This window comes from Orcinus orca, chromosome 18, assembly GCF_937001465.1.
Source record: "Orcinus orca chromosome 18, mOrcOrc1.1, whole genome shotgun sequence".
Lineage (NCBI taxonomy): Eukaryota > Metazoa > Chordata > Mammalia > Artiodactyla > Delphinidae > Orcinus > Orcinus orca.
In genome coordinates this window covers 26,925,513-26,997,601 of record NC_064576.1, presented here as the reverse complement: position 1 = coordinate 26,997,601, position 72,089 = coordinate 26,925,513, and the positions used below count along the sequence as shown (strand labels likewise).

At 41.6% G+C, this 72,089-nt stretch overlaps 2 protein-coding genes across 4 annotated transcripts; both read right to left on the bottom strand.

The window, feature by feature from the left end:
* Positions 1-6,695: 6,695 nt before the first annotated feature.
* Positions 6,696-11,434, bottom strand: POU4F1 (POU class 4 homeobox 1). 3 transcript variants are annotated; one of them, XR_007472997.1, is made up of 2 exons: positions 11,051-11,152; positions 6,696-7,965 (listed from the first exon to the last, which is right to left on the bottom strand). XR_007472997.1 is itself a non-coding variant. In XM_049700996.1 (2 exons), the coding sequence occupies exons 1-2, from the start codon at positions 11,171-11,173 to the stop codon at positions 9,235-9,237; spliced, it is 1,275 nt and encodes a 424-aa protein (XP_049556953.1). In that variant the 5' UTR covers positions 11,174-11,434; the 3' UTR covers positions 8,923-9,234. The 3 variants fall into 3 exon arrangements, 1 of the variants encoding a protein (XP_049556953.1); XR_007472996.1 differs by lacking the exon at positions 11,051-11,152 and adding an exon at positions 8,430-8,927; XM_049700996.1 differs by lacking the exon at positions 6,696-7,965 and adding an exon at positions 8,923-10,386 and having other exon boundaries at positions 11,051-11,434.
* Positions 11,435-20,679: 9,245 nt separating this feature from the next.
* Positions 20,680-66,808, bottom strand: OBI1 (ORC ubiquitin ligase 1). The gene is made up of 6 exons (XM_004276839.3): positions 66,658-66,808; positions 57,136-57,271; positions 54,648-54,739; positions 51,976-52,224; positions 42,503-42,591; positions 20,680-23,413 (listed from the first exon to the last, which is right to left on the bottom strand). The coding sequence occupies exons 1-6, from the start codon at positions 66,727-66,729 to the stop codon at positions 21,898-21,900; spliced, it is 2,154 nt and encodes a 717-aa protein (XP_004276887.1). The 5' UTR covers positions 66,730-66,808; the 3' UTR covers positions 20,680-21,897.
* Positions 66,809-72,089: the final 5,281 nt, after the last annotated feature.

Sequence of the window (72,089 nt, the reverse complement as noted above, 5' to 3'; positions counted from 1 at the left end):
ATAAAAGTTTTGCAATAAAGGAACCCTAAACAGGACCCTCCAGGTAAAATTGCCTTCTATTTTAAAAGAATCAGATGCTATTCGAGTTCTTTTGGTAGGGATTTATAAACCATCTTTAACTTGACAGAAAGGAAATCTTCACTGATTGAGCCTTCTTTAGTTATTTTTGTTCATTTTTTAATAAAAGAAACAAAAATGATGGGGGTTTTAAATGCTTTCTCTTTCCCTCTCCCCCCTCCCCCATTGCTCTCGCACCCTTTCAAAGACCCTCTTCTCCCTCTCCAGCTCTTTTTGATTAATAGATCCATGTGGCTAACGGCCTGACATATGGTGTGCGAAGCAGCTTGAGATAGTACCTTAGGCATCCCCTACGGCCATTAACATATTAGGGGCTTATGTGCAGTCAGACAGTCAGACCTCATCTAGAGCCAGCGTGTTCAGAAAGGCTGCACCCCAGAGCTGTTTGATAGAGAGTTTCAATAATGCACCAGACTTCAATTTTAAGGGAGTTGCTTCTGGCCCTGAAACACTGGGACAGAACCAGAATAAAGTTTAGAAATAAGACTCCACTACACTCAACAACAACAACAGTAAAAACTGTACTTAGTACAACACAGTAAAAATCTGTTTGTATGTGGATATGCACATGGAGGCGCAGCTTCAAGCTCGCAAACACACACAAGCTCCTGAGCATTACCAGTAAACAGGCAACGTTAGCTGCCTGGATTTATTTTGTTTAAATATTTATTTTGTTTAAAGTCCTCTTTATACCAGGAATATTAACAGTACAATAACAGTACACTTACTGATAGAGATGATTCAAAAGTGAAAACAATATACAGCATAATATTTAGGAAAGAAACAGCTCTTAATCATGTAGCTTGATGTTTTTCCCTAGTAGAAGAAATTAAGTGCATTTTTACATCTGTAGCCTTAAAATAAGAAGGGAAAAAATTATGAAACTTTGTATTTTAAAAGATTATATTTTAAATACATTTGCGATCAAATCCCTAGAAAGATAACTATTATTGCTCTACAAAACCTAAAAGTTACAAAGTCTTGGCAAACTCTGAAAGGGGGAGTAAGCCTCTGGGATGTACATATATGCAGAAATATATATACACATGTACATATGTATAAATTTTTGGCGAGGGAGATGATACTCAAAATCAAAGGAGACATCCCACTTGAAGCTTATTTAATTCACTTTAACGTCGTAACTGAAGCTTGAAATTCCCTTTACCCAACGTTCTTCTCCTTCCAGCCTCCTGCTGATAAACCACTGTACCCCTTTTGAACTGTACTCTGACTGTTTGCTTGGCAAATAAATGCTGTTCCGCCCTATTAAACCTTTTAGGTAGTTTCATCTTCGGATTTCTCAAATACAGAGCTAATAAGGAGCTGCTTTGATGCTGTCTTACTTTCAAACTATAGCCTTGAGGCGTTGAAACGCGCAAAAGGTAACCGAAAAAGTAAATTGCCACGAGCAAGGCGCACCCTCCCTTTCAAAATCGCTCCGACCCTCTGCAATGCACGGCATTGCAGCCGAAAATCGCCGGTTCCCGTGCAGAACTGCGTCCTGTTGGCAGCCCCTGGGGTTCTGAACCCGTACCACTTAACCAGGAGGATGGGGAGAGGGGAAGCACTTTTAAGTTTAAAAGTCCTGGGATCCCTTGAGGGAGGGGAAAGACGGGAGGCAGAGAAGGCAAAGCTTCCCAAAAGTTGATTCTAGACAAACAAATATCAGATGGGAAGCGAGAAAGCCAACTTGCTTAAGCACGCAGTAATAAAACTTTTGCATAAGGCGTGGCGACAGTGCGCGAGAGCCTGCTCATAGGCGCTAAGGCTGATTTCAAACCTCGGGCTCAGATTACACTTTGGAAGGAAGACCCCGGCGCGCACTAACGCCTCTCACACACTTGATTCCCCTACACACACACACACACACACACACACACACACACACACACACACACACACACGCACATACATACACACACAGGACCTCTTAGTTGAATATAAGCAAATGAAACAATTGAAACCATATCTTTTTCTTTAAAACTGCGATAAAAGAGACTCCCGCTCAAAGGCGTCACGGTTCCTCTCATTTAGGTTTCTTTTCAGAAGAAATGAAAGCCCCCGGGAGATACCTCTGCCCAGAGTCAAATGGATCCTACCTGCTTTTTTAAATGCCTGTTTTTCCATTGCTAACTCATAAAACACATTTTAAGCAGGATAGCTGAGCTCCAATCTCAGTCTCACAGCTCCTTGTCACGTTCTGGTTCTCTTGCTTTCCCTTTCTTTCATCACAACGCTTTGGTAAAGTCGCATAAGTGATCAAAATTAACATAAATCATTATTAGTTATTAGGATTCGCTCTAAATTACACTGTGACTATCGCACCAGCCCCATCTGCCGCCCCTGCTCTAGCAGCAATAGATTGCAGATAAAATAAATGTCCTTACCCCATTAGAAGGTTCCTGTCTCTGTAGCCAAAAGCCAAACAAAAGCAATAAATACCGGGCTTTCTCTCTCCACTATTCAGCTGTGACTCTTTTCATCAGCTCTTCTTCTAGAAAAGCTCGATAGCTGCCTGAAAATATTGCATTTTATATCACCAAAGGGCGATTAATATTGCATTAACTGTATTTAACAGTTTTTTAAGCGCGAGTATTCTACAATGCGTTGGTTTCTGTTAATATGTACAGGGGGTATCAGAACTACTGCACACCACTTAAGATATTCGTATAAACATACTATTTGTCTCACACTTTGTATATATATATATGTGTATATATATATATAATGTTAGAGTGTAGCGCGCGATGTTTGAAGTGGAAGAAGCCGTGCTAATGGTCTGCTTAAAGTATTCAGACCCTGGCTGGAGACAGCCGGGTCCCAGCCTTCATTAAATGTTTATTGTCAACACTTGGCGGGGGAGGGGCGAGGGGAGGGAAAGACTGGTGTAAGAGAATTTTCGCGGCTGGAAATTGTCAACACTTTGTTTTATTCTGATCCATGCCTACAAAAGTTTGTGTGCATTATGCTTCACTGAAGCCAGGCGTCAAGAGTTACCAAACTTTGGTTTGTAATTCGCTTTACCTAATCAATGCAAGGAGTCTGCCTCTCTTCCTTCTCCATCCCTCCTTTTGCCACTTCTCTCCACGCTTCTTTAGTTTTTCTTCTTTTTTCCCATTCTCTTCGCTTTCTAAATTGGAAAGAAGAGACCTCCGGGGCCCTCGGGCTTGGGGCAACAGATGGGAGACAGGCGCTCCTAGCCCCTCCCCTGGGGCTGCAGGAGCAGGAAACTGGTCCCCTAGCTTGAGCTTTGCCAACTTCTCTCGAAACCGAGATTTTCATCCTCCGTTTTGCGATCCAGGACTCTACGGAATTCCCCGGGACTAACGCCCAGCGGCCAGCCTTCCTCCCGCGCCAGGTATAAGGTCCAATTCGTAGCAGGGCTTTGCTGGTGTGCACCCTAACAACAAAACAAAAGCCGAGACCTTATTGCTCCCAGTTCTTGCCAAAAAATGTCAACCGGTTTTATAAGTTTTGTGGTGTTTAGGACGTCTGTTGACGTAGGCAAACTGTGGGGAGGGGAGTATTTTTAACCTCTACGACATACTGGTCCATTCCCTTTTCTCGCAGGACGCCCTCAGAAGCCCTTACAGGGTGGGAAAGAACATTCGGGAGCGCTTAATTACCAGCTGCGGGGCTCCAGCTCAATTCTCTGAGGTGACGCCGCACACAAAACGCGCTTGCGCGAGCTCGGCGCGCACCGTGCGCACTCGGAGCGCGCCCTGTCCGCGCGGCGCTCCCAGCGGTCCGTACCCCGCCGGTCACGCCTGCGCACGCGCGCCGGACGCTGGGCACTCGAGCGTTTGACCGCTCCGGTTATACACGGCCTGGCTAAGCCCCGGCCAGGGCCGGTAGGCGGTAGCTGTCCCACCGTTCGAGAGGAGCTGAGGCCCCCGGCAGCTGGAAGCTTCCGGGCCGCGAGTCGCGGCAGGCGGCGGAGGGGCACAGACCCAGCGTACCTGGTCGCTGGGCCGCGGCTCGCACGCCTAGGGCGCTGGGATTTCCCCGCGCGGGCGGCCAGGGTTGGGTGGGTGTTTCCAGGGGGTCAGGAACCTTGCCTGGGTCGGGGGAGAGCGGTTCCCCTCCTGGCTGCAGATTCAGACCTAGTCAGCTCTGCCTGTGGTTTGAAACGGCACCCGCTCCTAAGTCCGAAGTCTAGCCTGAGAGACTGGAGGGGGAGGGAGCAGCACCACGAGGCCGCCTCCGAAATCACTCCGGGAGCCGCAGGAGCGTTCTGCCGCTCCAGTTTCAAGGCCCTTCCGGGCCCGCGCCCCGCCCTACGGAGCCACCGGATTTCGGGGAGGGGGAGAGGGAGGGCTGCCCAATCTCTTCACCAGGCTGACTTGACAACAATTACGAAAGTTTTTAATTAGCTTCTTGTTATCCTTCATTTTATTAATTTCTAGAATCCTCAGGCCATGAATTATTCAAAGGGCAAGCCAACCCGAGCGGGGCGGCCGCGCGCCCCCGCCGCACGTGCCCGGTCCGGCTCGGGCAGAGCCGCTTGCCCGCTGCCCCCGGAGGGCGTGAGGCGGCCCGGCCCCTCCCGCCGCGGTGGCGCAAAGGTTTGATCAAATATTAAATAATGTAATTATTGCGACAAGGCTTATCTCGCAGGTGGGAAAGAGGCCCCCCGTGAGATTTAGAATTAGGCTGCTATTTTTTAAAAATCAATTAAGCTTGCGTTCTCCTCTGGAACCGCTCGCGAGGACTGGGGCTAAGACTGCAGCGGCAGTAACACCCATCAGCAAAACCACACCAGAGAATAACTGTGGTCGTCACCTTTATCACCTCGCCGGCCACCAAGGCCATTCGAATGGGGTGGGGAACGCTTTTAGCCAGGTCAGAAGTCACAATTCCTACCTCACGGATTCGACTATGAAAGCCCATCCAAGTGAAAGATGGGGTAGGGATTCTTCAGGCTAGATTGGCGGAAAGACCGGGGAGATGGGGCAAGGGGCTGAGGGCGGGAGCTGGCCAGGTGAGTCCTCGGCCCAAGGCGCCCTGTCCTCTCTTGGCGCGGCCAAGTGTAGGAACCGGACCGAAGTCATCTTAATACCACAAGAAATTAAAACTCGATACAATCACGGCAGTGTGTGCCTACGGTTTATTTATGAGGGTGTAATCGAAGTTGAGAGCAATTTCAGAACACGCATTAAACAAAAATCTATTAAGAAGTTAGTTGAAGCGTCTTGAGGACATCATTTCCTAGACCTACAGAAGTAGCGGGACCCGGAGCTAGGACTGGGGAAAAGAGAAAATTTAAAACGAATGGGTGGCTTAAACGTGGTAGATGCATTTTATGCTTACTTTTCTTTTGCCTTTCCTACTCCACCACCGCCTGCATTTCCTGAGAAGCTGAAATGCAAACAGAGCACAATTTTCCCACTCCAACTTATTTTTAGATTATTTAAAAGAACCGGAGCCACGCTATTTCCACACACTGACTAGTGCCAGAATTCACTTGAAGTTCCGTTCTTCAGAACCAGAAAACTTTGAAAGGTTAACTACCACTGAGTAGCAAGCCTTAGCACTCTCTCCAGGAGGATGTTTGTTAACTTGTTTATTTGTTTGTTTGTTCGTGAATTGACAAAGGTATCTTAGAATAGTCTTAATATTCCTTCAGGCAGTACACAGATTCAGTCACCAGATAGCAAGGCATTTCCTGTTTTGTTTTGCACAGCTTCCTACTACGTAAAATAGGAAACTCTGCAAAGCATGTATTTTCATAATATGTTTTATTAACATAATATTGTCTTCTCTTTATTTGGTAAGGATTTTACTTAATACAAAACAAATGCTTAGGTTCTTATTACATACATTAGTCATCATTATATAATACAAATATATTTGCCTGCAACATTTCCGTTCGGGGCAGATTTTTTTTAAAAAACAGCCTTTGTAAATCTGTTTATTTGTTCATTCCTGGTTCTCCAACAATGAAATCCGGTCATACTTTTCTATAAAATAACGTGGGTATTTTTTTAAACAAATGTATTTTATTTAAAACTTTGATGACATTTCAAGTTAATAACAACAGAAACAAATCAATTTTGATGGAAGAGATCTATTTTAAAAATACCTCTAGTGATTTTTTTAAAACATTAACAATTGTTTAAAATCACAGCTTTTTAAATGTACTCTTCTTTTTTGAACATCAAGCATTTTGTTTCACAGATTTGCCGGTGAAATTAAAAAGATTTGGCTAAAGTAGGATGACTTCAGAAGATATAATCCCAGCTATTAAGAAACTTTTTACATTTGGCATCTGATCTAGTCCCGGGTCACCAACAGAGAATCTCTGGTCCCTCTGGAGCAGTAGGTGGCACACTAAAGTTCCAAATGAACAGAGGCATTTGACACCATGGCTGGACAGATCAGTGGATGGTTTTTGTTAAACTCCAAATAAAAGTCATTTAGTTACAACATTTTCTTAGAAACGTTTTTAGGCTAGAACAACACATACAAACCTCCAAATGCCTCTGCACCGAACCTTGATTTAAATATTTTGAGAGTGCGTGGTTATTTATTACCTTCCACCACTCTGAAGCGAGGGCTGTGCTTGAAGGATTTCTGCAGTTAAAAAAAAAAAGAAAACTTTGATAAACACAGGCAACTAATAGAGAATTCATTTTATTCAGAGCACCGCTTTCACATGAGTTATCTGAAAGTGAATTCTGATTCAGCAGAAAAATACATCATTCTCATCCTTTCCCCTCTTTTCACCTCCCTTTCAACGTCCTCCCCTTCCCTGTATTTTTGGTTGAATTGAGTCTCATTTGTTGACCGGCTCTCCCAGGACTTTGGCCCAGTATAAACACAAAAATGCACCCAAATCATAAAACTGCTCTTCTTTCAGTTATATTTTATTTGTAAGTGTACTGGGACATATCCCCCTGTTGTATTTTGGCGCACAGAAGTGGTTCTGATAGAAGTGGGGAGGAGGGGAAGATAATAGAGCAAAGAACATAACCAAGGAAAAAGCTCAGCAGACATACATGGACAGGTAGATCAATCCGTGAGGCATTTCAGGATTAACACTGGCAGTTCGTAACCACTGTGTGAGTGTGTGCATTAAAGAAAATATTTACAGTAATCTTCCTTTTTTCCTTTTCCTCTAAATACAAGAATATGACAAGAATGTTGTGTTTTCGGTGAAAACAGGCAGTAGACTGTGAAATCACACTATCCACAAAACGGTCTATCAGAAAGCTAGCCCAGTTTAGTGCTCAGTTTCAAATGCATAGAATGTTTGCGCTGCAAACAATGATATACAATGTAATTAAATAAATAATGCCTAACCAGAGTGAGACCTAGTTGTGTTTCTTTCTGCACCTTTCAGATCATGCATGATTTCAGTCTTGTTAAATGGCAGGTTTTTTCTTTTCTCATCTATTCTGTTTTCAATTTTTTAGTTCTTATTAAAGGACGGTAATAAACCATCTCCACCCGAGATCAAAAGAGTGTCTTGTGCACCAAGCAGGCATTTTACCTAACCACCTTCAATTTTTTTTCTTTTTTTAATCCATCAGTAGTTTCATAAAGTACCTTGATTATTACTATGAAATACTATACATGATTTTCTATTTGGGAGACTGATAGTGCAAATTAAAGTTTTTGCTACCCAACATTTATCCCCAGCAATAAATTACTTTTGGATAATAATAATTTAATAATAATAATAATGAAACAGTTGTTCTGCTTCCCCCCCCCACCCCCCGCTCCCAACATGCAGACCTTTTTGAAATAAATGGAGGGCTTTAAACCCGTCTTCCTCTCATCTGGGATTTAGTTGATTTTCTCACAGCCAAGTCCTGCTCCAAGTGAAAGCAGAAACTTCTCAATATTTCAATGATTTCATGTTCTCCAAGAGAGAAGAAAGGGGACCTAGAAGAGCAAGATGGGTCCTGTTCTGTGGAGAAAATGGGACAGCGTATCTCTCCTACTGTCTGCCACCCCATCAATCTATTTGAATCAACAGGGGGAAAAAAAGTAGATAGTTTAAAATAAGCCACTGAGAAAAATAAATGAAAGGGCAAGCAAGTTCTATGAGTGGGAAGGGGGGGGAAAGCTTAGTTTGAAATGGTCTGTTTTCTAGATCTTAGATATGAGAGCAAAAATGGAAAGAGTAAAAACCTGGTTAAAATTGTTCTATTTTCCTAGAATAAAATATTTATTTCGGAGCCTCTAAATTCTGCTTTTTAGTCAGCCCAAAGACTATGCCTCTCTCTCCCTAAAGACCCCCATCTGACCTATCAGGCCACAGGAGTATAGGCTGGGTCACTGGAAAACTTGGACTTCACCTAAACAAGTAGCCACCCGCCGCCCCTTTCAGCTGTGCCCCTACTCACTTTCTGGAAATGGAGAGCAGCCGTCGGGAGTCTCATTGGAAAAGAGAAAATAAATCAAAGAGGACTTGGATGGGGTGTAGGTAAGACTTAGAGGAAAGATTAAATTAAACACACAAACAGAACAACTAGCTTTGCTACCCAGAATTTCACCTTCCGGTTCGTCTGGTGTTCGGTCTTTGACTCAGTTCCTGTGTGTAGGGCTGGGCGATAGTAATAACGTGGTGCTCTTTTTTCTCTTCCTTGCGGGGGCAGGGGAGGAGGGGGGAATGAAGCTGTAGAACACGACTCTCCGGAGTTAAATTTCTAAAGCATTTTTTTCTTTGCTTTTGTTCTGTTTTGTTTTCTTTTGTCTTTATTTGTCTAGTTTTTGGTGGTTGGTAGGTTTTTTTGTACATAGCTCCTTGGTCCCCAGGAGATTTTGATAAGTGTCTCTGGTCAAAATCAGTCAATTTCCCTACCCTTCCCGAGTCTCCCCCCACCCTCACCCCCAGAGCCATCCTGCCCCTCACAACCCCTCCTCCACTCTCCGCTTTCCTTCCCCCGACTCCCCCACTCTCACAAATGCTCCCTCTTCTCCCCCCGCCCTTCTCTCTGGTGTCCACACCCTGCACCCCAGTCCTCTAGGCTGGGGAGGGTAAGGGCAGGGAGAGCAGAGAGGAGGTGGAGGCGAACGCTCGAGGAGGGGCTCCCCAAATGCAAGCAGGACAACGGACACTCTAAATCCGGGGGGAAACAGGCCCGGGGAAAGCCCCTCGAAATGCCCTTCGGCTCCCCGATCTGCCCCGCCCGGTACCTCCCATCCCCCTCAGTAAGTGGCGGAGAATTTCATCCGCTTCTGCTTCTGTCTCTGGTTGCAAAACCACACCCGCACCACGTTCTTTTTGAGGTCCAGTTTCTCGGCGATGGCGGCGATCTTCTCGGACGAGGGCCGGGGCTGTACGGCGAAGTAGGCCTCGAGCGAGCGCTTCTCGGGCGCGGCGATGGAAGTCCGCTTGCGCTTCTTCTCGCCACCGTTGAAGAGCTCGGGCTTGTTCATTTTCTCGCGCTGCGCGCCCTCGGCTTCCTCCAGCCACGCCTGCAGGATGGGCTTGAGCGCAATCATGTTGTTGTGCGAGAGCGTGAGCGACTCGAACCTGCAGATGGTGCTCTGGCTGAGCGAGCCCACGCCCGGGATCTTGAGGTTGGCCAGCGCCGAGCCCACGTCGGCCTGCGTCACACCCAGCTTGATGCGCCGCTGCTTGAAGCGCTCGGCGAACGCCTCGAGCTCGCGCGGGTCCGTGTCCGAGTCGCAGATGGACGCCAGGCCCGCCGCGCCCACCACGGCCGCCGCCGCCGACGCCGCCGCCACCTGCCCGGCCGCCGCCGCCGCCGCCGCCGCCGCTGCCGCGCCGTGGTGCGCCGCCGCCGCCACCAGCCCGGGGTGCGGCAGCCCCGACGGCATGTTCATGGCGGCCGCCGCCGCCGGGTGCGACAGGTGGCCCAGGCCGTGCATGTGCGGGTGCGGATGCGCCGAGCCGCCCAGCAGCCCGCCGCCCGGGCCCCCGCCGCCGCCGCCCGGGCCGCCGCCGCCCGGGCCGCCGCCGCCCCCGGGGCCGCCACCGCCTGGGCCGCCGCCGCCCCCCGGGCCGCCTCCGCCCCCCGGGCCGTCGTGGGCGCCGCCGCCGCCGCCCGCCGCGCCCGCGCCGCCCGCGCCGGCCATGAGCGCGAGCGACGGCGACGAGATGTGGTCCAGCAGGTCACCGGGCTCGAGCGCCTGGTGGTGATGGTGGTGGTGGTGGTGGTGCGCCAGCGGCACGGTGGACGTGGACGTGCATGGCACGCTGTTCATCGTGTGGTACGTGGCGTCCGGCTTGAACGGGTGGCTCTTGCCCTGGGACACGGCGATGTCCACCGCCGCCAGCGCCTCGGCCCGCGCCAGCAGCGTTTCGTCTAGGCTGGCGAAGAGGTTGCTCTGTAGCTGCAGGCGACACAAACCAAACCAAAAAAAAAAAAAAAACAACCACAAAACCAAAAAAAGCAAAAACACAGAACAACCACACACAAGCCGGAAAGTACAAGCAAAAGGCCAACACAAAGCAAGCAAAATAATAACGACGAGGGTGGGGATAGTGGAGACCGGGAAAGACAGAATAGGGACACATTGGGGACGAGACAGGGGGTCAGATGAAAAGGGACGGGAGTGTGAGGAGAGGGGCAGATGCGGAGGAGAGGGGGACACAGGAACACATTCCGGGGACGGGCGTGGGAGACGGAAAAGGAGGGGGAAAGAAGAAGTGCAGATGTAACTCGCAGCTGGGGACCCGTGTCACGCACCCGAACACGCACAGAAAACGCCTTTCCAAGGCATGAAATTAACAGGAAAGAGTGGAGGGAAGTCGAGACTCATGGCCCCAGTGCTCCCCACTCCGATCGCCGGCGCCCGACACGGAGGCAGAGGCGACGGGAACACGACACTAAGCTCCACTGTACGAAGCCTGCCTCTCAGCGGGACTCTTCTAAAACTCCCTGCCCGCAAATCCCCGCACCGGGACCTGTACATACATCAGCACCCAACATGCAGCGTCTCGGAGACGGGGAGGGGGCGGGCCCGCGGGCCGGGTCCGCGTGCATGGGGCGCTTACCGGCGGCGTGGGCAGGCAGGCCCGCCGGATGGCCTCGGAGCTGGAGTGCAGTGACGGGTACTTGTGCTCAGGGAGGGTGGGATGCATGGCAAAGTGAGGCTGCTTGCTGTTCATGGACATCATCTTGATGGCTTGGCAAGTAAATCCACAAACACTCCGAAAGTCCGCGGGAAAGTGCGCACGCCGGCTCCCCCGGCCTCCCTTCGGAGGCTGCAGCCGCGGCGGCTGTCGGCGCGGAGGCGGCGGACGTGCCGAGGGCCGCTGCTGCTTCTGCTGCCGCCGCTGCCTCCCGGCGCTGCTTTGACCGCGCAGACCGCCGCGCACCGGCCTCGCGATCCCACTTCTCCGAGAGCTCTAGCCCCGTGCGCCGACGGGATGCACTCCTCTTACACCTGAGCCCCAATTCTCGCGGCCGGTCCGGGGAGCTCTCGCGAGAGCTCGCGGGCCCGCCGCGCTGACAGGCATCAGCTGTCTCCGTCTATCTGACGCGCGCTCTCCCTCTCGGCGGCGCCGTGCGTCTGCGCGCGCGCGCGCTCTCTCCCGGCCGCGACCCGCGCGTGGGAGCCGCTCTTATAGTGACCACCAGCAAGGACAGCGCAGGTGATGCACCTGTAGCTACCCGGACATGCGCACTGCACTTCTCACCTTTCCCATCGCGGGTCTGGAAAGATCAAAAGGGCCAGCTATTGTTTGAGGGTAGGCATCTTTTAGGGGGAGAAAGACGATGCTCACCAGCCCCTGGGTGGTTTCCCTCCCTCCTCCACACCCTCACCCCGATCGCAAGCCCTGAATATATGCGCATTACTTAGGCACACCTCCTCTCCGGGACGTCTAACAAGCTGTTATATAATGTATACAGCTGGGCATTTGTATGTTAAATTATGCCCGCGCATTCTTCTGTATGCAGTATAAATAACACAGAAATGCAGAAGGTGCTGTCTTTTGCGGCAAGAACCTGTTTCTTTCATGGTTTATAAATAGGTTCCTGGAGAATGAATAATCGCGGTGACAGACATTTGTTTGAAGCAGTCAGATGCTATTGATTTCCATATGATTTAATTTCCTCCGCATACTTTGTTGTTGTTGTTGTTGTGACTATAAGTGTGTCAGGCACCGACAGTGACAGCCACTTAGGAGCCACAAGGAGCGTGTGCTTTCTACTAGGGAACGGCTGGTTGTTGAAATGAAGTTGTGCATTTCTCTTATTGTTTGTCTCCTTTAACCGTGTACAAACCCACATTTCAAACGAGCTCCGGATGATCTGAGGCTTCTTGTAATCAAAAGGAAAAATAGTTAACAGGGTGTAGCTGGGATCCTTACCTCTCTTCAGCATACACACACACACACACACACACACACACACACACTTTATGTTGGAAACTCCAGGAAAAGGAAATAGCTTCAGAGAAAAGGGAATAAGATGTTGAAGAGAACTTTATTTTCCCTTCCATCGTTTTGGCTTGTTTGCCCGCCACCCGCCCGCCCCCGCCCCCCAGATACAGATATACATACAGATGTATAGATGTGTATATATATACACACACATTTTTTTTTCTTCAGTAGGGAACAGAATCAAGCCAATTTATAGGAAAGCGTGATTAAAATATTAATTCAAACCAACTTAAAAGAACGGGGCCCAAGCTCTGGTCCAGGCTTTATTTATTTTTTATTATTGTGAAATCAAAACGTAAGAAGAATAAATCAATTAGCCAACCTGCTATGTGGCCCTTATGTGGCAGGCAGATCAAGGGCCTCCCGGGGAACCATAGTTCAGGTGCCCGAGTCCCCAGGGACTCAGCCCTTGCCCGGGGTGATAACAGCCCAGATGTTATCACATCTGCAGCGAGAGAGCTGGAGAACTGCAAGGGGCTGCGTAGGGGAGGCAGAGATCAGATAAATAATCTTTCTGGTCTCTCCCACAGCAAGGAGGTCTGTATTTCCGCTAAAGATTAGATCTCATTTCTATAAACCTAAATTTACGTTCGCCTTGGATCTTTTCTTTGGATAAACGCGTGCGTATTTAGCGGACACGCTCCCTACTCAAATTCCAAGAAGAGCCCAGAGGCGTCACCACGGCTTTTTTTTTTCTTTCTTTTTTCTTTCTGTCTTTTCTTTTCTCTCTACCTTTCCCCCTCCCCCCACCCCCTCGCAGCCCGAGAGGGGAGTTAAGAAGGATGTTCACTTGCTAGTGTGAGAAGGAGCCTCGTTTCCATCCATTACGCGGTCCCTTGGGAGTGCTAAGTGCAACTTTAATTCTGCGGGGAATGGACCACGAGCAGGACATCGCTGGAGGGAGCGAATGAGTCCTACGGTAGTCGTCGCACCGGGTGTTCAGGCTTAACTTAATCCTTCCTGACACCCACCGCGGCGGTTCCCTGAGCTCGCCTGCGTTAGGGGGTCGGGGGGTCGGGGTCGGGGGAAGGAAGGGCGCCGCAGAGGATGAGCGCCTAGATCCTGTCTCCCCCTCCCCCCAGGGAAACGCTGGCTTTTAGGGACCCCAAAGAGTGCAGGGGAAACAAACGCAAATAGCACAGTTTGGGGGCCACATGGACTCAGAGACAGAGAGAGAGGTGAGCCCCTGAGTACCAGAAGCCCATCTCGGTTTACCCTCCAACACTGAGAGAGCGCCAATTAACCCAGCGGGGAGGTCCCTGGCCTGAGGTCAAGACTTCATCACCTTGTCCAGACTCCTCTCCTAGTTTACTTCTTTTAGGACAACCAGAGTCCCTGCCCAGCTTAGGGTGGGCTCAGACCTCTGCTCAGAATGTCTCACTTTCCCCCAGGGCTAGAAATAGGGCCCTGGGTACAGTTCCCATCTCATTACCCACCCCCCTCACCCCACTAATGGATTGGAAGCCCATTTAGGGCACATCTGTGTCCACCCTGGCACTTAGGAAGGGTGCTTGTCACAGAGTGAAAATACCCCATAGAACAATACACGTGTGTAGGAAGGAAGAGAAGGCAGACGGCGAGGGCCGGGAGAAAAACAAAGAGAGTTCAGCAAGCCAGGACCAATGGGGAGTGGGGGGCAAGCAGGAAGATCGCCGAAGGGGTCTCCTCTCTCCCTGAAAAGAAGATGCAGATTGGAACAGAGGGCGTGCTGTCCCCATGCAGAGCTGTCTATCTTGATTCCAGCCAGCAATTTTTCCAAAGTCATTTATTTCATCCTTCCCTCATTTACTTTCTACCCTACCTTGAGCACCAGTCTGGGCCAGGGCAAGACACTGGAGATAAAATGAGGTATAAAATACAGGCATCTGCCTTGGGGCGGTGGCAGTCTATGAGAGTGGGGTAGCTACAGGTGAAGGGGGTGTTTTTGTGGTACAGGTGTGACAGGTGCGATGAGAGGGAATTGTATAGAAATACCGGGTGGGGTAGGGGATGATGCTTGGAGAATTATCCTGTCACATCCCTGCTGGGCCTCAGCCCCAGGCTAGAGAGTGAGACACGGTGGTAGATCTGCCGGTACTTCCTTGGACCTTATCAAGCCTTTCCCTACTCTCCCCAGGGCAGTGAAAGGGAAGGGTGGTGGACTGGGGCTCAGTCCATCAATGTCACTGCTTTGTGTTCCGGGTTTGGCAAGTGCAGTAACTAGATGGCCCCTGCCAGAGCTAGTGATGCGCACGTGGGGTCTGAGCCTTGGCATAGAATCCTGGGCAGGTTGGGGTTTGTTTTTTTCTTTTTTTTTTCTTTTTCCTTCCTGTTTAATGACCAACACAGATTCCCTCCTCACCCGATCTCATAGCTTTGCATTTTATCAAGAGGGAGATAATGAATGCACAGCTATTGATTTCCAAGGAATTTCCGCCCCCAGGGATAGGGAGTCTATCATCTGGATCAGAAACACATTTCTTTCCCTCATTAATTAATTTTCTCCTCCTTCGTTGGCAGGCCCCACTTCACATTTCCTTTCGCAGCGCCTCTTTCCCGGGCTTTGCGGGCAGACGTTGGTAGGCTGGAGTGAAGACCCGCGGGAGAGGCGCAGCGCAAGGGCGGGACCGGCTGGGGGTGACTGCTGCTCGCCTTTAAGCACCCCGCCCCCTCCACAGCTGCCACTGGCTGGGCAGCCTTTCTTCTTCCGAAGCGGCGCGGGGAAAGTTAGCTTTGGACTCAGCAGCCCCTACCTGCACGCCTCCCTCTCCCCAGCCCCACCTCTGGGCTTGAACCCGATTTATTTATCCGCATTCGGGGACGCCGGGGGGCGGAGGATGGGGGGAGCGGTGGTCCTGAGGAATGTGCACTGAAGTGAGTGGAGATTGTGCGCGTACAAGAGAAGGGGATCGGGCCTCACGTTCTTGCCCAAACGCGAGGATCTGGAACAACATGCCAACCCAGGCGGCCCAAGACGGAGCTCTGCTCCTCGCAGATGCGGGCCGCCACGTTTCCTCCCGGCTGCCGCCCAGAAACTCGGCCCGTTCACCGCGCAGCCAGCGCCCTGCGCGGGGGAAGTCGCCAGAGCCTCTAGTCGGCCGGCTTCCGAGGCCGCTTGGGTTGTTTTAAGCGGTGGGAATGAACTGGCCAGCAGAGGACTAGGAGGCCTAGAATTGGGAGGGGGGCGGGGGGGAGTGTCGGTATTCGGAAGAGGGGCGGCACTTGGGAGGTCCGGCTCCCTTCCGCTCAGACACCCTCTGTCCGAAGGGTGGGACAGAGGGGGGACTAGTGCCGTGCTTTCGCTTCCCCTCCTGGCGGCCTTGCCAGCGTCAAACCTGGGCAGCTTTGCTCCCGGGTCTCTCTAAGCGCTGACCCTTGCGCATTCCGTTCCCGTCCCTCCCGCGGTGTGGGCACTGGGCTCCTCGCCCGCCCAGCCCGCAAGGCAGTCCTGGGAGGTCGCCCTGCCCTGTGCCACCGCTCAGCCCGAGGCGCGAGTTCACAGCCACGCTCTCGTTGGCGAGAGCTGGGAGATTTCCCACAGGCTACTGTCCTTCCTTTCTACCCCGCTCTGCCCGCACCGCGGCCGCTTGTCTCCCTCGGTCCCAAAGGCCGGGGTGGGTGAGTTATTGAGGCCAGGGGTGATCAGCTCCTGTGAGGCTTCCAGCTGGGACCTGCGGAGGAGGTTCTCGAGTAAGCCGCTGAAAACCCAGTGTTTTCGTTCTTCTAGCCGTTTAATTCAAATGCCACTTACGTTGGGAACATTTTCCTGGATGTCGAGCACCCCACTCCGAGATGTCCCTGATACACACACTTGGGATCCGAATGATGCGGCAGTAAAGTTCACTGCCGGTCATTATCTCTCTTGGCGTTACATCTGTAGAGATCTAGGTGTATATATATATATATATATATATATATATATATATATATATAATCTCCACCCTAACCCCTCGGTGGACTTAAACCCACCTACCTTGTGAAAGCCCTAGGGATGATGTAGGACTACGTCTCCGTCCTAACAGGGGCACGGCCTCCCTCGCCCGCTAGTTGCCAGAACAAGTTTCACTGTCCAAGTGACAATGCTGGACCGCTACGCTTGGCCACGGGCCCCTGTGGTTTAGGTCCCAAGGGAAGCAGAGCTGCTCCCGCCCCGCACAGGCCCCTTCCAGAAAGGGAGAACGCGCTGGTCAGAGAAGGGGCTTCGAGGTCTCCTGGTTACGAACAACAACGAACAAACCAACTCTACAACAGACACGCCCGCCCCTGACCCCACGCGACGAGATGGAAGTTGTGTCGCCTTCCTCTCCCCGGAGAGCCGCGGGCCCGCCGCTCCCACCCGGCCACACGCGCGCGTTGGTGGGAGGCAGCTCCGCTGGCGCACAAGGACCGCAGAGGATCCCCAGGCCCCCGCGACCGCAGTTCTGGGAACCGAGAGGCGAGCGCCCGTGGCCCTCCGCAGACTCGTCTCGGCCTGTAGGAGCGGGATCCCCAGGAGGGTCCAGACGCCCCGAGGAAAGCGCGAAGCCTCGAGTCCACACGCCGAAGTGCGGAGCTGGGTCCTGTCGCCCGGCTCCGAAGCTCGCAGGCGCCGCCGCCAGCCGCCCCTCCTCCCCGCCGCCTGCACAAATCAAAGCCCCTTGCGAGGCACTGGGAAATAGTTGCCTTGTCATGTAACACATTGCCCTGATTTATTATAAAATTTTAACGAAATCATGCATATTTTAACAGCCTTTAATCACTGCATGAAAATTTAATTCATGGACTGTAGCGCGTTTAAATAAATGAAGTGTTAATTCATTAGGATTAATTAATTTGTTAAAGGATTGTGTGCAAGGTTAAGGTGGAAAGAAAACTCTTTGTTGGTTTCGCGTCTTAATCGCCAGGTTTCGCAAGTAGTAATAAAACGAAAGGAAACCGCAGAGCTGGCCCTTTCTTTGGGCGGGGCCCTGCAGAGAGCAGCTGAGAGCGCCCTCAAGAGCCCGGGAAACTCCGACCAGAGGGGCACCGGCAGATCCGTCCTCCCGGGAGAAGGGGGAGCGGCACTGGCTTCGAGAATCCGGGAAGGAGGGGTTCGCCGGAATCAGAGGAAGGAATGCGGGATCGTAGCCGAGGCAGGCGGGCCAGACCTCACCTCCCCACCCCCAGCACAAAGACGACCCAGTGAGGGAAGCGAGGTCGCGCCTTCCGGTCCTCGGAGCGCCAAGCCTCGGCTTAATGGACAGATGATGGGCCAGCCCTGCCACCTCCTGAGCCTTCTAGCCTTCTGGGAATCACAGTCTCGCCAGCAGGCCGCCGGTCCTGGCGGCGAGGCTGAGCCTAGAGTCTCAGGGGATGCTCAAGAGAGAGGAGGCGGACCAAAGCCAAACTTGCCAGCTCAGGCTGGGGCAATCGGGAAACCTTTTCCATCAGGAGCCCTGATGTTAGTGAATGGTTCCTTCAGCACCTCTTCTGAGACATCTGATGAATAGGCAACCCCTTGCAGGAGAGCGGACACAGGCGCAGAAGAGATGTCCTCTTCCGCATCAAACTCTTATCCATCCCTAAAGACCCAATACAAATAGCACTTCCGTGAAGCAGCCTGGTTTACTTTCTGCTCCATGCTATCCCCAATACAGACACTTTTCTACTCACCAGTGTTATAAGAATTAAAATGGTCCAGAACTAGGTCCTCCTTCCTCACAGAAAGTCTCAGTAAATGCCTAAGTCAAATCTTTGCCCTAGGGTACTGGATGTTCACAGCCCCAAATTATATGTCACACTAGGCGCACACTTCTACACATTTGGTTAATGCAACTAACATTTATTAGAGGGGGTCTGCTCCCTGTTAAGACACAGCAGACCTAGAAATCTACCTTGATTCAAGAAATGGAGCTTCAATCGAACTTATTCTAGGCTGCCTCTGTCATGTCAAACTTAAGATCATCCAAGCCTAAGCTTCAGATGGGTTCTTAAAAGAAAGCTGCAGCTTCCTCCCTCAGAGTGGGGTTCCGAGAATTAAGCAATAAATGTTCGCTATGCACTCTGAGATCACTGCTTAAAAGGTTTTCTCTCTGCCAAGTATTATTAAAAGGATCGGGTTACATCATGATAGGCAAAGACTGTTGTAGGACTCCCACGAATAGGAATGAAAGACCTTCTTATGAGGCCTTGGGAAACCCTTCTAAATAGGCCACACTCCATGAAACTAAACTGTTCTCTACAAATATCATTCACAGGTACAAAAGTGAGGGGGGAAAAAGTCTAGTGCATGTATTACACTTTGAATTGAAAACCATTCAAGTATATAGAAACAGGTTCCTGCAACATCCTAAGAATCAAGACCGAAGCTCTTCCCTTGTTCAGTGGTACCTTCAGAGGTTTCAAACCAGAGTAAATACAAACGAACTTATAAGAAAACAGAGCAGATTTGAAATTAAGGGACTATATATCTTCAAGTCTGACATTTTCAGTTTAAGTCTCAGTTGATCCATCAGAACAGGAAAAAGACTTGTCATTTTGGATGCGATGAAGATTTTAAAAATTAAAAGATAAACACTAAAGGTCATGTCAAAATAATATCTAACATCATGTCACATTCTCTTAGCCATAGCATTTTAAAAAGATGAGCAGTCAAAAGATACTGTTTTTATAAAGACATGAACTGATGTGTCTTTTCCCTTCATCACTAGCGCATCTTTTTCTAACATAGCCTTAGTGCTATTTTGAAATTCATCTAAATGTCAGAGTTAATGTGAATCTTTATAAACTTAAAAGTGGCACACACACGACTCCCATCACTGAGCTTCCACTTAGTAGTAGACTTAGATTGAGGACACAGTCAGGAATTAAATGCTACTTGAAAAGAAACATGCTAATACTTCCAAAATACTACTTTAAAAAGAATCCTTGGAAACTTCAAACCCATTCATCCTTTGGCCTATAAATGTGAACTCCCATGCATCCCATGCATGAGGGAGGAAGAGTACAAGGTCTGGAGTCAGAGGCCCAGCTCCGAGACAGGGTTCTAATCCCATTCTAGCTGTGTGACAACTAATTCTCAACTCGCTTATTTGTAAACTGGGGAAAATTAATTCTTGGCTCACAGAGTTTGAAAAGAAGATTACATGAGATACAGGTTAGCAAAGTACTTGGTTTCAAAAAAAAGTATTTGTCTTGCTTTAGGGTGTGTATATATAATAGATATATTTTAAAATGAGACCACCATATTTGTCATGACATTTCAGATTATGGTAAAGAGATCAGGAGTACAAATGAGAATGTGTCATTAAAATCAGATCCTGAACAGATTATTTCCTTCAACTGAGGAATGTCAGTTTTTTTTAATTTAATATATGAAATATTGTTTTGGAGAGAATGGAGCAGTGTTTCTGAAGCAGCTAGGAAATACTCTAGCCCAATAGAGACACCCTCACCCGGTTAGGCACTAGTAAATCAGGTTACACACTCTGCATTTCCATGGCACAGTGTCAGTTTGTATTAAAACCTAACACACTCATGGTTAAAAAAAAAGAGTTACAGACAGAATTAGAGTGAGGTTTACCCCCAAATTTACTCTATTCAGAAATATGTTAGATTTCTACATTTAATAGAATTTCAAATGCATATCCACATTGTCAAAGATATTTAAACTGCAATATCTCTGAGAGTATCCATTAACTTAAACATTATCAGAAAGACAAAGTAATACATAAATACTTATTGGAAAAAATATGATAGAACAAAAATTATGCTTTATATTAAGCCATTTTGGGGGGAGGAGGCTCTTATTACTTCTAAAAGTAGAGGTCATGATCCTCCAAATCATAAAAGTGACTTTTTATACTTTTATGGTTTTGTTGAATCCTGAGTCTCTTATAACAGAGGTCAGCAAATTTTTCTGTAAAAGGCCAAACAGTAAATATTTCAGGCTTTGTGGGCCATATGGTCTCTGTTAAGACTATTCAACTCTGCTGTTACAGTGCAAAAGCAGTCCTAGATAAAATGTAAACAAGTAAGTGCAGCCGTGTTCTAATAAGACTTTATTTAAAAGCACTGAAATTTGAATTTCATATCATTTTCCTGTGTTGTGAAATATTCTTTGGATTTTTAAAAGCCATTAGAAATCTATAAACCATTTTTGGTTTACAGGCCTTTCACAAAAACAGGTACAGGCCAGAATTTGGACCACAGGCCATAGTCCACCAACCCCTATATTAAAAGATCAATAAAAAATGGTAAGTTTTACTGGTCTTTATAGGCTAATTCAACATGAGCCAACATCAAGGATTACAGTGCTTCTGACATCCTTTATTCAATTCACATAGAAAAGCATGCAGTATTACTGTAAAACAGTACAGTATTAATGTAAAATGTTCAGTGCACATTAGATAAACAAGTCATTAACATACAAACCATTTTTAAAGGCCTATAGGGGCATACCAAACATGTTTAGAATAATATACCTTTTCAGAATCTAAATTAAAAATTGTGCTTAGCTCACCTATTCTCACCCCCTTTACACTCTTCATGAAAAAGTTTTTTGGGGCCTACATAACAGATAATCTTTTAGCCAACTGAAACTTCTTTTTCTTAAGTAAGGAAAACAGTGCAAGCAAGAATGCTACCATGCATACAGTTTCCATGAAGAACAGTAACATGCAAACAAGAACTTTACCACTCCAAAGAAAGTTCCCCTGGGACATAAGTGGATCAAGAACTTGGCAATGAGTGCTCCTGCACCTGTATATATGAAACGATGAAGCTACCATGTTTAGGCTCCTCCAAACACAACTGTTCCATGACTTCTTGCTAAAGTAGGCTCAATTTCTGATTTTCAACACACACAAAAAGATGAGTGAATGAAAGCTACCTGACATAAAACAAGTATTTTCATATAGAAAATGTATTCTTTCATACTAGCAACACATTTTCACAAAAACTGGACAGAACCCAATGTTAAAAATGCAAACATATACATAAAACTTAAAAAAAAAAGTAGACGAGTATTGGACTAAGGTTCGAGTGCTATTTCTCCATCATGGCCTTGAATAAAAGTTAGGCTATCACTAAACATAAATAAAAAGGGGCAGGCAAAATAATTTCCACCCTAGGAAAAGCTTTAAAGAAACTCAAGTGTCTTATGAGCAGTATGTGGACAACACCGAAAGTCTTATTTAAAAAATCCAAGTTCTAAAGATAACTGAGGCTTCAAGAAAACAAAATATACCCAAACCAGATACGTATAATATTCATTAAAAAGAAACTCTCACCCTACCTTTTCTGGTCAAAAAGATCCCCAAATGAAAATGAAAAAGACTAAAACTCTTCAAAGTGAACAAAAGTATCCTGGGTACAGGCTAATCCACCATTCTGACTTGACACCTGACGAAAAGATTATCAGTTCAAAATGGTATAGAGCTTTTATGAGCGGAAAAAACTAACTTTGAAATCTTATATTCCTCTCAGGACAAAAACATAAATGACACCTTTCTAATGAGTCAACTTTTAGTTGCTTTTGATGGGCTGGCATTGGAAAGGCTGCTCTGGATTTTTCTTTTTGTTGATTGATTCACATTTTTATTCCTCTTTTCGGGCACAAAGGAAGCAGACCAAGGAGACTGAAGGTGGTTATGAAGACCATGCATCTCTGAGGACATCTTAAACAAAGATGACCCAAACCTTTGATCTTCAAATAGCCTGTGTGAACTGCTTAACAAAACACCCTGGGAAAACTCAGTCTGAAACAAACAGCTTGGGGGTTTGATTTCATTGGTTCCTGGGTTAGAACTGGGATGGAGTGAAAAATCTTCATTCATTTCCTGGTCAGATGGAGCGAGGAGAAAAAAAGAATTGGGTTTCCATTCATTTCCATTTTCTAACTGATCAGTAGTTAGAGAACCTTTAGAAAGGTTTGGTTTAGTTCTTTCTTCCAGCTTATCTGGTTCCTCAAGGAATTCACTGCCTTGAGATGACTTTGCTAAGCCATCCAAATCCAATGACTTAAAACCGTTATTACAAGGGCTCTTGCTGTTGTCTGACTCTGACATCATTGAATCCAACTCCGAGATTTTGTCAAGGTAAGCCGCATCCATTGATGCTTCGCTGGATGTTCTTGTCCGATTCATTTCAAAGGAGCGGAGAGAATTCAATCTCTTGGATAAACATGAGCCTGATTTCTCACTCAATTTTGAAGAAATTTCTCCAACACAATTTGCTATCGTGTTCTCTTCTGAGCTTTCAAAATCCAAGCTGGGGTCATAGCTCGTGGAACAACAATCCCAAAACCCTGTCTTTGGGGAAGTAAAACATTCTGATTTCTTCTCACTTTCACTTCTATCATCTTCTGAAGAATCTTTATTACAAACATTCGGAGAATCACAAAAATCATCAAACACCAGTTTTCTGAGATGGTTTGAGTGCTTTCTGGAACCTCCCGCTTTGACCACAGAGCTCTCTCTATTTTCTGGCGTATTGAGCTGAAGGCAACTAAGGGACAAAGGAGTACAGGGAGCTGGAAGATCATAGAGTTCTTCATCTTTGTAGGATACACAATCACTTGGCTTATTACCCCATTCTCTTTCCAAATAAGTATCCATACTTGTATCTGTCACATCTAACATTATTTCCACCCGTTTGTGATATAAGTCTTTGTTCTTAGAACAATTTGGTTCTGTTTTGCTGGTGCTTTCCTGTCTGACAGAACTGCTAGAAGGTTTTGCCAGGTGTGAATTCAAGGTTGATGAGCCAAGCTGCTTTCTGGCACCATCACCTTGATTCTTGGACGCCATATCCTCCTCGGTGCCTTTGCTCCCCTTGCCATCTGTAGAAAGTGCTCTCTGGCAAATGGAATTCATAGCTTCCTTCTCATCACTTGAATTTTTTAGCTGTGTAATTTGAGATTCTAGTTCCTCTATATATTTATCACTTCGTTCCAGGGCTTTCTTGAGGCGATTGGTTTCACGTTCATACTGTTCTACTTTGGACTGAAGAGCAGCTACTGTAAACCTTCCAAACCTACAAAGAATGGAAGGATCGTTAACCTTATAGTTCAAGATTTTTTCTTTCCTTTTCGAAGTTTAAGAGTGCAAATTGTCTCCACCCATTCTAATTTCACATAACAGTGACACTTCAGACCACTCAATGAACAGGATAAGAGCAATGACAGATGTAGTACCTTCAAAAGAGGGTTTCCCCATTTATGTACTAATAAGCATATGATAATAATGGCAAAGGCCTAATAGGATACTTCTGTGGTCAAATCATACTAGTAGTAGCAGCGAGGCAGAAACTCACTGATAATTTCCCTCCTAAGAGCTGGCACTATCAATTCAGCTCATATATGCATGAAGAGTTATATCCTAAAACAATGGCAAAGATTTATGATAACATTTGAACAGTGGTCCACATCTTGAAATATTTACATTCAATCATTTTCCTATCGTACAGCACTGTTTTACAATACATTCCTTATACAGTGTCACCTTGTCAAACATAAAATGCCAATTTGAAATTCAGAAATCTTAGCAGTTCCAGCAGGAGTGGGTTTAAATACTTATTTGGATCCTTTCAATTATAGCTACCCTTGATCTGAGGTTTTTACTTGGCCTTTCTGAATACTGGGCTTTAATTCATTTCAGCTCTACTTATTTTTGGCATTTCACAACTGTGTGGGACATCAATTTCATTTCTTCCAACTTTGAGCTACGAAGTCAATGCTTGTGCTTCCAATGTATTACACATAAAAACATTTTCACATTTTCTGAAAAGGAACATTTTGAAGAATAAATGAAAAAGAACACAACAAAAAATCACTCCTCTCACTTGGGATTACCTTGTTTCCACTATTCCCTTAAGAATGGGTACTGGGGTTCAGCTAAGAAAACAAGTTTTGAGCACCTAGTATGGCTCATGGTATATTTGGAGCTGACGATAAAAGGATCAATAAGACTGTCCCAGCTCCAAGGGACATAAAGTATCTATCTTAAATTCTATCTGATCTCACTACCAAAGGAAATTTCATCTTTCAGGAAACTGCTTCTTATGAGTCAGTAAACATAAGTCTTACATTCTAACCCCATGAAAAATAACTTCTCTCCACCAAAGTTCTTTTAAAAAGCTTTTTCTTAATCATCTTTTTGATGACGTAAATATAGGCCCATCTTGAAGAATTCAGGGATTGTCTGTTTTGAGCAAGGTACTTGAGAAGGTGACTTCTACAAATTGTTTTAATCTATGGGTTTATCTTTCTCTTTCTTTTTTCCCTAATTACAAAAGAATAATTACAATTAAGAAAATGTACTAAGTATTAAAAAATTAAAACGGAGAAGAAGCCAACAGTAACTGTACCTCTTTGCATCAACAACTATATGTTGTATGACTCTCACTCAACACCCATCAGCTCCTCCTAAACTGTAGCCCAGTTCACTCTCCAGCTCCTCCCCTACATGATCCCTGCTCTTGTCACTAAGGGAAAAAAGCAGGGACAAAGGTAAATATAGATTCATAAAATCTGAGGGTTAGAAAGGACCTTAAAAGACATGTTGCCAAATACTGACCTACTCACTGCAATTAACTGATCTCCCAGAAAGAGCACACTCCCATCAACCTCTAAAAATCAAAGCAAACACCAGAGGTATAACAAAAACAAAAGCAACTTCAGTAACAAGCCTCCTTGGTTTTTTTTTTTGTTTTTTTTTTGCGGTACACGGGCCTCTCACTGTTGTGGCCTCTCCCGCTGCAGAGCACAGGCGCTGGAAGCGCAGGCTCAGCGGCCATGGCTCACGGGCCCAGCCGCTCCGCGGCATGTGGGATCTTCCTGGACCGGGGCGCGAACCAGTGTCCCCTGCGTCGGCAGGCGGACTCTCAACCACTGTGCCACCAGGGAAGCCCACAAGCCTCCTTGTTTTAAAGACAAAGTTTACTACTATGAGTATTTGGTTAAATGAATGATGGGAGTTTTTCCTTTTTCACCAAAGAAAAATGTTTTGTTTTGTAAATGTAGTATTTGACAGAGTGGTAGTTTCTGCAAGAGAATTTTAAAAGGTGGACAAAGATCTTTAAGTTCATTCAGCAAAAATATCTGTGAGTTCTTGGGACTTCCCTGGCTGTCCAGTGGTTAAGACTCCCCACTTCCAATGCAGGGGGTTCGGGTTCAGTCCCTGGTCAGGGAACTAAGACCCCACATACTGTGCAGTGTGGTCAAAAAGTAAAAAAAAAGTAAAAAATAAATATTTGTGGGTTCTTGACTGTAACTACTCTGGCAAAATCAAACAACCCACATATTTTTAAATGGAAAAACTATGTAGCATGTTTATTTAATGCAAACAGCAAAAGTGATAGCCTTAAATTTGCTTGCCAAGACAAAATTTGCTTTTTCTTAAGTGCAATTTTTATAATAAAACTATCCTCAGATGAAAAATAAAATCAAATGGTTTAAAAGCAAATAATGTTACTAGATAGTAAGTCAGCTGTTACCAAAGGATGTCCTTGGGAACTCAAAGGCCTACATAAGAAGTAGTGACAAATAAGGAATGTTTCCCCAAATATTAGCAGCTTCTTATTCTAGATTTTAGTCTGGAATTTCAGACATAATGTCATTTTATGATGCTATATTTGCCCCTAATATTTTATTATTATGTTTTTAAAAGAAGTTAGTTAACAAATGTTCTGAGCTGAAGTCAAAATGATAGCCTAAGTATGTTTTTTGTATTACTTCAGAGAGAAAGCTGAAGTGCCATGAAAACTAACAACAGAGGCCAGCAACTAAGCACATATGAGAGGGACAAGCAAGGAGTCACTGATGGAGCCGGCTGTTTTCTAAAAGGTCAATGCCCTCAATTCCCCTAAGTTCTATTTCAATACTCTGCAAGTCTATAACACTTCAAATATTCAGACCTTTTTACCATTCTAATAAGGGAACTGTGCTGGTGGGCAAACTAAAAGAAATATATAGTGAAACCCAATGAACTGATCAATTAATTTATCAGTCCATGTAGCTTATCTGTTTTCTGTCTCTCTCTTCACCATTAGAGTATAAGCTCCAGGAAAGCAGGAATTATGGCTAGCTCCCTAGAACAATTCACAGTACACAGTAGTTTCTCATCAAATATGTTTTGAATAGATGTTATTTTCTTACTTTAAGATACATCAATGCCTTACATCAAGACAAAGCCAACACCACAGGATAATCCAAAGGTCCTTGGGTCTCTTTCACACATAAGCATTATGAGTCACTATATTACTAAACTAAATGTTTCATACTTTTGACTGCTTATTTTCTTTTTTTCACTGACACCACAGAAAGCAACAGAGAATGACATACATACACAGCATAGTTCTTTTTATTGTACAGGCTTGCTGTTCTACACTCTACTCCATCCAAAAAAACTTTCCACTTTCACCTTAGCAAGAGAATGCAAACAGATGAGACTTCTGACATATTTTTAGCTTACCCTAGATACCAATATTAAATTTGGCAAGAGACAATTTACTTGATCATATAGAAATAACAATTAGAGATGCATACCTGATGCTATACTTCCATGGATGAAAACAATGAGGATAAGAGCTTATTTAACTTTGGGTATTAATACTCTCTTATTCACACTAATTCCAGATATTTCCAGACTACATAACATTAAGAAGGCAAGCCAGAGGGATTTCTAATATCATTTACCATACTTCCTTTTCCTGCGCAAATTTCAAAATGGAGTATTTTTATAAACATTCCATTAGAGACCAGAAGGCTTTGATTTTCAAAGCAGCAGTGATGGCCAAGGGCTTCATTATGTCAGAGAAAACATAAAGCAGTTTGGGGGCTGCATCTGATATCAGAAGTGTGTTTTGCTAAAATCTAAGGAGAAGCTTAAAGGATTCTTCATCTTGCAACGTTAACTGATGGACACATTCTGGCTGAGAGCTCCTCTGTTCAAAAAACTACATAAGTACAAGATTGGTCCTGTCCCTACTAGAAGTAAGAGAAATGAAAAGTCCTATTGGTTTGACCTCTGAGGTATTATAACTAAAGGGCATCTCTAATAATGAAAAGTTCCCAAGACCACATTTTCTCACAGCTCATCACACAGGAGGAACAGGACGTGTTTGAAGGGTGTCAGAAGAAAGCAAATGTGATAAAAGAATAAATGCCAGAACCAAGTGTCAAAAGAATTAACCTCTAGTGCTATGCAGCCATTAACTAGCTGTGAAACTTGAGTAATTTACTTTGCCCCTCTAGTTCTCAATGGCAGCCCCAATAAAAGGGATTAATGCAGCAAAGCCCAGTGGGTTGCTGAGACCACCAAACTTCAGAAACATCTTCTTGAGGAACAAGAGGGGTTCTGGGGAAGTGAGCCCCTCTGCCTTCCATGTACCTTTGATTTTATATGTTTTCCTTACTTACTACCTGAGGTAAGAGTGAAACAAAGTGAAAGCAATCTTTGGATATGGACCAGCTTTTGTGATCCAGCCTGATAGGTCTTCAATATCGAGGTCCTTGATGGTTTCGATATGCACAAATTTCAGTTACCACAGTTTAGTTAAATACCACCAGTCACTGAACAACATGGTTAAAATTTACCACATTATATTAACTGTGAGTAGCTGCATAAAGTAAAACTTCACTGCCAGCTTTTCAGTTCACAAAACACTATATAAACAACAGACCGTGCATCATGAACAGTGACCAATCAGGTCACTTCTCTCAAAGTCTGAAAGTGACTGTGCACCTGCTATTCACTTCATACACAGACAATACAACATATAGTTGTGCTGTCACATGACATTTACAAAAATGGATAATCAAAAGACAGCACTAGGCAACAAAGATGAGGTTTGGCAAAGAAATGGAAAAGTGATTAATGCCAGTAGTAAAGTTAGAATCAAATGTAAGTGTAGAGAAGAATAGCTGACTGTGGGAATGTTGAAACTGTCTCTATTTGAGAGACCCTAGGTAAGCCAGAGGAACTTGGGAAAGGCGAACTTGTTGACGTAAATGAAAGAAGTGGCTGTGATGAAAAGGATAAAGATGTCTAGAGGAAGTGACAGGCTGGCAAAAAACTTCACATTAAAGCAACATGGAGCTATTTCACAATACTGAAAGCACAAAAGGATTAAATGTAAAGCTGATGCAAACTGAGGAATAGTTGTTGAAGCGTTAGAAAAGTTGCTGCCTTCATATCATAAGCTATACGCTAAGAAGGCAAGCACTATTCAAATTATTCTCCGTAAGTTTTTTATAAAGAAATAAAACATTTCAATTCTCAATGTTTCTAATGTTTTAAATTGTACTATAAAAATATTAATGTACTAAATAAGTATCAGTTTTACTATTTTTTCATCTTCATATACATTTATAACTGACAGTAAGAGAGTTAATGTTTTGATAAAAATTATTAAATTTTATAGAACAATTTGATTTTTCTCACTGATTATTGAGATTGCTTTGCGTGGTTTTAGGTTGAATGGTCATTTTTATGATTCTATACAACCATGCAAAGTGAGGATTACCTGTACTAAAGTAATGCTTGGTATGTGAGAAAACCAAGTAAACTTGAGTGAGCCTCAACAATTATTTTTTAAAGAACTGTTACATTTATCTAAGAAAAGAATGACCCAGGCATACAGTAAATTTTATTGCAGAGTTGCGTGGCTATATAGCTGCAGTTGCATATCTTCTCATTCCCTGACTTATGGAGATACTAGGAAAGTATCTGCTTAAAACATGGAAGAGAGATAAAAGTTTTAGGGGAAAAGATTTTCTACTGTTCCTTTCCCCTTCCTAAGTATTTTCTCCTACAGCATAATATATGGGTTAAAGATTCCTTAAGTTTGCAAATGCCTCTTTTTGATTACACAGAACTTCAGTGAGTAGTCTGTGATATGAGCTCTTTAGGATCTGAGTTTGGGCGGGGCTGGGAAGGAAAGGGGGAGGTCCAGTGCTGTGCTCTGCTGTACGCATGTGTGTACAGGATGCGGAGGAGGCGTACTCCAGGGAAAGAACACAGGGAGGACCGGCACTGTCGGCAGCTCAAAACTGTACTTGGTGGTGGGGGCCTTTCTCTTACCTGCTCCCAATGAGCTGTCTGTGCATTACTCATATCTACCCTCATCCCTGTGTATGTATCAGGAGGATGGGGTAGAGCGTTCTGTCTTTAAACTACTAGAGAAGCTTTGGAAAGTGCCCTATACATTTTCATCCTCTGCTGAACCTGATGACTTGCCAATGTTTCTTCAAGAGAGTTTTCTCTGTTTAAAATGAAACACTTATGAAAATGTTACATTCCTAGAGAATTTGTTAATCATAAAAGTACTGTCTATGGCCAATCCCTGTCACAGTAGTTGAGTCCACAAAAATATATTAAACAACATGAGGCATACCAAAAGAGAACAGGAAAAACCTCTTCCCTCCTGAAGACTCAAGATAATGTTTCTATTCCCTGGCCCAACATCCGAATAAATAAATAAATAAAGGCAAGTGAACTCTGGGGATGGAAATTACCAAAATTAAATATAACAGACAAATCTTCCACAATGCTCTAAGTGACTACTAACGACAACGCTGGTGACAATAACAGCAGCAGCCACAATTCACTGAAAGTTTACTTGTGTCAAGGACATTGCTATATGCTTGATATATATTAACTTACCTAATTTAATTGTCATGTTAACTTTATGAAGCAAGATTTATTATTCTTATTTTAAAGATGAAAAATGAGATGCTTAAAAAGGTTGTCTCTTTTTCCAGGTTATGCAGAAAGGAAGCAGCAAGAAGCCAAGTCTGTCTGAGTCCAAACACCATGTATGAAGCCATATGAGATGCTTGAACATGAGATCCTTTCTTAAATAATGTCAGCACCTATTTATACTATGACATAGTATAAAATGCAAGCATGTCTACTGAGTGCCAAGTCTGTATATATATATGGTCAAGGGACTAGAATTGTTGTACTATTTATTAATACATACATTTGCTATTAGAAATATGGAGAGGAAATAACAAGATGTAGAAATACATTCAGATATGTATGCACAAAACCAATAAATATTTATCAAACACCTATTATGTTCTAGACATAAGTTCAAGGTATTTTCAAACTTCCAAAGATCATTTATTAAAATGGCCTTGCAGGAAACTACAGCACAGACAGATCAACCTGGCAAATGCCAACCCAAAAAGCATGACTATTTTAACCAGAGATATGAATACTAAATCTGAACCAGAACCATAAACTGGAAGCTCCATCTTTAATTGTGCTATGTGTAAAAAGCATATATTATCTCCTTGTCTACCTCATGCACAATCAGCAGACATCTTCAACTACATGGAAACAAAGCTACCAATGTGAAATGAGCAAAATTTTAAATGTATAATTTTAGGACCTAAACATCACATAGGTACTTACTTATCTAGGGTTCTAATAGGAATAAAAAACACAAGCTATGTTATATTTCATCTTATATTGTTATATTCATCACAAAACAGAAAGTGCTCCAATATTTGGAAGAATAAAAAAAAGCCACAATTTCCCCCTAAAGACAAAGGTCACATGGACAGTGGAACTAGACAAAGAATTAAGGCCCTTGCAGCCATTCCTTCTTCCTCCACCTCCCAAAAGTCCTGTTTAAAAATTAAGGTAGGGTTTCCCTGGTGGCGCAGTGGTTGAGAGTCCGCCTGCCGATGCAGGGGACACGGGTTCGTGCCCCGGTCCGGGAAGATCCCACATGCTGCGGAGCGGCTGGGCCTGTGAGCCATGGCCGCTAAGCCTGCGCGTCCGGAGCCTGTGCTCTGCAACGGGAGAGGCCACAACAGTGAGAGGCCCGCGTACCGCAAAATAAGTAAATAAATAAATAAGGTAGAGTCTGATTGGCAAGCTTTCAAACGGAGAACAGAGTTTAAAATAATAGCTCAGGAACTTCACTGGTGGCACACTGGTTAAGAATCCACCTGCCAATGAAGGGGACACGGGTTTGATTCCTGGTCTGGGAAGATCCTACATGCCACGGAGCAACTAAGCCCATTCACCACAACTACTGAGCCCACACGCCACAACTACTGAAGTCCGTGCACTCTAGGGCCCGCGTGCCACAACTACTGAGCCCGCATGCTGCAACCACTGAAGACTGCACGCCTAGAGCCCGTGCTCCACAACAAGAGAAGCTACAGCAATGAGAAGCCTGTGCACCGCAACGAAGAGTAGCTCCCTCTCACAACTAGAGAAAGCCCGCATGCAGCAACAAAGACTCAACGCAGCCAAAAAAAAGCTCGTATTATTAACACAATTTTAAAGAAAGGTTTATTGTGTGTGTTTATTTTATTGAACTAACCATGCATTTGTATTTAAAAATTGTGGTGAAAATTCTTGCTGCAATACCTAGAAATTCCTAATAGAAAACACCCAAGTGCTGGGCAGCATATGTAAATTAAAGAGGAACAGGTTCTTTTTTGTGGTAAGTCTCTAAAAAGGGCTAACCCACATCTATATTCACTGCCTGAAGATGGACTACTCTTTTTACTGTGGAATAAATTCCATTCTATTTGTTAAATATATCTCATTTCAATTCCATGCAGAAATGCCCTAATTTTCTGCCCTAAAAGATCAGCCTCAAAGTTGACATGACATAAATGGCAATCCTAATCTTTCATGGAAGGAGAGAACCTTGAGACATGCTATTTCATATCTTTTTACAGTTCTCAGAGGAATAAAGGATTTATACCTTTTCCCAAAATATACTAACCTTAACTACAACAATAAAATCTCAACAGTATAAAAGAATGCAACTGTTGTTGGGTGAAAAAAAGCATACTTAAAAATCTCTGAACTAATAGTACCTATACATTTTTCACTATAGTTAAATCAATCTCTCTCAGCATGAAGAACAACATGAAACAAAATAAAACAAAAAACTGTGATCCAGCCACTCTGTAATTATTGCTCAGATGATAGTTATTGAGGACTAATGCATGCTGAGAGGTGATGAGGAAGGAAAACAAAAGGAGTAGAAGACATTATCCTTGTTCTCACGCAGTTCATAATCTTCTGACAACCTTACCGCTTAGTCATTAGCATGCACTACAGGCTCCTAAAATATCTTATCAATATAATAAAGGCAAGTTGACAGAAAACTGCAGTAACTGTCCACCCCCAATTAGCTGAGTAGCCAGAGAAGGGCCCCTCAGGCAGCTGAGGGGCCTGAGCACACCCAGCTGTCACAGTCTGGCCCCAGGGTATCATCAGGCTCCCCTGACAGTCTACAAGTTCCCCTTCCGGGAAAACCAAAGGGCACAGCAGAATCAGTCAACGGATCAGGCTGGGGTCAAATACCAGGAATCATGGCATTTGTCAGAGCAGAATCGTGAGAAACAAAAAAGGCCAGAAAAGGTCAAGAAGAGAGAACAGCCAAGGCTAGCAAGAGCAGAGATGCTGCTGAGGAAGCTGAAAGCCAGGTGTAGTACTGGCACATCTTGAGACACAGTTTAGGAAGAGCAGACCTGTGAACCAGGAAGGGGCACAGCTCACTGTCAGCATGGAGACAGGTAAGGGCAGGAAAACCTGGTTCAAGTAAGGTGACTCAGACCAGAACATCGTCCTGGAGCCAGGCAAGCCCTGACACTACCTCCTCTTTTCCTCTTTCTATCTCTCAATCTCTAGTACAATTTAGGAAAACTTCACGAAATCCCTCTACTCTCCTCATTTGGAGAATGCCAGGAATCTCTGACTTTCTGCCCTCTTAAACCCTATATACCTTAAGCTTCAAGAAAGCTCAAGATCTTAATTCCCTGGTCAGTTCCCTCCAAGGAGCTGTATAAAGTATTAGAGTGTAAGGACTCCTTCCTTCTGCCATGTCCCAGAGAAAAAATACACACACACACAAACACTCACACTTTATACAGATACACACTGAGTTCATTAAAAACAAACAAACAAACAAAACATGTCTTGGGCATTCCCTGGCAGTCCAGTGGTTAGAACTCTGTGCTTCCATCACAGGGGACATGGGTTTGATCCCTGGTTGGGGAAATAAGATCCCGCAAGCCGTGTGGTGTGGCCAAAAAAATGTATTAGTTCCAAGGAGCTGGTAGATTAACTGAGCATGACAGTCAGAGCTGGTCAGTATACGATGTAATCCTTAAAACAGTATGATAAAAGAATCATCTTGGAAATCTCGGAGGGTCTCATAGATAAAACTGACAACTGGGCTCGATCTCAAAGGATGGGTAGGGATTAACCAGGCAGAATAAAAACAGAGAGGCTAATGGAGAGGACCAGGGAAGGCAAAGGAAAAGACATGAGCTAAGGTACATGTCATAACATGGCAAATCTCGGCCCAGGGAGAAATTCAGCATGGCCACAGCAGAGTATAAGAAGAAGAAGGTTGGAGAGGTGCTAAGAAGGCTAAGCTGAAATCATATTGGGAAAGCGGCTTCCGTACTATACTAAGAAATTTGGGCTTCAATTTGTGAGCAATGGGAAATCACCAAAGGTTATTAAGCAAGGCAGTGAGATGATCAAAGTTATATTTTAGAATTCAGGCAACAATAAAGCAGATGCTCCAGGGTTGAGAGAAGAAAAGAAGAGCAATCAGTCGGAAGGTTGTTAAAATCGGCTAAGCACGAAATCATGTGGATCTAAACTAGTGGGAACAAGAAGAAGATGCGTTACCGAGGCATTGAATAGGTAGGATAGAATATACTGAACAGTTAGGTGTGGGGTAAGGACAAGGGGTGGAGAAACATAGGAAGACTGGAGTTTTTTGTTTGTTTGTTTGTTTGCGGTACGCGGGCCTCTCACTGTTGTGGCCTCTCCCATTGCGGAGCACAGGCTCCGGACGCGCAGGCTCAGCGGCCATGGCTCACGGGCCCAGCCGCTCCGCGGCATGTGGGATCTTCCCAGACCGGGGCATGAACCCATGTCCCCTGCATCGGCAGGCGGACTCTCAACCACTGCGCCACCAGGGAAGCCCTGGAGTTTTTATCTTAGGCAACCGGACCAGTAGTAAAGCCATGAAGGAGCATAGGAACAAAGCAAGAGGATAAACAATCTTTTGTGTGGGATGGATAATGGATACAGTTATTTAGACACAAACCTCTACCAGTTCTTTGTGTTACATGCTGTGCCAAGGACATACACTTATTTCCTTTAATCCTCAAAGCAGTACATTATCCACATTTTATATAAAGAAAGCAATGGCCCCAACAGGTCAAGTAATTTATCGAATGTTATTTATCTACTTATTTAGTTATTCAGCAAGTATTTATCAGGTGCCTCTCAGGTGCTGGGGTTTTGCAAGTGAAGGATATAGACAGCAAGGCTGGACTCAAGTCATAGGCTGCTTTCAGTTTTCATGTCACCTCAGAAGAGTTATTTGAGAACAAGCCTTCTGCACTTCAAGTTAGTTGATTTGAAATATTTAAGAATTGCTAACGATGTATTTTGCAAACATTAATGTGAAGTACACTGAATTTAATGTTGAATACTTTCAAGCATTCACCTCATAAAGCCACTGTTAAACATCAAAGAAAGAGAAGGGTGGGAGGACGGAAGCAGCCCCTTGCTTCCGCACCTTCTACTTCCTTACTTTTATTTTTTAACATCTTTATTGGAGTATAATTGCTCTACAGTGGTGTGTTAGTTTCTGCTGTGTAACAAAGTGAATCAGCTGTACATATACATATATCCCCATATCCCTTCCCTCTTGCGTCTCCCTCCCACCCTCCTTATCCCACCCCTCTAGGTGGTCACATAGCACCGAGCTGACCTCCCTGTGCCATGCGGCTGCTTCCCACTAGCTATCTGTTTTATATTTGGTAGTGTATATATGTCCATGCCACTCTCTCACTTCGTCCCAGCTTACCCTTCCCTCTCCCTGTGTCCTCAAGTCCATTCTCTACGTCTGTGTCTTTATTCCTGTCCTGCCCCTAGGTTCTTCAGAACCATTTTTTTTATATTCCTATATATATATATGTGTGTTAGCATACTATATATATGTGTTAGCATACGGTATTTGTTTTTCTCTTTCTGACTTACTCATTCTGTATGACAGTCTCTAGGTCCATCCACCTCACTATAAATAACTCAATTTCCTTTCTTTTTATGGCTGAGTAATAATCCATTGTGTATATGTGCCACATATTCTTTTTTTTTTTTTTTTGCGGTATGCGGGCCTCTCACTGTTGTGGCCTCTTCCGTTGCAGAGCACAGGTTCCGGACGCGCAGGCTCAGCGGCCATGGCTCACGGGCCCAGCCGCTCCGCGGCATGTGGGATCTTCCCGGACTGGGGCATGAACCCGCGTCCCCTGCATCGGCAGGTGGACTCTCAACCACTGTGCCACCAGGGAAGCCCCACATATTCTTTATCCATTCATCTGTCAATGGACACTTAGGGTGCTTCCATGTACTGGCTATTGTAAGTAGAGCTGCAATGAACATTGTGGTACATGACTCTTTTTGAATTATGGTTTTCTTAGGGTATATGCCCAGTAGTGGGATTGCTGGGTCGTATGGTAGTTCTATTTGTAGTTTTTTAAGGAACCTCCATACTATTATCCATAGTGGCTGTATCAATTTACATGCCCACCAACAGTGCAAGAGGGTTCCCTTTTCTCCACACCCTCTCCAGCATTTATTGTTTGTAGATTGTTTGATGATGGCCATTCTGACTGGTGTGAGATGATATCTCATTGTAGTTTTGATTTGCATTTCTCTAATGATCAGTGATGCTGAGCATCCTTTCATGTGTTTGTTGGCAGTCTGTATATCTTCTTTGGAGAAACGTCTATTTAGGTCTTCTGCCCATTTTTGGATTGGATTGTTTGCTACATGAGCTGCCTGTATATTCTGGAGATTAATCCTTTGTCAGTTGCTTTATCAGCAAATATTTTCTCCCATTCTGAGGGTTGTCTTTTCGTCTTGCTTATGGTTTCCTTTGCTGTGCAAAAGCTTTTAAGTGTCATTAGGTCCCATTTGTTTATTTTTGTTTTTATTTCCATTTCCCTAGGAGGTGGGTCAAAAAGGATCTTGCTGTAATTTATGTCATAGAGCGTTCTGCCTATGTTTTCTTAACTGTAGTGATAAAATCATGGCATGGCAAAGCAATATAGCATGTGATTATGAGCACAGGCTCCAGAGCCAGACTCTCTAGAACTGAACTCTGTCTACTTACTAGCGCTGTGATTTGGGGGAAGATACTTAAACTTTCTGTATCTCAGTTTTTATCTTTTGTGAAATGTGCTCAGTAGGAGTACCTATCTTATAGGTTCCGGTGAGGTTTAAATGAGTTAAAACTTGAGATGTACTTATAACAGAGCCCATAGTTAATGCACAACCAATGTTACAGTATTACTGTCTTAGCCTTTATCACTGAAATTACCATGTTTGTTTAGTTGCTTGACCTCTTGTTCTGTGTTCTCCATTCTAAACTCCACAACAGTAAGGTCACAAGGACAACCTCAAAGGGCTGCTTTAGATGGAATGGTCAGGAAAAGCCTCTCTGACTCTGATGACAAAAGGAGACAGCCACATTACGATGCAGAAGCAAAACATTCTAAGCAGAGGGAAAAAGTCCAGCATGTTTTAGAAACAGAAGAAGACCAGTATGGCTAGAGCAGGATTAGCTGGGGGAATGAGAATGAGATGAAGTGGAATAAGCAAGCAAAGACTAGTTGGTGAAGAGTCTGGATTTTATTTTAGGAAAACACTGGATAGTTTCAGATAGGAGATTTAATAGTGTGATTTATACTTTATAAAAAGCAATTTTGAGCATGATGAAACTGAACTGGGTAGGGAAAAGAGAGACAGAGTGGAAGCAAGGAAATTTGAATCCAGGTACTGTTGTCTCCAGAACGAAGCATTTATTTAACTACTGTGCTTTGTGGTGAATTTAAGGTATAGGATCTTGAGTGAAAGTATAAAATAGATAGATGGAAACACTAATCTACAGTTTAGGAGAAAAGGCAAGGCCAAAGATTTAGATTTTGTTTTGTAATCTCAGACATACAAGTAGATGATTATTAAAGCCATGGGAGTTGATAAGACGGCTCAAGGAACACAAATACAGGAAGAAGGGAAGAACGTGCAGGTTATGACTTATGAAGTCTATTCTTTCCTCTTCAGAGCACTTTTTTCATGTACTAATAATAGGAAATACTGCTCACCATCTAGAGAGTACCTGGAGCCTTTATCTTCCCCCAGAAGGAGCTGAGGCATGGGTGAAGACTGGTCCATAATGATAAGCCTTGGGGCTGCTGGGCAGTAAAAATGATGCTTAACATTACCATAGTATCAAACCCACAGATCTCACTAAAGATACAATGACATTCCCAAACACATATTTATAGAAAGGAAAGCCATTAATCCAATTATAACCAGGTTTGATTTACATGACCTATGGAATTTTGTATATGGAGCTTTATACCCCACGCTTTAAGGTAAGTTAGAAGCTAAGGGCATGGACATCTGCTCTGCTAAAGCCTCATAATAGGCGGCAACATGGCACAGACTCTGCCTAGCGTGACTAGAACAAAAAAAAAGTCACAACTGAACAGAGATCTCAGAGAGAGGGCACAGGACTCTCAAATGCTTTACAAATCAATTCTTCATACCCCTTCGAGCGAAAAAATCACTAAGGAACTCCTCTCTCTATCATGGACAAATATATCACACTTCCTGGCACAGGTCAGGAATAGAGAAATGCAATTCTAAAGTCCTCCCTTCAGCTTCTTATTCTTGTTTCTTATCATGTGGAGGTGTGACACTTGGCATTCACCATTAAATAGGAAACTGAGAACAGGCCTTTCTGCTTAGAGCAGAATGTAGTGGAGTACTAGATGTAGTGGAATTGTGCTAACCCCAGCTGTTTAAGTGGGATGATGACGGTCACAATGGAGAGATGTGCAAATTACACAGAGGACCTCTGCTCTGCTGAGTTTGAGAAGGAAGCCACCGTATTTTCTTGGGCATGACTTGTGGCTACTCTGGAGACTAGGAACTAGAGCTGAAGGGACCTCTTAATACTCCTAACCGCTCGAGCTGTTTCCTCTTGCTCAGAATGCCTTCCTCTTCACTGAAATCTCCATCCTTCAAAGCTGGGCTCAAGTCCTGCCTCTTAGATAAAGACTCTCGTCACTCCAACCAACTGGCCATTCTCTGAACTCATACTGCTGTCTCTGCTATTTGACTTAGTAACTATTTAGTATTTAATTGTTTCATGTATTTTTTCTCATCTTCATTAGATTATGAACTTCCTGGAAGCAAGGACTATGTTTTGTTGGTTTTAATCGGAGAACAGGAAAAACTCCATATATTCATCACCCACATTCAAGAATTATCAAGATTTTGCCTCATTTCACACACATATATATATATATATCCCTTTTTTTGTTAAAATGTACTATAGTTCATATTTTAGTATGCATTTCTAAAAAAAAAAATGGACATTTTGTTAAGTAACCATAAGACCTAAACAAAATTAACAGTAATTCCTTGGTATCATCTAATATCTAGTTCATATTCAAATACATCCAATTGCCCCAAAAATGTCTTCTGACATTTGTTATTAATCAATATCCAAACAAAATCCATGTACTGCATTTGGTTATTATATCTCTTAGTCCTCTTTTACTGTAAATCAGGCTTCCCCTCCCATTTTGCCAATGATTTAATGAAGAAATCTGGTCATTTTTCCAATTGATTGTACCATATTCTGGATTTGTCTGTCTGTTTTCTCATAGTCTTGGGAGCTACGTTTTTATTCATTTACTCAACAAATATATACTAGGAGCAGAATATTAGCCAGAACACTATAAAATGCAGGGCTACAACCGTGAATAAAACTATAGTCCTCACTCAAACAGAAGAACATGAAACAAATAATTACACAAAACATTAATTATTAGTAATTGGGATATGTGCTAAAAAGGGAAAGTACAAGGTAGTAAGAGAAATTACAGCAAGGGAACCTAACCTACTTTAGGGGTCAGAAAGAGTATTTATTTTGTATAGTTCAAAGCACCTAGGATACTGTCAAGTAAATAAACTTTTAGTATTTCTGGGTTGGTTGGGAAAGTAAGTTTTCTTCGCATAACAGTCTTGTAAACTGAAGGACATTACCACCACCTCTTGAGTTCTGAATATTAAATCTGATTCTCTTAGGAGTCCATGTTAGAGAAAACTGAAAGGGCAAACAGACGGCTTTCTCCAGCTGAAACAAATTAGAAGACAAATTCAGGAAGTCTTTGGCTACATCAAGTCAAAGAAAAAGATCGCATTTTTCTGGACCACCAGTTTAGATATCGAGACAATGAATTTTTGACAAGGAATAGAATGGATATTATTGAAACCTAGAAGAGTACGATTAGTAGGATATCTGCCACACTGCTCAAAAGGGCTTTTAAGTTAAAGTTGAGAAAGGAAAAATATGCAGGTACACTTTAAGACTGGATATAATGGAGGGTAAAAGATAGACTAGAAAAGCAATAGCATAGGAGATAAATGATAATCCAGATTTCATTTTAAAGATTATAGCACTGTTTTTAAAAATTATAAAATTTATTACTTTTATACAATACTATCTACTTGAGACCAAGGTAAATGTCTAAGTCCCCCTTGTTGACACCAGATGTTAGTCTAGTTTTGGGGCAATAGCATGATATTTGCTTGAGTGTCCTAAAAAGAAATACCTTCTGCTATGGACTGAATTGTGTTCCCAACTTCCCCACCAAATTCATTTGTTGAAGCCCTAAACCCCAATGTGACTATATTCAGAGACAGGGTCTTCAGGAGGTAATTAAGGTTAAATGAGACCATAAAGATGAGGCCCTAATCCAACAGGACTGGCATCCTCATAAGAAGAGAGACCAGAGCGTGCACACTCCCTCTCTGACATGTGAAGACATAGTGAGAAGGCAGCTGTCTGCAAGCCTAAAAGAGAGCCCTTGCCAGAAACCGAAATTGCTGAACCTTGATCTGGGATTTCTAGCCTCCAGAACTGTAAGAAAATAAATACCCAATGTTTAAGCCACCCTGTCTATAGTATTTTGTTATGGCAGTCCAAACTAACAAATATAACTTCCTAATTTTTTTCCTCTCTAGTATCTAAATTTTAAAGCTCTCTCTTCTGCACGATTTGTAGAATATGTCTGCACAACCTGAAAGATACATCAGAAACTAAGGTCATGTGTATAAAAAGTATACCTTGACACCTAACCAAGTAGATAAGAGAAAAATAATTTGTCAAGGCACTTCCTAACCAAGGCAATGAAATGGAATAGATGGTTTTTATTTGCTTGCATTTACTTTTAAACTCTTGAAATTTCATATTCTTTTCAATACGAATAGGAGCTCTCTTCAGGTGAACCAGATCTGGGTATTTTCAGCTGTGGTCAGCTTCTCTCTGAATCCCACTAGAGTTTTGTGATGCAGAGTAAACTAAGGCTATAAATCAAAAGCCATGCTTTTAATACCTCAATGCATTGCAAATTGATCAGGAATAAGGGTCAGTTCAAATCGCTTTTTAAGCGAAACTGTTCCTTTCCCCTGAAGGGAAGGAATGGAAGTTAAAGATAGCAAATCCCAAAGTTATATGGGATTCAGAAGTGTGGTTGCTTATTAGAATAGACAGCAGTGAGGTTTCTTTAGATAAGATTCTTCAGTTGTTTATCAGGTAGGAGACATGGCTATTTAAAAACACACATCCTGGTGGCTAGTATTAAATCTGAAATCTGGTGGGCAACTTTTCAAGAAATAAAAGCTACAAACAAAATGGCTTTAGTTCCATTCAGCCTGCCGTGGGAAATGGCTAATGGACAAGCATTACTATGACTGGCAAGGCGAGCTGCCAATAAATGAGAAGAGCAGAGACTCAAACTGCCATATAATAATGGCAACACTTCTTAAGTTTATTTCACTAATTCATCAAAATACAACATTATCTGAAGTGAAAGAAAAAAGGGGAAGGAACTATTTAAAAGTAAAAGCTATGCTTCTTTGTCTATTGGTTAGTTATCTCTGCTTTGAGTAATTATGGTTTATTTGTACCATTTCTGGATACTACACTTGTTCTACTGAAGGCAATATTTTCTCCTTTTCAAATGACAAGCAGAGAACTACGTCTGGTAGGATAAATTTCCACTGTTTGTTTATGTCTGTCTTTGTCTTTTTCCATTAGGAAAAAATGAAGTCTAATGGTTGGATGGGAAAAGTGTGGAGTTCTGATATGCCACTCCTCAGAGGGATGGGGGCCATATTCTCTTTTCACTTGTCATTTTTTTCCCCAGAAAAATAACAACCTTAAGCACTGTCTCCCATCTTTTCTCAATCTTCAAGTCTTAACTCTCAATGGTTTCTTATCATTTTAAACTAACTGTTAAGTGTGTCAATAGTTCCAACTGCTTACCTTTTGGAATGGAGTGAAAACTATCCCATCATAAAAGAATAAATTCATTTAACTGTATAGTTCAAATCAGTCCAAAATTCAACAAATGATGCCTTAAAATTCTATTTCAGATAGGCTTTTTAGTATAATGGGTAGTGTAATAGTTTTCAATGTAATGTAACAGAACACAGATTCCGGGGCTAGACTACATTGGTTCAAATCCTATTTCCACCACTTACTAGCAGTGCAGATTTAGAAATATTAATTTGATTTCTATGCCTCCATTTCATCATCTGTAAATGGAGAATAATAATAGTTCTACATCACAGGTTGTTGTACCTGGCAAAGAGAAAGCGCTATATGAATTTTAACTATGATTATTTCAGAAAACATCTAAAGGGCATTATGTTACTCTCGCTACTCTTTGTTAGGACCACTAAACAGTTACATGTAAAACGAAGTGAAGGCTCACCTATCTTAGGTCACATAAAACAATCCTCTTGCTAATCAGATACAGAAAAAGGATCAGAGGGAAATCTTTTCTTCAACACTAGTCTTAACTATGACTAAGATTTTACCAGTAACATAAGTATACACTTGATGTTTAGAGGTAAGACATTCTATTTAAACTTACATGCTTCAATGAAAAGAGTCAAATGACAAACACAAACTATAACAGCAGCTTATTCTAAAACATTGACATAACCTGAAACATTGCTCTGTTAGCAAAATACATACTTCTGGGGTGATCTGTTATCAACTTCAGCTTTCAGTCGTAAATTCTCCCTCACCAGGCCACCATTTTCCAATTTCAATTTTTTATTTGCCTTAGAAAAAAAAAATGTTGAAAATAATTAAGCACAAGTTAAAACAAAAGTGCCTTGTAAAAATAATGACATGAGCCATCTGTATTCTTTAGAGCAACAATATCAGAAAACTGAATACTAGAACATGTCTTCAGAAGCTTAAAATCACCGTTGGGAATGACTTGTGAAACTGTGAACACAACCAAGCATTTTTAATCCGTATTCCCCAAGCACTCTGCAAATCCCCTATCCAGGGAAATAAACGGAACTATGTTAGTCAGCTTAGAGTCATTAAGGGACTAAACTAATGGCAAATATGTTTTTTTCTTTTCCTTTTTCACATAACTGAATACTCTAAGCATGATAACATTATACCACATGCAATTATTCACAAAACTAATGCTAAGAATCTTGAGCTATGAGATTGATTTTTGGTTGCTATTTAAAAATAGTTTTTAGTGATAACATAGCTTGCTTTCTTCAAAATGGCTTTCTCAAATGCTCTGGCTCACAAATTCTGGGACTCTCAGAATTGAATCAATGTTTTCTAATAAATTCTATGGATTCTCTTTTGATTTAAAAAAAAAATCCTGGGCTCCCCTGGTGGTGCAGTGGTTGAGAGTCCGCCTGCCGATGCAGGGGACACGGGTTCATGCCCCGGTTCGGGAAGATCCGACATGGCGTGGAGTGGCTAGGCCCATAAGCCATGGCCGCTGAGCCTGCGTGTCCGGCACCTGTGCTCCGCAACGGGAGAGGCCACAACAGTGAGAGGCCCGCGTACCGCCAAAAAAAAAAAAAAAAAAAATCCCAAGTATGATTTTCTTTTTTGAGTTCTATGATACCTAAAAACTGCATGACAAAACATTAATTGCTAGGAAATCTAGAAGCTCAATATTGATTCTTGACAGCCCAAAAAGTAGTGTGTCTATTGTAGTCTTCTTAAAAGCTACTTCATTTAAACCCCTAGTCATTGTGTTTTTCAATTCCAACAAAAAATAAGACTCCCTAGACTAGGAACCAATCTTACCAACCTGGCAAGAGGAATTCATTGTCTGACTAGAACATTAACATTCAAAGTGAAGGGGTCACAAGAACATTTGTCAACAAAGAGGTTTAAACCAACAAAACTTGAAAACAGATTTTAAAAATCTGACCAATAATTTCTAGAACTTCTGACTATATTATTTGCCCATCAACACACAAATACCCCAAGAGGATGACAAGAGAAGCAGGACAGAGGACACTCTTCTGGGCACCAAGCCTAACTCTCTCACTTAGACTCATCTAGGTTCCTTTTGAGCTCTGAGCACCTGCTTATCTTCGTGGGTGCAAACCAACCAAGACTGTGGAGGGTTAATTCTTTAAGTGACTGATAAATACCATTACTGCCCCTCTGAAGACACAGGAAAAGTAATTTACTTCCTCATACACACAAACAATGAATTAAGCCCTCATAAGAGGAGGCACTTAGTGAATGCTTTTTGGTGATGAATGACAGGCTTAAATTAGAACCTCATTTGATTTCTTTTCCCCATCCCCTCTGTCAAGGTCTCTCACCAGTCCTGTGGCTCTCTAAGATTCTCTTTATGGGCTGGCTAGTTCCTCAACTATCAGAGACAGTTTCAACTTCAGGAGAATCAGGTGGGTAAAGTTACAAAGGGGAGAGTTCTGCCTATTTGTTGCACCTAAAAGAGTAATGAAGACTTCAGCTAACTATTATATTTTGCATTCTCAACACTGGCTTCATAATTGTTCAAAACTCACTTAGCCCTGGAAACATTAGAAAAAAAGTCCAGGATTGGTTCAAGATGGTGGAGTAGAAGGACATGCTCTCACTCCCTTTTGCGAGAACACTGGAATCACAACTAACTGCTGAACAATCATTGACAGGAAGACACTTGAACTCACCAAAAAAGATACCCCACATCCAAAGACAAAGGAGAAGCCACAATGAGATGGTAGGAGGGACGCAATCACAGTAAAATCAAATCACATTTAATTGCTGGGTGGGTGACACACAAACTGGAGAACACTTATACCACAGAAGTCCATCCACTGGAGTGAAGCTTCTGAGCCTCACGTCAGGCTTCTGAACCTGGGGGTCCAGCAACGGGAAGAGGAATTCCTAGAGAATCAGACTTTGAAGGCTAGCGGGATTTGATTGCAGGACTTCGACAGGACTGGGGGAGGCAGAGACTCCACTCTTGGAGGGCACACACAAAGTAGTGTGTGCATCAGGACCCAGGGGAAGGAGCAGTGACCCCATAGGAGACTGAACCAGACCTACCTGCTAGTGTTGGAGGGTCTGCTGCAGAGGTGGGGGGTGGCTGTGGCTCACCGTGGGCACAAGGACACTGGCAGCAGAAGTTCCGGGAAGTACTCCTTGGCGTGAGACCTCCCAGAGTCCGCCATTAGCCCTACCAAACAGCCCGGGTAGGCTCCAGTGTTGGGTCACCTCAGGCAAAACAACCAACAGGGAAGGGACTCAGCCCCACTCATCAGCAGACAAGCGGATTAAAGTTTTACTGAGCTCTGCCCACCAGAGCAACAGCCAGCTCTACCCACCACCAGTCCTTCCCATCAGGAAATTTGCACAAGCCTCTTAGATAGCCTCATCCACCAGAGGGCAGCCAGCAGAAGCAAGAAGAACTACAACCCTGCAGCCTGTGGAACAAAAACCACATTCACAGAAAGATAGACAAGATGAAAAGGCAGAGGGCTATGTACCAGATGAAGGAACTAGATAAAACCCCAGAAAGACAACTAAATGAAGTGGAGATAGGCAACCTTCCAGAAAAAGAATTCAGAATAATGATAGTGAAGATGATCCAGGACCTCGGAAAAAGAATGGAGGCAACGATCGAGAAGATGCAAGAAATGTTCAACAAAAATCTAGAAGAATTAAAGAACAAACAAACAGAGATGAACAATACAACAACTGAAATGAAAAATACACTAGATGGAATCAATAGCAGAATAACTGAGGCAGAAGAACGGATAAGTGATCTGGAAGACAGAATGGTGGAATTCACTGCTGTGGAACAGAACAAAGAAAAAAGAATGGAAAGAAATGAAGACAGCCTAAGAGACCTCTGGGACAACATTAAACGCAGCAAGATTCCCATTATAGGGGTCCCAGAAGGAGAAGAGAGACAGAAAGGACCAGAGAAAATATTTGAAGAGATTATAGTTGAAAACTTCCCTAAGATGGGAAAGGAAATAGCCACCCAAGTCCAGGAAGCACAGAGAGTCCCATACAGGATAAACCCAAGGAGAAACAGGCCGGGACACATACTAATCAAACTGGCAAAAACTAAAGACAAAGAAAAATTATTGACAGCAGCAAGGGAAAAAAGACAAATAACATACAAGGGAACTCCCATAAGGTTAACAGCTGATTTCTCAGCAGAAACTCTACAAGCTAAAAGGGAGTGGCATGATATACTAAAAGTGATGAAAGGGAAGAAACTACAACCAAGATTACTCTACCCAGCAAGGATTTCATTCAGATTTGATGGAGAAATCAAAAGCTTTACAGACAAGCAAAAGCTAAGACAATTCAGCCCACCAAACTAGCTGTACAACAAATGTGAAAGGAACTTCTCTAAGTGGGAAACACAAGAGAAGAAAAGGACCTACAAAAACAAACCCAAAACAATTAAGAAAATGGTAATAGGTATCGATAATTACCTTAAACGTGAATGGATTAAATGCCCCAACCAAAAGACACAGGCTTGCTGAATGGATACAAAAACAAGACCCATATATATGTTGTCTACAAGAGACCCACTTCAGACCTAGGGACACATACAGACTGAAAGTGAGGGGATGGAAAAAGATATTCCAAGCAAATGGAAATCAAAAGAAAGCTGGAGTAGCAATACTCATATCAGATAAAATAGACTTTAAAATAAAGAATGTTACAAGAGACAAGGAAGGACACTACATAATGATCAAGGGATCAATCCAAGAAGAAGATATAACAATCATAAATATATACACACCCAACATAGGAGCACCTCAATACATAAGGCAAATGCTAACAGCTATAAAAGAAGAAATCGACAGTAACACAATAATAGTGGGGGACTTTAACAACTCACTTACACCAATGGACAAATCGTCCAAACAGAAAATTAATAAGGATACACAAGCTTGAAATGACATAATAGACCAGATAGATTTAATTGATATTTATAGGACATTCCATCCCAAAACAGCAGATTACACTTTCTTCTCAAGTGCACATGGAACATGCTCCAGGATAGATGACATCTTGGGTCACAAATCAAGCCTCAGTAAATTTAAGAAAATTGAAATCATATCAGGCATCTTTTCTGACCACAACGCTATGAGATTAGAAATGAATTACAGGGAAAAAAACGTAAAAAACACAGACACATGGAGGCTAAACAATATGTTACTAAATAACCAAGAGATCACTCAAGAAATCAAAGAGGAAATCAAAAAATACCTAGAGACAAATGACAGTGAAAACATGACAATCCAAAACCTATGGGATGTGGCAAAAGCAGTTCTAAGAGGGAAGTTTATAGCTATACAAGCCTACCTCAAGAAACAAGAAAAATCTCAAATAAACAATCTAACCTTACACCTATAGGAACTAGCGGAAGAAGAACAAACAAAACCCAAAGTTAGCAGAAGGAAAGAAATCATAAAGATCAGAGCAGAAATAAATGAAATAGAAACAAAGAAAACAATAGCACAGATCAATAAAACTAAAAGCTGGTTCTTTGAGAAGAGAAACAAAGTTGATAAACCATTAGCTAGACTCATCAAGAAAAAGAGGAAGAGGACTCAAATCAATAAAATTAGAAATGAAAAAGGAGAAGTTACAACAGATACTGCAGAAATACAAAGCATCCTAAGAGACTACTACAAGCAACTCTATGCCAATAAAATGGACAACCTGGAAGAAATGGACAAATCCTCAGAAAGGTATAACCTTCCAAGACTGAACCAGGAAGAAATACAAAATATGAACAGACTAATCACAAGGAATGAAATTGAAATTGCAATTAAAAATCTTCCAACAAAAAAAAGTCCAGGACCAGATGGCTTCACAGGTGAATTCTATCAAACATTTAGAGAAGAGCTAACACTCATTCTTCTCAAACTCTTCCAAAAATTTACAGAGGAAGGAACACTCCCAAACTCATTCTATGAGGCCACCATCACCCTGATACCAAAACCAGATAAAGATATTACAAAGAGAGAAAATTACAGACCAATATCACTGATGAATATAGATGCAAAAATCCTCAACAAAATACTAGCAAACAGAATCCAGCAACACATTAAAAGGATCATACACCATGATCAGGTGGGATTTATCCCAGGGATGCAAGGATTCTTCAATATACACAAATCAATCAATGTGATACACCATATTAACAAATTGAAGAATAAAAACTATATGATCATCTCAATAGATGCAGAAAAAGCTTTTGACAAAATTCAACACCAATTTATTATAAAAACCCTCCAGAAAGTGGCCATAGAGGGAACCTACCTGAACATAATAAAGGCCATACACGACAAAACCACAGCAAACACCATTCTCAATGGTGAAAAACTGAAAGCATTTCCTCTAAGATCCGGGACAAGACAAGGATGTCCACTCTCACCACTATTATTGAACATAGCTTTGGAAATTCTAGCCATGGCAATCAGAGAAGAAAAAGAAATAAAAGGAATACAAATTGGAAAAGAAGAAGTAAAACTGTCACTGTTTGCAGATGACATGATACTATACACAGAGAATCCTAAAGATGCCACCAGAAAACTACTAAAACTAATCAATGAATTTGGTAAAGTAGCAGGATACAAAATTAATGCACAGAAATCTCTTGTATTCCTATACACTAATGATGAAAAATCTGAAAGACAAATTAAGAAAACACTCCCTTTTACCATTGCAACAAAAAGAAGAAAATACCTAAGAATAAACCTACTGAGGGAGACAAAAGACCTGTATGCAGAAAACTGTAAGACACTGATGAAAGAAATTAAAGATGATACCAACAGATGGAGAGATATACCATGTTCTTGGATTGGAAGAATCAATATTGTGAAGATGACTATAGTATCCAAAGCAACCTACAGATTCAATGCAATCCTTATCAAATTACCAATGCATTTTTTACGGAACTAGAACAAAAGATCTTAAAATTTGTATGGAGACACAAAAGACCCCAAATAGCCAAAGCAGGTTTGAGGGGAAAAAACTGAGCTGGAGGAATCAGACTCCCCGACTTCAGGTTATACTACAATGCTACAGTAATCAAGACAATACGGTACTGGCACAAAAACAGAAGTACAGATCAATGGAACAAGATAGAAAGGCCAGAGGTAAACCCAGGCACCTATGGTCAACTAATCTATGACAAAGGAGGCAAGGATTTACAATGGAGAAAAGACAGTCTCTTCAATAAGTGGTGCTGGGAAAACTGGACAGCTACATGTAAAAGAATGAAATTAGAACACTCCCTAACACCATATACAAAAATAAACTCAAAATGGATTCGAGACCTAAATGTAAGACTGGACACTATAAAACCCTTAGAGGAAATCATAGGAAGAACACTCTCACATAAATCACAGCAAGATCTTTTTTGATCCACCTCCTAGAGCAATGGAAATAAAAACAAAAGTAAACAAATGGGACCTAATGAAACTTAAAAGCTTTTGCACAGCAAAGGAAACCATAAACAAGACAAAAAGACAACCCTCAAAATGGAAGAAAGTATTTGCAAATGAATCAATGGACAAAGGATTAATCTCCAAAATATATAAACAGCTGATGCAGCTCAATATTAAAGAAACAAACAACCCAATCCAAAAATGGGCAGAAGACCTAAATAGACATTTCTCCAAAGAAGACATACAGATGGCCAAGAGGCACATGAACAGCTGCTCAACATTACTAATTATTTGAGAAATGCAAATCAAAACTACAATGAGGTATCACCTCACACCAGTTAGAATGGGCATCATCAGAAATCTACAAACAACAAATGCTGGAGAGGGTGTGGAGAACGGGAACCCTCTTGCACTGTTGGTGGGAATGTAAATTGATACAGCCACTATGGAGAACAGTATGGATGTTCCTTAAAAAACTAAAAATAGAATTACCATATGACCCAGCAATCCCACTACTGGGTATTTACCCAGAGAACACCATAATTCAAAAGGACACATGCACCCCAATGTTCACTGCAGCACTATTTACAATAGCCAAGTCATGGAAGCAATCTAAATGCCCATCGACAGACGAATGGATAAAGAAGATGTGGTATATATATACAATGGAATATTACTCAGCCATAAAAAGGAATGAAACTGGGTCTTTTGTAGAGACGTGGAGGGATCTAGAGACTGTCATACAGAATGAAGTAAGTCAGAAAGAGAAAAACAAATATCGTATATTAATGCATATATGTGGAACCTAGAAAAATGGTACAGATGAACCGGTTTGCAGGGCAGAAATTGAGACACAGATGTAGAGAACAAATGTATAGACACCAAGGGGGGAAAGTGGCAGGGCGTGGTGGGGGGGGTGTGATGAATTGGGTGATTGGGATTGACATATATACACTGATGTGTATAAAATGGATGACTAATAAGAACCTGCTGTATAAAAAAATAAGATACAATCCAAAACTTCAAAAAAAAAAGAAAAAAAGTCCATTTCACTCATTCTAGGTATTCCTTTATTCTGAATGTTTAGTACTCCTATATTTGATTTACAGTATGTTGTTATTTTGTACTTTACATTCAAGTTTTGCCGCTGCATTTTAAAATTTATTTATGTCCCAGCTTATTGCCTAATTCTACCTAATATCTTCACTGGGCATCCAAAATGGGCTTATTAAATATCCCAGATAATTGTGAGGTCTCAGGGTAGCTCTGGGTATTGAATTTAACACGTGACCTTTAAAAGAACAAAGAAAAACTGTATTTTATGTAGCTCTCTTTTACATACATCTCTTATACCACTCTTTTTTTTTCCCTATACCACTCTTATAAGCCCAGAGTAAAGTTTTCATACACATCTTCATGCTCTAAGAAACATTTATTACCAAAAATTTAAATGCAATTCAATAACTATAAAAGAGACCCTATAGAACTTACTGATGGTTCAGGAAGAAGAAAAGTTACAGGGGACATGGCTGATAGATAAATACTGTGACTTCCCAGCTGTATTTCCTTTTCATGTCCTCTTCTCTTCTTAGACAAAATGCTAATAATGTTGGCTACCGAAAACCAAAGAAATTACACACTTCCCCTAAACTTGTAACAAACTCAGTGCAATTATGTCCGTAGTTTCTTTTTTCTCTAAAAGCACTAAGTTCCCTTCTTTGTCTCATCGTGGCCTTTTCTGAGCCTAAATGGCATTTATTTTACACATGGGTATGACTTAGTATTCACATTAAGCTGCAGATACTTCTCTGCTACTTAATCTCACTGAAGATCAGTATGTGGTAGCACATCTTTAAAATATCATATGGAGCATTAATGATTTCAGGAGGCAGGATTTAGTAATTCAGCACAGTAACAGTATTTTAAGAGAATGCACATAGGCTGAATGGGTGGTTGTGGACCTGGATACCACAAAACCATCTCTATTCAGCACAAGACTCCACTGTGGATAAACCTGAAGTCAAGCTAAAGGCTAGTCCCTTTGGCCAGCAAAGCTCTACAGCACTTGATTATTACCTCTCGTGCTGATAGCATGGATCTCATCTCCTTTCCTAGACTGGAAAATCCTAGAGGTTTGCTCTTTTCATCTATGCTTTCTTTATCTTGTTGTATGGATGGAAGAATAATTGAAAAAAATGAACCTGCCTCATAAGCCAAACATTCTCTTTCATGGAGTAGTCTAAAGCAGCTACTCACAGCTCTCTTGGAAGCAGTCATTAAATATTTAACTATTTACAATATTAAAAAAATCAGAGAATCGTAGTGCTAGAAAAGATATGGTCTAAACCTTTCATTTTATAGGTAGGGAAATGGACAGGTGTTTGTCTTTATGCATACAGGGTAGTCACTAACACAAGCTTAAAAAACAAAATTAAGCCAAACCACAATGAGAGGAATAGAAATACATCCTTTAAATTGATGTCACTCTTCCACAAGAAGATGCAAATTCATATAGAGGCACTACAGAGTCTCCAATTATAGTCACAAATGGAACCACCTGATATTTCTTGGCAGCTAATAACACTTAAGGAGAAAAAGTTTTCCTATTTCTTATAAATGCTCATCCAGGGATTTCTGTCCTTTCCCCCCAAATCATCTAATGATGACTCAAAATAATATGGTGACTTATACTTTTGAAGGTACTTAAAATACTACAGAATTTTAAAAACAACCACAACTTACCTCCTTCAACTTTTCCACATCATCTTTCACTTTTTCATAGATTTCACTAGCTGTTCTAAGTTTTTTCTTCCACTCTGCTACAGTTTCTGGGTCAATTTTACTTGGATTATCTGCAACTGGATGTTTGTCTTCATTTTGGTTGCCCTGCATCAAGGTTAAAGGATCCAGAATAGTCTTGATCTGTGACTCCAAGCTGAGATTTTTACTCTTAAGGTCTTCTACCTCTTTCTGTAGACAATCTATTTCATCCTGAAAAAGCATTGCATAGCCATCAGGTAGACAGAGACACTAAACACATACATATGCTAGAGTGAGGCCAATGTTCTTTTAAATTTTATACTCAAAATTCTGTAGATACATAGATTCTTTATGCATCAGAAAAGCTTTGCAGACAGAAAGTCACATATAGTTGAAATTCTCAAAATGAATTTTGACTCTGATAAAAATAGGCATTCCCGGGCTTCCCTGGTGGCGCAGTGGTTGAGAATCTGCCTGCTAATGCAGGGGACACAGGTTCGAGCCCTGGTCTGGGAGGATCCCACATGCCGCGGAGCAACTAGGCCCGTGAGCCACAACTACTGAGCCTGCGCGTCTGGAGCCTGTGCTCTGCAACAAGAGAGGCCGCGATAGTGAGAGGCCCGCGCACCGCAATGGAGTGGCCCCCGCTTGCCACAACTAGAGAAAGCCCTCACACAGAAATGAAGATCCAACACAGCAAAAATAAATAAAACTCCTACCCCCAACATCTTCTTTAAAAAAAAAAAAAAAAGGCATTTCCATTGCTTGTATTTTAATTCAATGATAGTTTGTGATTTAAAAAAATTAAAATGTCGAATCTTTGATTCTATTTTAGATATCCATAAAACACGAAAAGGCACATGAATTCAACAAGGAAGTAGATTCCTCAGAAGAAAATTCTGAGGCATGTTTAATTGCTTTACTGAGGGGAATTTAAAAATACAGTTTTGATCAAGATTTATAGTTTTGTTTGATGTCTATATTTTTGCTTCTATATTTGAAGTAGGAGTAAAACCACATACCATGTCCTTTCATTTTCCACTTCAGAATAGTACCTGTAGTTAATTTTTAACTCTTCTACATTCTGGATCTTTAATTACTGCTAAGACTATTCCAAGTATTAGTTTTCCCCATGTGGAACTGCTTGCTACCTTAAATCCAGTAACTAAACATTTGGGGTTAGAACTCTTTTCTGTGATACAATTTATTCATCTATAATGGATATTTCACCTTAAACTAAGATTGTCAGAAATTTTGTTGTTAGAAAATAAATTTCAATATGCCAGTGATCTTCTAAAGGATTAATTTGATTAGCATCTAAGTGTGATAAATATTAAGTAAATAAGAATACGTTTCAGAGCTAACACAGATAGTGCTATTTACTATTTTAAATTACAATACATTTCAAGTTAAATAGCATTATAAAATGAGAAAATCACTTTACTTGTTTGAATTAATATATTAATGAATAAACAAATATAAACAGGAAAACATATGAACATTTATTCATTTATTTATGTCCCACTTTATTTCAAAAAATTTTTAAAGCAGCTGAAGCAGTTTCCATTTACATAGTATAACTTAAAGATATTTTGTGTCAGAGGAAGAGAGCAATAATATCCCTCATTTAGTCGATATAAAATGACAACTGGGCCTAATGTTTATTCAAAAGTATATGTATTCCATTAACATGAAGCTAATTTAGAAAAAATTCCATCACCATGTCAAATCACCTTCACAGGAAGAAAACCACTGCATAATCTCACATATATGTGGAATCTAAAAGAGTCAAATACATAGAAGCAGAGTTAAACAGTGGTTACCAAGCGTGCAAGGTGGGGGAAATGGAGAGGTGGGGGAAATAGGGAGCTGGTTCAAGGTGTGCTAAGTTGCAGTTATACAGGATAGTCTAGAGTTCTACTGTATAACATGATGACTATAGTTAATAATACTGTACTGTATACTGGAAATCTGCGAAGAGAGTAGATTTCAGGTACTCTCACCCCACACACAAAGTAATTATGTGAGAAGACAGCTATGTTAATTAGCTTGATTGATGTAATCACTTCACCATGTATATGTATATCAAAACATGTTATATACCTTAAATATACACAATTTTTATTTAAAAAAAACCCCACTGTTTTACATGGGGAAAAAAAAAGAATTAGGAAATAGCATATCTCACACCAAAATCTCTTTGCTGGTAGCTGACATAAGTATATTTTCTTTACCAGAACTGATCAGACTTATAATTAGCAGTGAATTTATAGGTAGAAACAAAAACAGAATGACGGTTATAGTCCCTGTTTGCCAGACCATTCACAATGCCTTGTGGGGGCTGGAAGACTGACTTTTACAAGGGAGTTTCCTTTATCTCCCACCTCTTGAGGGAGTAACTTACAAAACAATGTTTCTGTTGAGGACGAATTTAAAATTAAAAGAAAGAAAAAAACGAAATGTTTCCATCTGTTCCCTTCCACTATTTGAAATAGGAAAGGGAAAAAGAAAAAATTTATCAAATAAGATATTTTTAAACTGGCATTTAAAATAAGATTTCATTAGATGCTTACTCTAAGAAGTCCAGGGACTGATAGCTCAGTTTTACCTTGAATTCAATGCTGTCATCATTTAACATTTTAATTATTATTTACCTCATATTCTTTGTGGAGTAATTCAAGTCTAGTTTTCCGAAGGTGCTTCCTGACTGTATGGCTCAGTATAGGTTCACTTTCACTTGTTCCTCCTATAGGGAAAAAAAAAGCTAACTTTTCATTCTGATTTGGGTAGAATGACAATTAAAATGAACTCTTTTCTTATTGTTCTATATAGTTCTCTAGCTTAATTTCTACCCTTTTCCTTATAACCACGTGGGCTGCCTAGGCCTCTTCTGTACTTTAATCCTGAGAAAAGATAAATAACACCGTAAGAAATACCTTCAGTAAAATATCATATTGTGTTTACTTACCTATGTATCTTATTATATTAAACTCAATGAAGGCAAAGGCTATATTTTATTAATGATCACATTTGGACGACTGCAAATTTTGAGTACCAGACAACTGTTAATGATAAAATCAATGATTATATTTACAGCTAACCAATAAGTTGTATAAATATTATCAATATTATCTGTACATGATATAATTATCAAATACATATTATTATCTGTATATATCACATACGATACATATATTATGATATATATTATTATAACCAATGTATTCATTCAAACATATGTGGTTACACAACTGAAAAGATTAATGTGTCTTTTCACTGATTCTAACAACCCAGTTGCGATGGATTATAAATCACAGCACTAATTGTATGCCCATAATAACTCACACAAACACACTCAAAATGTTTTCTTCCTGAGAGCTCTTCACTTATGCTGTGGTTACCTTCTTTGTACTTCTCAGCATCATGATAGCAAAGGCATATACAGATATTCTTTTCAGGATGTTCTATCCAAATGGCAGGATGGATGAACCATTTTACTTGAGAGAATTTATGAAATATCACTTACATATGAATGAATAAAGGAGGGAGAAGGGATGTGAAAAGAAGCTGGGGAAAAAACATTCGAATTATTTTAATCAACAAAACTCATATTCCGCAAGGAAAGACCTGACTCCTGGTAAAGGTCAGTGCAGGTAGAAAAGTAGAGGCTAAGGTTAACACTCCAGTTTCCAGCACAGCAGAGAAATATTCCTCTATCAGACTCCATCCAGCTACTCAAGAAAGAAACCTTGGAGCCAGCTCCGACTCCCCTTTCAGATCACTTAGTTCCAAAGTTCCACTGGTTGTTCTTTTGTTCCAGCATATATACCTTCCTTTCCATTATAAAAATTTTAGTTAAGTCCATTTTGCCTAACTTGGGACTATGACAATGACTTCTTAAGTTTTCTGAAAGGTTTTTTTCTATGATTCATGCTATCATGAATTCACTTTCAATTTTTCCTAAAGCAAAACCAAATAAAAATCATTTAATTTTAACAATCTAAGAGAAATAACACTAAAAAAGCTCTTTAAATGCTTTATTTTTCAAGAATCTTCTAGTTCAAGTTTTATCCCCCTCTTACCTACACTACTGTTGCACTGAATGTTCTTTTTTATTCCCTTAATCCAGAATCACACTCTCCTTCACCTGGGCAAGCACGTCCAACCTGACCTACTCACGTCCCGTTTCTCCCCTGGAGCCCAGCCTGCACACATCCCCTGAGTGATACTCCTTACACACATTTTGGGTTGTGCCATCCCCTTGCTCAGACCATCATGCCCACCTCGCCCTTCTCACCCACACAGCAGTTCCCAGATTTAGTCTGTCACTCAAGATGCTCTGCTCTAATACACTACCAAATGTAAAATAGCTAGCAGGAAGCAGCCGCACAGTGCAGGGAGATCAGCTCGGTGATTTCCCTCCCTTCCACCTAGAGGGGTGGGATAGGGAGGGTGGGAGGGAGGGAGATGCAAGAGGGAAGAGATATGGGGACATATGTATATGTATAGCTGATTCACTTTGTTATAAAGCAGAAACTGACGTGCCATTGTAAAGCAATTATACACCAATAAAGATGTTAAAAAAAATAAAAATAGAGTCTCATTTTACATTTTCAGTCTTACTTCAACAGTCAGACCCAAACTAGACTACTGATCATTTCCAAAAACATGCCTTACTTTACTACTTCTAAACTGTAGTGCATGCTATTCCCCCTGCATGAAATGCCCTCCCTAATCTTTACCATTTGAAAACTTATCCATCCTTAAATCTCCATCTTAAAGGCCACCTGTGTCATGGATCCCTTCTCAATGTTCCTAGCTGAACTTCCCTGTTTAAACTCTGTGGACCTTTCTGTTTGTTTGTTTTTGGCTGTTAGCATCTGCTGCTTTAAACCATTAATATTTTGGTCCACATGCACAGCCTCTACCAGAACGAAAGTTCCAGGAGGCTCTGAGACTTCTCATGGTGCTTTGTGCTCCTCAATTGCTCCACTTACAGATTATGCCAAATGACCAATCCATCCAGTAGGATATTGGCAAAATAACATCACTGAAAATTGTCTATTTCAGTCTTCCTCCAAATAGACACTATTTAAGATTGTTTCAAATCTATTTCTATATGTTTATAAAATAGACCCTTACCAATAATCTCTTTGCAAGGATTTTCAGGAGTGATGGGGACTCTGCAGGCTGGACATTGGCTATTATTCTTCAACCACAAATCGATACAAATTGAACAAAATACATGGTTGTTGACGCATATAACAGGCTGGCGTACCTTTGAAAAAAGAAACATTACTTTTAGTACAGGGCAACAGTCGTAATGAGAATCTCAATAGTTTTAGCTTAGAGCAAATCTCTTCTCTAGAGTACAGAAGTAGGTGCTTTAAGAGGAAGTATAATATCTAGGATTCATAAAAACGCTGCTTGTGCTACCACATTGTTTCTTACACATGTATAATACAGATACTAGCTTAGATATCTGGTCATAGAGACTGAAACTTTGAACACATCATGAAATGGTTTTATTTTGTTCCAAACCACACTTATTGCCAAAAATAAAATGCATTTTGTTCCACTGAGGCTGGGGCAATTTTCCTTCAACTATTCTATTTTTGGATCACGAAATGTCAGAATTAGAAGGTTCTTTAAAGATTATTTAGTCCAATCACCCATATGACATTCAAGACTTGAAATCCTTCCCTCAAGTCATTCTACTATATTACAGAGCAATAGCAATCAACAATTTAGCACTGATTCTTACTAGAAAGTCCCCGAAACCAGAGGCATGAAAGCTACAACAATCCTAAAAGACATGACATATGCTCTTGTGGTTTACAATCTAAATAGCAAACAATGCTGACAGAAATACTTAAATACACCAAATATACAAATCTTTGACTCAGTGTAATCAAATAACAATACTTTACATTTATATTGTCTTATATTTTACAATAGGCTTTCCATGCATTCTCTCTCTCTCAATAACCCTGTGAGATAAACAGTAAATATACTTTACTAATAAGGAAATCAAGGTGTGAAGATATTAGGTGGCCTGCTCAGGGTTAACGATGTAGGTGTTCTGAGTGTGTAGCTGTTTTATCAGAGGGAAAATAGAAGAGAAGCTGTTTTAGTTTTCTACTTATTTGTTTACATATTTATTGTAAATTTATATTTATCTCCCCTTTTAGACTGGAAACTCCGTAAGAGCAAGAACTTCTTTCGTCTCATTCATTTCTGAATCCCTGGTACCTAGAAAATAGGTTAGTACACAGTAGGTACGCAATAAAGTCTTGTTGAATGAAGTAATTTCTATTAGGACAGTACTTAAAATTCAATTTATTGGGGAACTTGTCAGAGGGAATAGGCAATTCTTTCACATTTTGTTGTAAAGAAGAGAGCATAAAAATATGGCCAGCGTAAGAAATGATAACAGGAATGACACAGTAAAAAGGGGATATTAATTAATGATGGAGGAAGAGGGGGAGGGATTAAGTGCCATAGATAGCAAAGTCCCTAAGAAGTCAAGAGGGGAATGATATCCAAAGCACAAGGGGGCAGATTTTGGCTTATATGGAGTGAGGATCTGTCTTCCATTTTAACAAAAGGGAAAACCGAGGGTACAAGAACAAATACAAAGTGGATGGAAGATCTGTTGATGGAAAGATGAGGGAACTCATGTTCCAACTGCTTATTGTTTGTGATTAAATATGAGGTGAGGTTACCAGCTGCAAGTGAGAAGAAGGAGGGAATATCGACTTGAGAAAATAGGAGAATAAAGCAGTTGTTTTGAAAGGTAAGAAAGTAAATTTATTAGGGTTATGTACAGAGCTGGATTGCCAAACACTGCTGAGTATGTGAATGGCAGCAAACTGATAGAGTCAACCAATGGATCTTGAAAAGCCTGAAGTAATACTGGAAGAGTAGGTATGAGGAGAAGAGGAACAGATGCTCATAGTCAAAGCACAGGAGGCGGTACAGCTGCTTTCCCTAATGTTTTGTCCCGGGACACCTTACCTGACAAAGTTCTATTTTCTCTCTCAATCTCATGTATCACATAGTGTTAACATGTTTTCTATGGTAACAGTTCCTGAGAATCCTCTGTAACTGGACCTTAGTAAGTGGCAGAGCTTAGGCTTCTAGAGACAAACCTAGGGCTGACTTCAGCTCTGCCACTTATTGAACTGTTTGACCTTGGGTTAACCCTTTAGTTACAGTGGCATCTGTTTCCTCTTCTGAAAACTATGGTTTAACCTAGTAAACTTTTCATTCAGATGTTGCTTAAGATGTAATAATATAAAGATGTAAGCACAGAGACTTCCACATAGCAATCCCTGGGGAGGGGAGGGGAAAGGAGAAAAGGACTATATCCACGTGCCCAGGAGCCAACTCCACGTAGGCATCTTAAAGCTGCCCCAACCATAACATGTCCAAAGCCAAACCTGGCCTCCACACACTCACTCCCCATCCTGCGCTTCTTGTCTAAGTTACTGGCACCACCACCTCACCACTCAGGCTAGAATACTGAGAGCTGTCTCTGACTCACCCTTTTTATTTATCCTCACCATCCAATCAATCATCAAATGCTGGTATCATATATCAGTCTAGGAAGCCAGAGATTTTAAGATATACCCATATTTTATTTACCACTAAGAAAAAAGAAAGAATGAAAAATGCTGCCAATTACAACTGCAAGATGCTACCGCTTGTAAAATAGAACCAGATTTCAGAGATGTCATAACGTGGGAAAAAAAGTATATCCTAGAATAGTCAAAATGTGGCAAACCTACCTCTAACTGTTCTTTTACTTATCATCTATCACTTCGTTTCCATCTTCACCTCAATGACTTCAGGTTCTCATTCTCTTAGCCCAATCTATTGCAATGACCTCCTCCCAGGCTTCCTTGCTTCCACATGTTCACTGCTGTCCACCTTTCATACTGATGCCAGAGCTAGCCATCTAAAATATGGAGCAGCAGTTTTCACTGCTCTCCTGCAAAACAACGTTTTTTTCCCTGCTCATAGTTTTAAGTACAGCTTCCAAAGAACAATGTAATCTGGTTCTTAAATAGCCATATCTTTGATCTGCTATTTCAATACTTGACAAAACCTATACTTCAACCACACAGATATACCCAATGTTCATCAAAAGGAATAAGAATAGAGTCTCCTTGTTTACTGGGCTCTCATTTTTTAGCTTAATATGTTCCACTGGCCTCCCAACTTCCCCAATCAAAATAAAATCCTTCCCATCTTTTAAGATGGAAATCAAAGGTTACCTCTTCTGTAAGGCCTTCACTAATCGTTTTTAGAATTAACTGGATCTTTGTCTGATTCTTATAAGGGCACTTCTTATACATTGATTTAATGTTCACTGGCCTTGGAAAATTGTTTACACCCTGCCTTCCCTATTAGATTTCAGGCTCCCTGGGGGCAGGGGCACTGTCCTGTTCATCTTTATGTCCACCTACAACAACTTATACAATGTATACTCTAAGATTAATAGAAGTGAATTTTGATGTATTAAAACAAAAGGCTGAGATAATGCTGCTAAAAGCATCTCAAGAAGCAAAAGGTCAATGGCCACTGCCAAATTCTGAAAAAGTGAAAGTTTAACCTTTCCATTTAATCTGCCAGAATGATACAGAAGAACAACCACAGGCAGACTACTTGGCTCTGTCTGTTAACAGCCACTGGCAATGTCACCCAAAGGAGAATCATTTTCACTGTTCAATACCTGGTATTATCATTGTCATTGTGTTGGATTTTGAAACAGTTGACTAATTCATTTCTTTGGACCATGTACTTATCAGATGATGATTTCTAGACAATGGTTTAAATTTACTTAGGAGAACAGAAACCTATAAAGGAGAAAGAACTACTAAAACAAATTACTTGTTATTTATTTGACCATAACCTACAGAAGCAAAATACAAAGAATCTAGCCCTCCTTCAATTCCTGTCCACCCATTTCCTCTGCCCAGATCCTGCTATATACAACACCAAAACACATACACAAATAATTTTCTTTAATAAGAACTTCTCAAGATACAGAAATAGTCATAATTTGCCTATGTTATTAGACTTTATATCCAATTTACTCTCAAATGAGATCTGTGGCAATAACACAGTAAGCACTCTTACAAAATAAAAATGCAAGAAGACAATGGCAAAGCTAAGTGGCACGTACAATTCCAAACTCATGTGGAGTAAGCATGCTGAGGTGATATCCTAGGGTAATGCCCCACGAGGCTGGTGAGGAGAGGAAGAGAAGACAAAGCAAGGGATGAAAAGTGGGCTCTCCTCACTGCAATGGGCCCAAGGAAGCAGTCCTAAGTATAAAAAACATTAACCCTATAATATATAATTCTACTATGTAGTTTCTTTTATCTGAAGATGTTTCAGTTTTAAGAGACTTTACCACAAAAACCCCTTTCATAAAAAGCAAACGTACCTGGGAGGAGTCATGCCTAAAGGTGTTGTCCATTAATATCCATTCTAGACTTACCTAATAGGAGTTATATATTGGTTTAGGGCAGGGTCTGTCAACTTTGACACTACTGACATTTTGGAACAAAAAGTTTTTGTTGTGGGAGGCTGTCCTGTATATTGTAGGATGTTTAGCTAGCAGCATCCCTGGCCTCTATCCACTAGATATGAGTAGCACCCCCAAAGACAATCAGAAATAGACATTGCTAAATGTCTCTGTGGAACGAAATGTACTCCCATCCCATTGAGAACCACTGGGCTGGGATACTCACATGAATTTCCCTAACAACCTAATGGGGTTGATAGTATCAAATTCATTTTCAGCTGTAGAAACTGAGACTCAAGGAAATAATGATACAGGTTCTAAGTGGCAGAGTCAGCATTCAACCACCATTACACATGCAAACTGAATGATCTTTCAACTAAGAAATAGTTCTTTCTTCCTTAGAGCAGGTTTAGTAAATAATAATCTGGGAGTAAGAAATAGAAGACACATGTCTGAAAGTATCAAGACACCAGGATCAGTAGGGACTGCAGAAAAGAGGTACTGTACTGATGGAGGTGGCTGGAGGGAAAAGGCAGTAGATAAACTTTACCAACTGGCCTGGCAATTTCACTTACAATCAACTTCTCTGCTCTTGTCACCTTTACTAGAGACTAGAGCTAATCCTTCTTCTCCGAAGAATATCCTTCTGGCACCTATGTCAAAATTTTATGGGTTTCACTAGTGGAGACCTAGAAAGACTGAAAAACAAAGCTGAGGTAGAAATGATTGTAGTAGGGGCCCGCCTACTCAACCTTAGAAATTTGGAAACTTTTAAAAATAAAATTCCTGGATTGTTCTTGCTATGTTTCAAGAAATATTTGGCTCTGGGCCAGAGTTTAGGACCTAGAACTTTAAAACTGTGTGATCCCGAGAACTAAGTTATTATACTTAATGCCTATCGGTCTAAGTCCCCACTTCTGTCTACATAAAAAGAGAGATAATACATTTCCCCTCTCCCATCTTTATCCCTACCTAGAACGGCTTAAGGATAAACTGGAATCTTATTTGTGAAGTAAATATGTCAGCTATTATATGCCAACCTTGAAAATTATTAGGATATATCAACACTTTTTTGAGTTAATTTTTATTATACTCCATGTTAAGACACAACATTGTTATACTTTTCTGAAAGTGTCTGCATTCTTCAAGCTTATTTTAATCTAGAAAAGAGAAAATGCAAAATTTATATACTCCACATGACTTTTTTTCAAAGCAAATTACCTGTGACAATTATGTACAAGGCTGGTTCTTAAATCTACTCTTGGGAACTGAGAGACAATCAGGACTCAAACATGGGCTCAGTGTACTGAGGTGGGTGGCTTGCTGGCCGATCAACAGCCCCTAATGAACACTGATTAATGAATTTAGTCAACCTAGGGTTAGGATGCTAAGTTGCTAAGGCTTTGTCTCTAGCTCTATCTTTGCAACACTTTAAATCAACTACATGTGTGGAAAGCAAAGCAAGAAGTCCTCCCTGAAAGAAGGGTTCTTTTCCACAGTGTTCCTAGTGGGAAAGAGTCCATGCTATTACTGGACATTTCAAGAGATGGACACTCCACATTCTAAGAAAGCTGATTTCATTTCTGATTATTTCAGCCAGAAAGCTTGCATCATATTACGTACAAATCTTAATATCGTGGAGCTACCCAAAGCTTGATTCCCTTCCAAATGAAAATACTTTATTTAATGATTTGCTATCATGTTCATTCACTCCAACACTATTCCATTCCATCTATATTCCAACCTCAATTTCAATTCCTTTCCAAATGATTTCAAATACTCTAGTTTATTTATATTTATCTTAAAGCATGGTGCCCCAAACTGGATTCATACTCAAGTGAGGAATAATTGGATATGATATATTAATGTTAAACAGCATTAGAAGCCTAGTTGCTTGGCACTTCTCTTGAGAACCTCCTCTGTCCTTTGATAAAACTAACTATGGGCCACATTTGGCTGTCACTCATGGCAAAACGCTGACTCGGCCAATAAAAGTATTACCTGCAACAGTTTCATTTCATAGCTTGAATCCTAATTGAAGAGATAAAAGCCTGGAATTATCTAGAGATAAACTGGTCTGTAGCATTCTGGCGGCAGGACCAAATGTCACTGAACAGATATCCTGGGCTAGATCATTTCTGTACTTTGGCCTGCTGGCCTATTACCCCAAGGCATGGAAAAAAATTAAAGAGGAATAGGCAAGAAAATGTTATATACAAATTGTCCCACAGGATGTACCCAACTTATTCAGGCCACATAGAGCTCTTACTTACAATACTGGCAAGGTTGCTAAACATTATTGGGCAGAGAGAATCCACCTTTAAGACTGAGGTAGAGTCAGAGGTAGGAAATGCAAAATGTTTAAACTTTTCAATTTTAAGCACATTTGTATTCAAAAGACAGAGTATTAGCCACTTACATACTTGGACTATCTCCACTATTGCTCCCTCCCCCCCCACCCCCGCATTCTTCCCCACCTCCACCCCCATTCCAATCAGCATCTACCTTATCTCTTCAGATTTAAGGTCTATACCACCCCTATCTTCTTTAAGTAATATGCAAGGTTTTCTTTTTTTACAGTAAACCTCTAAGAATAATGGCCCCTAATTCTGCAGAAAAATCAAAAATGAAGACTGCTAATTCTATATGGTACAAATGGTGAGGGCAGCAAAAGAATGATTATACAGAAGAGGGCTACTCAGGAAGGACCTTAAGGCAGATCTCAGAGGTGGCCGGAGATGCTGTGTGTCAGGGAGATGGAAGTAACATCAGGAACGCGCTGCTACTCCAGGCCATACCATCTCCAGTACCCCACAAATACAGCTGTGTGTGGGAGGGTGAGAAGCACAAGCAGATCAGAATTGCTTTAACTATACAAAAGGCAACAGGGATAGGGAACCAGCTAAAACCTCTGGATGTACTGTGGCAATTTCCTGGACAAACAGGTCCCACTCTGTTGGGAATGTAAATCTTCACTGAGTGAGTGTACTGGTCTCATGAAGCAACTGGGAAGAACATTTACTGGGAAAGGCTGGCTTCCTCATTTTGAGGGTCTGCCTCAGTGTCCATAGTAAAGGTTAACATTTATTAAGTGCCAAACTTCATGCTAAGCACTGCATATGAATTACTTCATTTAATCCTCCCCAAAAGACAAGGATGAATTTTAATACTATTATCATTCCCATTGTACAGATAAGGAAACTGCTCTGAGGGAGGTTAAGTAATGTGTATAAGGTCGTATAACTATTAAGTGGAAGACCTAGATTAGAACTTAGTCTGAACACAGTACTCAGGGCCCTCAACCACTACGCCTTTCTGCCTCCACAGTAGACATAAACAAATGCCTATTTACAAATCATTAACCTTTAATTAATTAATCACATTTAATTCTAGAATACAGTTAACCAGTACATGGCAGAAAAAAGACACCAAAAGTGTCTGCTGTTATGCATGAGTTCAAGTGAGTTTTTAGGAAGTAACTTACTGAAGACACAAATGGTAACAGGTTCAAACGCTGGAGACTCTAAGCCTTAGTTTTCTTATTTGAAAAATGGGGAAATCAGCCCTATCTATCTCATAGCACTGGTGAGAGCGGTAAATGAAATAATTAAATGTATACAAAAGCATTCTGTAATCTGCAAAGCACTATATTCTATTAGCTATCAGTTTTGTTAAACACAGGAAGCATAGGTAGGCAAAATCAACCAGGCAAAACACATTTTCAACACAACTGCAAGAGACAGTCTATGAACTAAAGGAAACTAGATATAATGTGTACAACTACAACAAAGTGAAAATTATTTCCGAAGGTTATTTTATCAGCCCTTTACCAGGCTACTGTTGGGAGTAAATTCACTCAGAACTTAACTTGTGGGAACTTCAAGTCAGGAGCCGAATGTAGACTGTAGCAAATTGAAACATCTTCCCCTCCTCTCAGCTATGTATGCAGACAGTGGTAGCAAGTGCCAGCTCAAATAACCACCCTCCACAGGCCATCCTTGATCTCGCCAGTCAGAATGGATCAAGCCATCTCTATATCCTCTCACAGCACATCTGCTATTTCCTTGGCATTTCATTCTGATGGATATCATGAGTTATCAGTTTCTTCCAAGCCTGACTTCCTACTACTTCTTGAACTCAGGAAATTTACATAGACTTAAAGCAGATGATCAAATGATCATATTGGCTGACACTCAAATGTTTGCTCTATTAAGTTTGCATTTCTCAATCCTAAGCCTGTGGCTACAGTTTCAGTGGGGGGGGAGGGGCGGTAAACACACACACACACACACACACACACGCACAAACACACCACAAACGTAAAAACAATTCAGGGTGAGGAAAAAAAATCTCCCTTCTAGACCTACGTAGTAAAACAAAATGTTCTTCTTAAACAGAACGGGAGGCACAAACGGAAATGAAAGAGACAAATGCATTAGAACCTTCAAAACTCCGTTTCTAATTCTGAACTACTTTCTCCACCTAGTTTCACAAACACCTTAGGCACCTCTTGCATCACAAAAAGACGGTATTCTACCTCGTGACTGATCCGTTCTTGGAATTAACAACCGTATCTCTCATTCTAAACGTCATTCAGGGACACGTACTATTTATTTTTCTAATTCTGAACCCAGAGCAAAGGCCACTCCAAACGCCGGGCTAAGTAAAGGAAATGATCTTGGAAATGGAAAAGACTCTCCAACCAGCACTGGAGGCCCAAGAACAAAACACTCTAGTTTGTGCAGAGGACGAAGGAACCTTAGCGAGGCTCCCAGGAAACGTGTTTTCAGGCTTTGATGGGGATGCACAGGGGCGTAAATTGCTGGGATTCGTTTCTGACCAGGCCTCCTTCGACGCCGGAGTCGCCCGGGTGAGGCCGCCCTCCCTCCACACCCCAGACCGATGTCATCTTCCTCCGAAAGGCACAGAGATGACCACACGAATCGCGGCGCGTTCCCTCCGTCGCCCAGGACGTGGCCACCCCAGCCTAAGGAGAACGCGGGTCGGCGTCCTCAACCAGCCAGGTGCCTCGCGCCGCGTCCCCGCCACACACAGAGACCGGCCTCGGCTCTGGCGGGCCACTGCACACCCGACCCCGATTCGTAGCCGTGCCCGGAATCACCCATTACCTTCCCCAAGCAGATGTGGCACGTGATGGGCAGAGTGAGCGACAATGTAACGTTCTGCACGGTCTGAGCCATGGCAGCGTTCAGAATCCCGCCAACACGGAAGTCCCGCCGACCGCGGCTCCTAACAGCGACTGAGGCCGCGCGAGGCCGGCTACGGTGGCCCAGCAGGGCCACGCCGCGCCGGTCGAGGCAACGAAAATGCGCTTTCCCAGCGCGCGGCTGCTAGAGCTGTTCCCTTCCTTCTTTCCTCGCTTTTCAGTTTGAAAAATACTCTCCCCGGTTCGGGAGCTACAGGATTCCTGAGAATGGGAAGGAAGGAGGTTTGCTACGGGCATCGAGGATCTTGAAAGTTTAAATGAAAGAGTAATGGTGGAGGGAGGATAGGAAGATGCAGAAAGGCGATTTAAAATCCCAGGATCTTTCCTGGAGGGTGGGGAGGAGGGAAGAGTTTTCCACCTAAAGAGTAAACCCGACACAGAAAACAAGGCGCAGTCAAAACGGGAAGAGGAAAGACAAATAAAAATTTGATGTGTTATCTGTACATTTTAACTTTTCCAAGCAACTTTCTACCGCGCTCAGGTCTTTTTACATTCTTAAATGATGTAATGTCACTTTAAAACGACAGTGATTGTCTCCTTGTTTGTTTCAGAGACGTTTTGCTTACATTAATAGCAGCTTTCCGTGAAGACACGCTTTCACTGTTGGTCCTGCTGTGATTTCTATCAGAAAGACTTTAGGATCTGAGCCGTGGACTCTGATTTACACCCACGTGTGAGAAAGCTGCAAAGAGCGTGAACCATCCACACTCCCCGACAGCACTCGCACAGGCGTTTAAAGCCTTCATTTCAGGCGCCTGGTTGGATATGAAATGTACCACTATGTTGCTGAACTCTGAAGAAGAATGTGTGATGTTATAAGTTAGCACTTCCTACCAATGAAAAAGAAAAACTCTGAAAGTTCCTAAATGAATCTTTGAGTATAACAGATTTGGAATTTAACTGCAATTTACTTTAAGTGAGGAAGAGCCAGTGTGATCAATTTATGCAAACAAATACAATCTGTGAGTAGGGAGATTTAGAAACAAAACCAGTGCAACTACTTCTACTAATCTTTTTGTGGGAGAGAGCATTATAATTACAAGAAGCAGCCTCATGGTTAAAAGAAAGGGGTCTGGACCTGGGCTGCAGGGCAGAAATCCCTGCCTGAACAAATTCCTGGCTCTACTGGCTTCAGACTATTTGTTTAACCTCTCTGCTTCTTAGCTTCCTCATTGGTAAAGTGTGTGTGTGTGTGTGTGTGTGTGTGTGTGTGTGTGTGTGTGTATTGAATGAGGTCAATGTATGTTTACTATCACGTCTACAAAAGGAACAGACAATTATGAGATTGGAGCAGCTAGTAATTCACTTGAGGTAGCCCAATTCCAGTTCAAAATCGGCTCACAGGTGATAGTGAGAATTCTTCCAAACAGCTCAGTAACTTAATTTCCTAGGAATTGGAGACCATCACATGCTTGGGATAGGAGATCTGGGCAAAAGAGTCATATTGATTGTCTGTTTAATGGCCACTTTTTTTCTGAATGACTGACCTAAAAGTCATCTGCTTTGCCTATTTCCTGGCTGTTTGGAGTCATATTAAATGGGGTCTCGGCTTCACATGTTTTGCTAAATGCATCTTTCATATTCCTGGCTGTAAATCTCAGGCTTCAGAATGCGAAAGCTCCAAGTCATTACCCACCGTGTCGTTCAAGGTTTGCCTTTTCCCCATCTTACTGTGTTCTTCCCTGTTCTCACCTTGTTCTCACCTTTTTTATACCTAATGTGGTATTTTAGGACCTGTCATTCCCACCCTCTGAGGGGGATGTAGGACTGAGACTGTTCTGCCTCTCACACCAAGCCTTGGAGACAGTGCAATAGGAAGACACGTTGAAGACAGTTTTTTAAAAAAAAGACATTTCCAAAGCTACTAGGGAAAGTTCATTTCTTGTTAATCATCCTGATGATTGGTGTTATACTCAGTCACAAAAATATATTTAAAAAATCATAACCAACATTTTAAGTAGAATGTTTAAATCTAGACTATTTCGAACATCCCTCGTTTGTATCATTGTCACAGCTTCTCAGTGCTGTTCTAGTGCTCTGTCCATATAGCTCTTTTTGCACTAGGCTAATAACATTCTATTATAGTTGATTGTTTATTTGTTTGCCCCTACAACAGACTGTCTGTTTCTTGAGGCCCGGGATTGTATTTGATTTATCTAGTATCTGGTACTGAGTGACTAGTCCACAGACCGTAATATTTTCTTTAGCCACCAACTACCTTTATTACAGACGCAGGCTGCTTTACACATTGTGTTTACTTGTTTTTCACTTCAAAATGGAAGACTGTATTGCATTTTGCTAATTATAAAAATATCAATAGTAAGAGTCATCTTGAAAATTAAGCCATTTATAAATATATAAAATAATAAGCAGAAGTTCCTCTAAGTTTATGCCTTACCTCTCGATCCTGATTGGTAATCACTATCAACATTCTGGAGCATATCCTTACAAACATTTTCATTCATATATTATTGTGTGCATAAGCACAGATAGGATCATACCATAACATACCTGCTCTGCTCACTAATGATTTGTGAATAAGTACACACACACACACACACACACACACACACCTGAGTAAATATCATTAACAATACAGACTGACTAGGACTCTCTCTAGGTCCAGATTGATTCCAGGCCAATTCCCAGGCTTTGCTTTAAATAATTCAAATGCTTTAAGGCCAGGAACTCACTCTTCCCTCTGCCCTATGAAGGGCATTTCTCTTTTTTGGTGATGCACAAAATTAACTCTTTATTTCACTTCTTAATACATGCACATTCTCCCAACACTCTGGAAGCTGGAGGCTTCCAAAATACGCTGACGTTGTCCTTGCTTTGAGTTTCACTGAATTCCCACCAGAATTCTGTGCATTGCTAACACCATATGCAAAGGGGTGGCAAGGAATAGCAGTGAATACACATACTGCAAGTACCTTCTCTGCTCACCTGTGTACTCCATGGTTCCTATTGACTTCACTTTCGAAAGTCCAAAGATAAAATGATTAAGAATATCAACATGGCAACATCAAAGCTTTAAACCAAGTGCAGGACTCTTCTGAATGTAGGGCCCTGTGTGACTACACAGCTTCATGCCCATGAAGCTGTCCCTGTATGACCAATAGAGTATGGTAGAAGTGACATGTATGACTGCCAAGGCTAGGTCATAAAAGTCACTGTAGCTTCTGCTTTGCTCTCTTGGATTGCTTGCCCTGTGGAAGTGCCTCAAATAACACTCAGACAGCATTGTGGATACGCCTACTTGGGGAGGATCTGAAGCCTTTTGCCAACAGCCAACACAAACTTGCCAGTCATGTGACTAAGCCATCTTGGAAATGGATCTTCTGGCCCCATTCACGCCTTCAGATGACTACAGCCCCAATGAACATCTTGACTGCAACCTTCTGAAAGAACCCAAGCTACAATTTCCCAGCTTAGTCACTTCTGAATTCCTACCTACAAAAACTATCAGAGATCATTAATATTTATTGTTGTTTTGAGTCACTAAGCTTTGGGGTGACTTGTCCCACAGCAATAGAAAACTAAAGCAATGCTTTAATTCACATTTGCTTTAATTTTAATAAGATATGGCATCTTGACAAATCATATTCTAAACAGACATTATTTGGCCCAAATCATTAAATAATGCTGCCATTACTTTAAGAGGAAAACAAAGATTACATGGCTTGTTGACTTTCTGCTTAATTTCTTTCTCAGCTTCTTCGTAGCCCCATGAGGAGTCCTGTGACCTGAGGAGTTTGATCAGATACATACAGCACCTGGGATAGGCTAAAGCCTCCTAAATCCTTAGAATTATAAACTTTTAGAAGTAGGAAGGATCTTAGGGGGTTTTATGCAGGCCTTTCCTTTCGCAAATGAGGAAATTGAGGCCTAGATAAGGTAAACCACCAGATAATGGTAGAATGGGAACTAAATCCTAGATCTCACTTAGACTCTTTGAGATTGTTGGCTAAATGCCTTCATGTAAGTGCAAGATGTATTATTATTAATAAAGTAGTTCAGTAATAAAAAGTCAGTTACAATTGAATTTCTTTGCTAAGAAAACCATCAAATAACCGTGGAACACCTTTTACTCCTTGTTTAAATCAGATTCATTTTTATGATAAATTATTTAAAAGCAAGTTTAAAAAAATATAAAATCTTAAGTGCTATTAAAAATTGATTAGGAATGCATTATTCTTTCATTGACCCAGTTCAGATTGTTTTTTAATTTTTTTGGTCAAAGCTAATAAATTTGAGTAGATGTTTCAGGCAGACGTTTTGTAATCATTTGGTCATCAGTCAATTAATCACAACTTCATAAATATTGATTTCAGATTACATTTATTTTTCATTCCTGAGACAGTCTTTTTTCTTTTTTCTTTTTTTGGTTTTAAATTTATACACCCACAATTGGATTGCGGTTAACACTGAGAAAACACATAAAAGTTGGATTAACAATTAATCAGAGGTGCTGGCCCAGTTGTATGGATGGTACCATCTTCTCACAGGCTGGGAATTTTGAGCTAAAATGTCTCAAGATGTCATCATGAAAGATGCTTCTTACTACAGCAGAAGGAAGAACTTGGGTTTTTCTTGCACAGTGGTTTTTTGTTGTTATCTTTTTGTTGTTTTTCTTTCTAGAATAGACTGTTGGAAGTTAGCATTTATTCATTTAATGTATTTTTATTAAAAACATTAAGGAAAACTAACTCAGACTGTTCATTTCATGGAGCTTACATTCTAGTAGAAAAGTTACACTTACGCTTTATTGGTTTGGAATGAAATCCTGGCCTCTTGAGTAGCAGTTGAGGTTTTAATACTGAATCTACACATCAAATTTTTATGTAATAACAATATAAGTGATTGCAGAATAAATAAATAAATGTAATTAGTTATTTATTATTCCACCAATCTTTAAATTTTTTTATGTGGCAGGCACTGGTCTAAGAGCTGGGTAGACAGCTGTAAATCAGATAATGTCCCCGCCTGCATTTATTCATTCAACAAATATTTTATTGATTATCAGTGATATGCCAGCCCCTGTACTGATTATGAGTCATTTTATAAATGGAAGTACTGAGCCCAAGTCTTCTATTCCACCATAAAATGTCTATTTTGACAGTGATTTCTCTTCCGGATGGATGTTCTCACTATTGGTTAGCCCCTGGCATTATGACACAGCAAGTTATAATGTTTAATATTTTAAAATGTTGCAAATTGGGTGATTGTTTTAAACTAGGTAACTTTTTAAAGAATATTTTAGTTCCATCTAAAGCTAAGAGGTACTTCACAAATGTTTGTTGAATGCTAGAGAATGAATGTAGGAAATAATAC

Coding starts and splice junctions, on each gene's coding strand:
- POU4F1 (XM_049700996.1), bottom strand. CDS start 11,173: ATGATGTCCATGAACAGCAAGCAGCCTCACTTTGCCATGCATCCCACC. Junction 10,387..11,050: donor CCTGCCTGCCCACGCCGCCG/GTAAGCGCCCCA, acceptor TGTCGCCTGCAG/CTACAGAGCAACCTCTTCGC.
- OBI1 (XM_004276839.3), bottom strand. CDS start 66,729: ATGGCTCAGACCGTGCAGAACGTTACATTGTCGCTCACTCTGCCCATC. Junction 57,272..66,657: donor GCCACATCTGCTTGGGGAAG/GTAATGGGTGAT, acceptor CTTTTTTCAAAG/GTACGCCAGCCTGTTATATG. Junction 52,225..54,647: donor TACTCCACAAAGAATATGAG/GTAAATAATAAT, acceptor ATGCTTTTTCAG/GATGAAATAGATTGTCTACA.